We start from the raw sequence: 72,089 nt of genomic DNA on the forward strand, positions 1-72,089 counted from the left end.
TCAACAGGTGTGATCATGTAAAGAGGGAGCAGTGGGTAAAAAATGTTTCATACCGCAGAGGGAAAATACAGATGTACAAAGAAACTATCAAAACATCGCAAACGGTGAAATGATTAGAAAAAGTGCCTTGTTTTTTGCTGGGTGCTCTTAAAAATATATCTTTATATTGTGGTTTATGCGAAGTTATTTTATGTGCTAGATGTGACACATCCCTCACTGGAAAGGATCTGCACACTTCTTCAGATACCACATGCGTGCACACGAAAGCTTATACCCAGAACAAACTTAGTTGGTCTCCAGTTGGTCTCTAAGGTGCTACTGGACAATTTTTTATTTATTTGTTTATTTTTACTGTGTCAGACCAACACGGCTACCTACCTAAATGGAGAGGATATGGTGGTGGTGCCCAGTGCTTTAAAAGAAGCAGTGGTGCATCCACACCTAAAAAAGTCCAGCCTGGACCTAACTAGTCTGTGATAGTTATTGACCAGTTGTTGAAGTGCTGGTTATGACCTACACAGCTTAGGTCCAAGCTCTCTGAAAAACCTTATTCCCTCATATGATCCTGCCTGGGTTTTCAGATCTTCAAGGGAGGTCCTTCTTTTTGTCCTACCACCCTCACAATCACGCTTGGTGGGGACACAGGAAAGGGTCTTTCGATTAGCTGCTCTCAGACTTTGGAACTGCCTTCCTAGGGAAGCGAGATCAGTTCTCTCCTTGTTGTTCTTCCTCCAGCAGATGAAGACTTTTTTGTTCTTACAGACTTTTGGGAACTGACTGCTTTTAATGAAAGGGCTGGTTCCATGCTTATTGTAATTATTTGTATGGTTTTATGATGGGGTATGGGGTTGCTTGTGCGTAAAGCGCAAACTGCTCCAGGCTGAGTAGTTTGGACAAAACTTTCCCCCCCAGGCTGGACAGTCAGTACACCATGACTGTCTCAATCACTGGAAGAATCTGTCAGTGGGCGTTTCCTGAATTTCTTCCAACATAAGAGTTCTTTCACACCCAATCGTCGTCTCTCTTCTCTGCGCGAAAGCTGTCTGCGCAGAGTGGGCGTCCCCAGAGGAGGTCCTGTGCTCTCCCCACTGGTTCCACTGGAAGAGTCCTGGAGCCTTCTCTCCGCAGCTCCCTCGGACTCCCCTTTCTCCCTGGTGTCACCTCTATCTCCTTCCCCAGCGGAAGCGTCCTCTCTCCCTTTGCTGGTTCCCTCTCCAGCATCATCATTAGGGAGCCTCAGCGCCACCCTTGGCTCCGATGGCAGTTCCCTGACAGGTTTTAATAGATTTTATATATGAATGTACTTTAACTTCTAACAATGTATAATTGTTTTTTAAATTATTGTTTATTTTGTGTTTTTAGCAGTTCTCATTTTTATATGTAAGCCACCTTGAGTACTGTCAGGGAAAAAGGCGGGGTATAAATAATAAATAGTAATAATAATTGTGACTACACTTTTTCTCGGGAAGATAATTGAGAGGGTTGTGGCAGAGCAGCCGCAGGTATTTGTATAATGATGAGGATGTAAGTGCTCATATCCTGTTGCAGGTAAACAGGGTTTGCCTCACTGTGTTATTTCTACATTAGGATTTCACTTTCCAGAGGTATCTTGAGAGATGAAAAGAGCTCATGGGAGCAATGGATTTCAGAAAAGAGCAAAACACACTATTTTTATAGTACTTTCAGTGCACAGAGTGACTTATTCCCATTTTATAGATACAGAAATTTAAACAGAGACAGCAAGATTTTCTCAAGTTCTGGAGAACTCATTGCCAAGAGAAAACCAAGGCAGTAAGCCTATGGCAGATGCCAAGCAGCTAGCTTCTAAGGAAGGTTCTAAGGCATACAGATATGTAAGAGGTTGCTCTTAGAAATGGCAGATTAATTGCACCATTAATTGCAGTCCTGAGTTATTCAGGGAGGCTTTTCTCACCTCCTTGGTCTCCCCACCCCCGCCCTGAACCAGCACTGTCACTCTTTCTAGGTTGCCTTTATAGTTTGGAGCAGTGGTGGATAACCTTTGGCCCTCTAGGTATTTTTGGACCACAGCTCCCATCATCCATGACCTTTGGCCATTGTGGTAGGGGCTTGGCTAGTACTGCTGCCATTACTAAAACAATCAGATATACTCTTGTTGCTACTGCTAGTAGTGATAATCATGACACTTGAATGTTCATTCATATAGAATATCAGTAATCAAATTGGGCCAAAAATTCTATCACCATTCACTAGCATCTGCCTGGGAAAGAAATGGTTGGAAAAAAAATGATTGAAAACATTCTGATATACTGAGAATGGCAAGAAGAATATAGGGAAATGGCTATAGGTACTTTGAGTGAATTTAGGACTTTGGTTTTACTTGTGATCTTTGAGGTCCATGCATGGAAAAGGATTGGCCCGTAAGTCACATTTGCTGTACTAATAACTAAAGGTAAAGGTAAAGGTACCCCTGCCCGTACGGGCCAGTCTTGACAGACTCTGGGGTTGTGCGCCCATCTCACTTAAGAGGCCAGGGGCCAGCGCTGTCCGGAGACACTTCCGGGTCACGTGGCCAGCATGACATCGCTGCTCTGGCCAGAGCCAGAGCCAGAGCCAGAGCCGCACACGGAAACGCCGTTTACCTTCCCGCTGGTAAGCGGTCCCTATTTATCTACTTGCACCCGGAGGTGCTTTCGAACTGCTAGGTTGGCAGGCGCTGGGACCGAGCAGCGGGAGCGCACCCCGCCGCAGGGATTCGAACCGCCGACCTTTCGATCGGCAAGCCCTAGGCGCTGAGGCTTTAACCCACAGCGCCACCTGCGTCCCCGTACTAATAACTAAAGTAACACAATTTTCCTGGCTCAACATAGCTTAAAATGATTGGGGAAATTATCAGGAAAAACCCCCCACCCTATCTCTAAACTTTCTGGTAGGAATCTGATTTATCTTAGAATCCTTAGAAGACTAAAACAGCTTAGAATCATGGAGCATAAATTTATCCAGTGAAGCAGAAGCTTCTAAGAGAAATGGTTCTTCCGGCTTTGACCAATAAAGGTATTCCACTTTGAAATCTGATACCACTTTTCCCATTTGGCACTTGGCTGATAAATGCAAGGATATTATTGTTGTGGGAAATTGGGAAAGAGACATTTGTAGTCATTTAGTCATTTGGGAAGGAAGGAACAGATATCAAAGCAATCTGAACATTCCTTTGCCACTTCCAGAGTCCCATAACATCATTATATTTGACCTTGTGTCACTTTCTTGAGGGTCCCAGGCCTCAGAGAGATTAGGCTGGCCTCAACTAGAGCCAGGGCTTTTTCGGCTGCGGCTCCAACCTGGTGGAACGCTCTGTCACAAGAGACAAGGGCCCTGCAGGACTTGACATCTTTCTGCAGGGCCTGCAAGACAGAGCTGTTCCACCTGGCATTTGGTCAGGGCGCAGCCTGACCCCCTCCTCTGGCAATCTTTACAAAGCTTTAGTTTATGGTTGCCATCAATTTTGATTTTAATTCATTTTTATAATGTTTTATAATGTCATACTGTTTTAGTGTTGTTAGCCGCCCTGAGCCCGGCTTCGGCTGGGGAGGGCGGGATATAAATAAAATTTATTATTATTATTATTATTATTTCTGCATTTTTTAAGTCCCTCGGTTGAATTGGATAAAGCTTTGTCTGCAATGAGCCTTATGAGGAAAGGCAGCAGATTGAAAATTAGAACAAGTTGTTAACTGCTCAGAGAAAAAGCACTACCAAACTGTAGTCTTCAGGTCAATGCTGCACTTATTAAACTACTTGTTCTGAAGACATTTAAACTGTTAATCCACAAAATGTACTTTGAGGGCTGAGCTTTAAGTAAAGGATGATGCACTAATGCTTTCTTCTTTTTTGATAACTAAAAATAAACATAAAATACTGTACCAGGCTGGTGATCCTCATTCTATGGCAAGAATTTTCAGAAGGGTAGCTGTGTCAGTCTGTTGCAGCAAAAACAAGAAAGAGGCCTACCGTGACACTCAAGGAGTACCTCAAGATACACACACATCTGTTATTATGAGAACAGGGTCTCTTATTCCAACAGATTGCCCTCAGTCTGTGGGAACTAACCATTTTAATAGGTTATCTGACCCTACAGGGGGACATTGCCATTGCTAGTCAAATCTATGGTCTCCATGATCATGAATTCAGCCCTGCTTTGTTTTTTATACCTCAACATGTTGAATGTGGCCAAATTAAGTTGCAGAAAACAAATACCGGCATGCAGTAAACAAAAATCTCATTCATATGCACAGGAAATTCCATTTGTGTGATTGTTGAGCTGATGTGTCCCACCATGTCCAGATATTCTAAGCAGAGGATTGATTCAAGTGATTCTCCTGTGTCAAAAAGTAGAAGAATCCTGTGAATTTGGGTTATGCACAAATAGACTGTTTATCTGAAAGCTGGCTTTGTATTTTAATCAACCAAGTCTTGTGGCATCTTAAAGATTAACAAACGTATTGTGGCAAAACCTTTTGTGTCCATCAGATTTATTTGTTGGAAACTATTGGGAATCACCCAAAAACTTTTATGTACTACAGGCCAATTCATCAGATGCCCAAAGTGTTATCTTAAATTTCAAGATCTAGATACTTGGGGGGGGGGGGGTTGTATTCCTGCAACTCATTAGTCACTTGGTTGGACGTTTGCCTGTGGTGAGTTGATCTTTCGTTTTCAAGGATGTTTTATTATTTACTTATTTCAGAATTTACAAACTGCTCTGTATTCAGAGAATCCCTTCTAAATGTAGACAGGGGTAGCTATTCTATCTGTCACAGAGCCTTGCAGTGCTTTATCCACTTTGCTAGAGGAGTGGCCTTTAGTCCACAATAGGTTGTGCCCTTTGTCTTTAAAGTACTACAAGCCTCTTTGTTAACTGAAAATGGGAGATGGGGAAGGAGGCGGGATGGGCAGACAGCCGCAAAGTGATGAGTGGAGAACAAAGATCACAAATCAAGAAGCTTTACTTTCTTCTCGGTTTTGGAAGGCACACATGGTAATCCAATTCTTCAAGAATATGTGTGTTCCCCTTTACTCAACAGCAGCAGGATGTTAAGTATTTAACTATATTGCTTTAGGCTGAGGAGAGGCCACAGGGGTGAACTGTTCCCACTAAGGCCCTTAAACCTCCATGCTGAGACATAGGAAGTATACTGATAAGTGGCAACAACTGCAGCTTTAGAGATAGGAGTCGGACTACCCCATTATATTTTTATTTCATTTCCCACTCATAATTCCCTCTTCCACCTTGACTGACGATAGGCAACCCCTCTGAGTTTCCCAAACAAAGAAGCACAATTACAGCCTCTGATTTAAAACAAAAAAAACCCTCCACAGCATGATGCTTGCAAATCAAGATAAACATTTATCTGCAGTTCTTTGTGCCCTGGGGAGGTGGGGGACATAGGATCAATCTTGGTTCAGATTGTGAGAATATTTGCTTGGGTCAAGCTTTAAGGTCCAGATGGAGAAAGGCCGAGGCTAGTCCTGGATCTGCGAGTGAAGATAAGGGCTGGATTTACTGTGAAGGCTGAATTCAGAACTTGCCAATTGCCAGCTGCAGATAATAATACATTTCTACAGTGTCTAATTTAGTAACTGGTGGAATAACCAGGATTGATTTTAGGTGTGTATTGTTCTAATATGTAGATTATTGGCCTTCTAGAGCTTTGTGTTTGGCCAGATATTAATTTCTAAATACACAAATTGATATTTTTTAAAAAGATATCTAGTTCACATTTTACACAGGAGATGTACCATGTTTGTGTTCCATGTTGATGGGTCCTTGTGGCACTTTCAAAAGTAGCCCATCTGTTTCATTGGTCACAATTAACAGGGGAATCTATCACTGTTTTTGTATTTATTCGGACAAGTACAAGTATAGTTACAATGATATATCCAAATTTTTGGTGAAGCTGTTTATGCAAAAATTATTTTACAGGGGGAAACCTATTGTTGCTAGTGTGGAAGTAAGATTCAGTGCTAGTCCGCTGGAACTGGGAAGGGAGCATCTTCCCCAAATACCTTGTACCAGCTCTGATCCCACTAACTTCCATTTATTTTAAAATTCAGTAAATGCCTAAGGAAGCAATGGGATGTTTGCTGTCAATGCAAGAACATTTCTTTCTAATCAGATGGTTTTGGCGGGGGAATTTTTGCTTGCCTAGCTTTCTAGAAACAATAGAGCAGGTGATTTTTTAATAGGGTAGAGTCTTTTGCATCTATATCATTTGCTGAAATGCAGACAAGGCAGAAAAAGTGAGAATCATCTCTTGTCACATTGCATTAGTTTGATTTCAAAACAAAGCAACAATATTGTCAAATCCAATGTACAAAACACATTGCAGATACAAAATTCTGCTAAGTTATTCACATTTTCTGAAATCCATGGCTCCGTTCAACAATTGCTCTCTCTCAGAATGAAACTAAGGCCAACTAAAACAGACTGAGGTTAATAGAACTATTTGGGAATAACAGATTTCCAGCGTTTTATCTACAGTATTGGTGGCTACATGAACGGACCTCCAGAATGAATTAAGTTCTTAACCCGAGGTACCACTGTACACCTGGGAGACAGCTTTGGTTCCATACAAGTCTAAGGTTTCAATCCTGTAATACTTACTTAGGAGTAAGCCTCATTGAACTCAGTACAGGATTGTGCTATAAATTAATTGATGTTTATCTCTCTGTTAATGAAATAGAGCACACTGGCAAAAATAATCTAAATGACATTTTCCTTTTTTAAAAAAAGAAGGGAGGAGGAAAGGCTGATTTTTGACATTTTCAAAATGCTATTCATCTTTACATTTTAAATCATTTGGAAAACTTTAGAAATGTCAGAACTATTTAACATTGACATTGTTAATTGGAAATTTTGCTTGCTGCCATTTGTGGTGCCTCCAGACTATTTTGTGGGAGAGATTCAAGAGCATACCGGAAATTTAGGTTTGTACAGTTATAGTGGGTTAAAGTACTCTGCCTGCCCAGTGAATGCAGGGCTCAGTCCCAAGCCTTCAGATTTTGGTTTAAGATTCTTTATGCTAACACATCTTCGGGATATTTGACCCTCCTTCAGAAAGATATTCATGTTAGCTTCTGGTCCAAAGCTTTCCGTAATAAAAAACACCTGTTAGTCCTTCCTATAAATTTTCTTCATACTCAGGGCCATTGCCAGGCAAAAGTTATTCTTAACCTTCACATTAAGGATACCAATACACTGTATTCCATGTCAGCTGCTAGTAAAATCCGCTCTCTTAATTCATCCTGGTTTGTCTTTTGACTTTTCTAAGGGTCATGTCAATTATTTGGATAATCTGAATCTCCCAAATATTGGCTGGTCTTTTCTAGGGCTCAATGTAATTGTATCTCTTCTCCTGCAATGGATGGATGGTTTTAGGGTACTCCACATAATGAATGACTTTGCTCAGGTAAGGAACAGAAACGTTAATTCATACTCTTTTTGTATGTAACTTTAACAGAGATGAGCAAAATAGATTTTTTATTCCAAGCTAGAGGTTGCACCAATAAAATTAATACAGTATCTTTGCTACATAGTTATCCCAGTTAACATCACATCAGACTTCAGAAGTTTCTCAAAGTCCAGCTGTGAGAGTTAATAGTGAAATTAAAAAATTGCCACACATAAATCTAATGGAAAATAACAGCGGTGCTGTGCATAGCTCTGTATCTTTTCAACATCCAGATACATAGATTTTTGTTCTTTGAAATAAAATGTCATGAAGATACTATTTCCAAGAATATTCACTCAATGAATGGCCTAGAATCTCTTAGTTGACTTAAGAGAAGCAATCAAATCTGGGTCAAAGCTAATAAGTAAATAAAATGCTGTGCTGCCTAAAGAGTCAATAATACAATCAATAACTGGTCATTTGAGAGTCCTATACAATTATTAGAAGTTCCTGTGCTTGATTCACAAGAGCACTCACAGATGCAAGATAGAGTGATCCATATTGATACTTACTGTATTTCAAAATCACATTTGTCTATTGGCTAAGAAGTATAATTGTACACTTACATTATGAAGGAATTATATACATGCCTGCCGACCTTTTGTTCACTAATTTCAATAGAAGCCAACATCTTAGTGGAAAAATAGATGGGCCCATTCTCTATTATGGATTGCTTCCTGTCTTGATATGGACAGATTTAAAGTGCGACACAAAAAGCCTCTTCCTACTGGCAGGAGTTTGCTCCTTTAAATGCCTGAGAGGTTGGTATTGGATTAGATTAAAATTTATTAAATGTATGAATTGCTTTATCTGGCAAATCTCCAAGTGCTGAATCATATTAGCCTATAATAGATACAAAAATCACATAACATACCAAATTAAAATGCAATAAAATAATCCAATCTTTTGAACACATAAGAAAAACATACCTCACTCTACAAAGATCTTCCACAGCTATGACAAGACAGGAAAGGGATTGAAAATAAAATTGCTGATATCATAATGCTGTTGTACAATCCTACAGTATAGCCACATCTGGAAAACTGTGTACAATTCTAGTTGCTATACCTCAAAATAGGATATTGCAGAACTGATCAAGCTCATGGAGTGAGTCTCCTAGAACATGTGGACGTTCAATGAAGCTAAATGTTGGAAGATCCAGGACTGATAGAACTTCTTCACACAAGTGCATAGTTAGAGTATGGAGCTTGCTACAAGAAGAGGCTGTGATGGCCACCAACTTGGATGGCTTTAAAGGAAGATTAGACACATTCACAGAGGATAAAGCTATCAGCAGCTACTAGCCATGATGGCTGGTTTCCATCTCCATGGTCAGAAGCAGTAATGCTTCTGAATAGCAGCTGCTGGAAATTGGAGGAGCAGAGCATGTTCAGGTCCTGCTTGTGGGTTTCCCACAGGCATCTGGTTGGCCACTGTGAGAACAGGATGCTGGACTAGATGCGCCCTGATCCAGTAGGCTCTTTTATGTTCTTAGTATCAGGAAACATATCAGAAACAGGCTAAACAAAACTAAATCAGTTTGGGAAGGGTACAAGCAGATACTCTGACTCAAAAGTTTAGGATTTGGTGTTTATGCTTATCCACCTTTCCTCTTTTCCCACTGCTTTCGCCCAGGGGAAAGAGCTCTTTTGCACTCAGAGCAAATGGCAATTTGGGTTTTCTCCAGATTTGCTCTGATTTAAAGCTAATGGATGGGTTTTCCCTGGGAAAGGAGTGGGGCAAGGGGAAAACTGCTTGGATTGATGCTTTCTAAGCACGAGACAAGTGGAAGAATGGAAGAGCCCTTTGTCTAAATGCATCCCACTTTTTCTGGAGTATTCAAATCACCAGATGGGACTTCCGGGTTAGCGCCATCGGCAATGGCGGAATTCCTCTGATCCAGAGGAACCCGCTCCACGAAAATCGGGTCTTGCCGCCGCGGCGAAGGCGGAGACCCCTTAAAAATCCCAGGTGGAGGAAGCCTGGGAACGTGGGATTCGGCTGACATCAGGAGCGCCCCCCCCCCCACACGCAAGGAGACCCCTTTTTTGGGGTCTGAAGCGATGTCGGGTTGAGTGGCGCGGTGTCTTGAATCGACTGTTATTTTTACGGAGTGAAGCCGCACAGCCGTTGCCGGAGAGCGCTGACTTTTTCCTGTGGACAATTGGACTCTAAAACAAGTACCCGTGAGTAGAACGGAAAATTGGGCTAAGAAACATTTTAATTTGGCACTCAAGCGGGAAGGTTCTAAACAGGAAGTCCGCCTTCCATTTTTGTAAATAATCCGAAGCAAAAATTGTGCAAGCTAAAGCCTGAAAAGCTGTTCATAAGGATCTAAAATTCCTCCTGTTTTAACCATCCAAACCCCTCTTTGAAGTAGGAGTAAAGAGGGGAAATTTGACTGTTTATACCTGCAGGAGAGTAAAGAAAGATAAATTTCCACCGTCTCAAACCTGGGAACAGGGTGTCAGAGACAGTGACTTTTGGTGAAGTTCATTGACCGTGAAAGAAACATCTTTTGACAGACAGCTAAAGAAGAGATACAAATTAACTTCAATGTTGCCCTTTGCGTTTAAAAGGAACTAAAAATTCGAAAAGTGAAAGTAACTTTCTTTTGTTGGATTTGCTTTTAAGATGGATACAAATAGAAACTGCCTCCTCTAGAGGGAGTTTGTTAAATTGTTGCTGGAGTGGATCTGGGGTTTTTCCAGCTGCGGTGATTAGGATCCTGGGAACAGACTGTGACCTTGAACAAAAATGTGTCTGGAAGAAACTCTGGTGCTTGCTATTTGCAAAACGAGCGCCCTGTTAGAACAGTTGCATGAGAAGATGGATTTGATGACTGTTGCAGTTAAAAATTTTGGACAAACAGTGAATATTTATACAGGAATTACTCAGGAGCCAACTCAAGAAACTGATTTGATGGAGCAAGTGCAAATGCAGAAGACAGGGGAGGAAGTTGTTGTTGAACTTCAAGCAATACAAATGGAGAAGCCTGGGGCCCCACAGGAGCATAAGCCGTTGATGTTGAAGGTTGAACCTGGAGCGGGCCAGGGGGGATCTGGAGTTGTGGGGGCCCTTAAGTTTGGAGGGTTCTTGAAGCATGTCTTTAAATACCCTCTGGACTACGCTGTTGACTGTGGAGAATGGAACTATGAGGAATGGGCTGATTTTTTGAGGGGAGATGGAGACATTTTCGAGTTGGAACATCCCCGAGATCTACTCTTCAATGAGAAAGGAAAGAAACTAAGAAAGAGATCAACAAAAGATAAGGTAAAGTGCAAGTATAAACAAGAAGAAGACCTGCAGAAGGGACATGGAAGAGACTTAAGAGCCTCAGACATAAGATTACCAGGTTGATGGACCAGAAGAAAAGGACAAAGGACTGACATAACCCGAGACCAGGAGAAAGAGACGCTGGATGAAGATCGGTAGAAAATTTTTAAAGTTTTATTTTGGAAATTAGTGTAAAATTAATGAATATTAGGAAAAACGTTGGAAGGAAATTATTTGGCTTTAGTTAAAATAATATAAGGAGTTATGTACAAATAAGTATTAAGTCTTAAGCTTTACGGTATTTTATGGTAAGATAAGGTTTAAATAAATTAAGGTAAATTGAAAGACAGAATATAGTAGTGAAAGATGGAAGGATTTGTTGACTTAATTAACAGGTTAGGTTTTTTAAGATAAATTATTTAATTGAAAATTGAATGTTATTAGGTGAAAATGCAAAGTTATAATATATTAAGATGAATTATCAAGATAAAAGGAAAAATAGAAAGGATTTGCTGAAATTACTAATTGAACTGGAATACAAAAAAGGGAGGTGTGAGGAGGTCAGGGAAACAAGTGAATGAAAGTTAAGATATGAAAAGGATGACTTTTTTGTTGTTTTTTAAATTGTTTTTATACTATTTTTATTTCTTTTTGTGTGTACTTCGTATTTTTTGCTCTTTTTTCCCTTTTTTCTTTTATATTTCTGTAACCTTTTCGAAACTTCAATAAATATTATTTAAAAAACAAACAAATCACCAGATGATCTCCACCATGGTTAGCTTTTATATGTCATAGACAAGTTGGCTATTCAGACAGTGAAGTGTTTAAGCACCAGCTGTTGCAGAAATGATTGTTTTCTTCCAGAGGGCAAAATAATTGGCAACCTTTGGCTCTTCTTTGAGTATCTCAGTAGGTTCAGAAATCATAAACAAGCTTGAGAGCTGAGAGATTCCCCCCTGTGGCTTCTTTCTTTAAAAAAACTAATAATGCAAAGAATGAAGGGAAGCATCCAGCTGTCTGCTACTCTAATGGGGAGTGGGTGAATTATATTTAATTAAAATACACACTTATTTGTTTGTGTTCCAACAAACATTCATGAAAGAAGACCCAGGTAATTACCGACTGGTGAGCTTGACATTGATACCAGGGAAGGTCAACAGTTGGTCTGTGGGCATTTAGAAAAGGATGCTTCTTCTTCTTCTTTGATGGAATTACAAACTTGGTGGTTCAGGGAAATGCTGTGGACATAGCATATCTTTATCAAAGTCCCCCATGATATTCTCATGAGGAAGCTGGTAAAATGTGGGTTGAACGAGCTCACTGTTAGGTGGATTTGTAGCTAGCTGACTGACCGAATCCCAAGAGTACTCATTAATGGTTCCTCATCATCCTGGGGAAAAAGTAGGGTGCTGCAGGGTTCTGTCCTGGGCCCGTTGTTGTTCAATGTCTTTATAAATGACTTGGATGAAGGGATGCTTATCAAAATTGCAGATGACACCAAACTGGGAGGGGTAGCCAATGTCACAGAAGGCAGAATCAGAATTCAAAATGACCTTAGCAGATTTGAGAACTGGGCGCAAGCTAACAAAATGAGTTTCAATAGGGACAAATGTACGGTTCTGCACTTAGGCAGGAAGAACCAGATGCACAGATATAGGATGGGGGACACCTGGCTTACTAGCAGTACATGTGAAAAGGATCTAGGGGTCTTGGTGGACCACAAGCTTTACATAAGTCAACAGTGTGATGCAGCAGCAAAAAGAGCTAATTGTATTCTAGGCTGCATCAGCAGAAGTATAGTGTCCAGATCAAAGGAAGTAATAGTACCACTCTATTCTGCCTTAGTCAGACCACACTCGGAGTACTGTATCCAATTCTGGGTACCACAATTTCAGAAGGGTGTTGACAAGCTGGAACGTGTGCAGAGGAGGGCAACCATGATGATCAGGGGTCTGGAAACCAAGCCTTATAAACAGTGTTTGAAGGAGCTGGGTATGTTTAGCCTGGAAAAGAGACTGAGAGGAGATATGATAGCCTTTTTCAAATATCTTAAGGGCTGTCACATGGAGGAGGGAGCATGCTTGTTTTCTCCTGCACTGGAGGGTAGGACTTGAACCAATGGCTTCAAGCTGTAATAAAGGAGATTCCGACTAAACATTTGGAAATTTTTTCTGACAGTAAGAGCTGTTCAGAAGTAAAACAGACTCCCACGAGAGGGGGTGGACTCTCCTTCCTTGGAGGTTTTTAAACAGAGGTTGGACAGCCATCTGTCATGGATGCTTTAGCTGAGATTTCTGCATTGCAGGGAGTTGGACTAGATGACCCTTGGGTGCCTTCCACCTCTATGATTTTATGATTCTGTGTCTTGAATTCTGCTTCAAAAGAAATTGTCATGGGAAATTATTTGCTCTCTGTTGCTTATTTAACAGCCTGGGTCAATAATTACCTGCCTTTTAAACTATTATCATTTGATGATTACCAGTACATGGGCAGCGTTTATAATAAATATGACAAGTGGGCGCTATATTTGCACAGTATTGGAGTCTTGCCTGAATATGAACAGAACAGTAGCTCCAAGTTGCCATTATCCCAAATGAAAAGTTGTGGCATGATCTACTTATAAGTGGTGGTGACAGGCAACCATTTACCAAGAGGATCATAGGTTTGGAAAGGACCTTGGAGGTCATCTCATGCAACTCCCTGCCCAAGGCATGATCAGCAATGCAGGATGCAACTACAACCTGTGTGATCCTTCCTCTTGTTGAAATAACCCTTGTGAAGGACAGCCCACTAACTGTTTAACAGTTGAACAGTCTGCCTTGAGAGGCAGTTTATTTCTTTTCCTGGAGGGATTTAAGCAGAGGCTGGGTCTATCAGGCATGCTGCAGTTGCATCAGAGATCTTGCTTTGGGTAGGGAATTGAAGCTCCCTTCCAATTCCAAAAGCCTATGATCTGCTTGGAAAATGGCTGTCTGTAGCCACATTATGTAGTCAATGCGCAATTGCCATCTTACTGCATGTTTACTGCACACAAATAGCTGCTGTTAATATGGGCAGTGTCTGAAATGGAATAATGGAAAATGCCTCAGCAGAGTATGGTAATGTCTGCTGAATCCCACGAGTACAACATAGCTTTCCAACTAAAGGAAGAGAGTGTTGAAATCCTTATTGGTTCCTCTTGCTGATTTAATGAGAATTACCACAAATTGATTTTCAGAAGCCACTAGGTTGCTTACAGCTCTTGGCTATTTGTAAAATATGCCAAGTCCTCACAATTGTGCTTTAGTGAGCTTCTATTAGCAAGGCGGTTATTATTATTTTTTGCAATTCCTCAATTCTAAGTTATTTGACTTGTTCATAGCCTTGGATTAAAAGAAAAAGACAATTAAAACAACAACCTCCACCCCCCGAAAATCCAGACATTCAAAATATGTAATGGTTTATCACAATCAGTGATAGGATCTCTGGATGGACAGATGTTTCCCATGATGCACTTTGATGTTATACTGATGTATGCAATGATCTGCCTGTACCAAAATAACTCCTGTTCCAACATTTACTCGTAAAATGTCACAGTGGGATCCTTTGTTTACTATTTCTCATTTGTTTGCATATAAGCTCACGCTCAGGAAATGAAATAAAATGAAAGAATGTGGGTACTTTTTAATTCGGCCTACCTCTGAAGACTCCTTTGGCTTATTTTCATGGCTGTCTTTCATTAATTCTGATTTGATGGGGATTTATTGAGTATCGTACCAGCACCTTTTCATGCAGTGAGACTTGGCGAGTGAATGTGCATAGTCAGTGATTCTTGGTGAACATGCCTCATCTTTCCTTTTGCCATGACTGGCCCTGGGTCTGCCTCCTGATGACCCAGAAACCAGTGAGAGCTGGTGAAACCATCAGCTAGCCAAGAGAGAGAACGTGGAGTTTGAAGTGAGATTCTGATAATTTAATGGTTAGATAGCCTGGTGGAGCCAGGGGGGTGGGGGTGGGGTTGGGTTGATCTGATAGTACATTACATGTGAGGGCTTCCACTGTGCCCTAGAATGTTTGATCAAGGAACTGACCATTGAGGAATCAAAATGGTGGCAGCAGTGCTATCAAATTCCATGTCTATTCAAGGCACTACCGCACAGTAATATTTGACTTTGAAAAAAGAGAAAGTTCAAAAATAAATAAATATGGGAATTAGTCAAAAGAAAGCTGGAAGGGAAAGTCACAAGGCTCATAAATCTCCAGAACCCTTGGGATTCTTCAAAACCACAATAACAGAAGTTCAACTGGAATACCAGGAGAGGCACCACTAAATACAGGAGGATGCAAAGATGATTAAAACTTAGGGAGCGATTAGAGGCAAGAAAAAAAAAATGAAGTCTTGCTCAAATATGGATGGGGAGGGGCACAAACTTGTACCCCTTCGCACAATTAATGTATGAAGAAGCTTATATTTAATGCACTGCATTGACTGTCCTTTGCATTCATGTCAAATCCTGCTATCCTCTGAGCATTCCTTTTATCCATGGGATGGCTACTTATGTTTGCTGTGCTGGCAGATAATATTGATTTATGTCTCAATGCAACAAAGTCTTCTTTACTGTCTTGAGCAAAGGAGCTGTGCTTCTTTTACACAGGATCTCACATGAGTGAAAGGAACAAGTCAACCAACAATACTTTTATACTGTTCACTAGTGACGATTTGAATGGAAGCAACACTAAGACCACCGTATTATGTGTGTGGACCAACTTGCCTCTAGGAATGTACACTTCGAACCTGCAGTTTGTTGCATTTGCAGCTTTGATATATGTAGATGTCAAAGCACACCTTGGAAAACAGACTCAGATATAACTCAGTGCACCTGCACTTTCACGTACGGGTCTATGTAAGGCAATTGCCTATCTGGCAATTTTAATATGGTAGTATTTGACATAGCTGCAACACTATATTATTAATAGCACCCTCAAGAGCAATCCTTTTAATTTAAGGGCTTTCTGCATTGCAAATTCATTGTGCTGGCAGCAGGCACAATGTAGGGCACTGTGATTCACTTTTCTGTGGTGAACAACAGCTACTGATACACTGCTTAGATGAAAAGATCAACCACCACTCACCACTGCTTTACATGCATGCTATAAGCATATGTGTTCTTCACAAGGTATGTTCTGCTAAGTGAAAAGGCCAGTTTAAAATTCACACCAGTAACTTCTTCCTTTTTACCAGTGAGAAAGAATAATGAATTTTAATACTACCACTAAATAATTTTATTTAGAAATGAGAGAACCGGCTGCTCAGGGCTATTCCAGAATTCCTATATCCAGCTGTACCACAATGTTTGTATAAGAACAGTGGCTTTCTGCAGCTCTTGAACTGCTTCCTTTTGCCACCATCAAAGTATTCTGGATAAGCTTAAAGTAACAATGAACAATGTTCCTTTGTGACCTTCATTAAGAGGAGGGAGCAAAAAAATGCCCATGTTAGTTTTCTATATTCTTTAGATTGGCACCCTCAAAAAACCTAACACCAGTGTACAAAAGCTTTTAAGGGAGAGGAGAACTCCTGGTGGTTTGAACAGCTCCATACAATTTGCTGTTCAAATCCTCAATTCCTTGAGCATCCTTGTTAAGGCTGTGTCAACAGTTATTAGTTCTATAAAAGGCGTTGTTTCACCTATTTGTCCCTAACGTAAAGTGTGTGAAACTGCCCTTCTTTTGTCAAGACACAGCAGCTGCTGACTTGCTGAAAGTCTCCCACTCATAACTGCCAAGTGTTTTACTAAAAATATTGTTCCCATTTTCTTTTTCACCTGATGACTCAGGCTAGCCTCTACACTTTGGCTCACTTCCGTCTGTCTTTGTCATCAATGGATGGAGGGTTGTTTTTTTCTTTCCCATCACTGCTGTCCTGTCAGGAGAGTTTTTCAGTCCTTTACAAGCAGGTCATTGATTTTGATGGTCTAACTTGCAGCAAGAAAAGTCCTTGCTTATCAAAGTGACCTCTTTGTTTTGTTTGGGTCAGAAGGGCAAACTTTCCCATGGGAAGCTTCCTCATTAGCTTTTTATAAAGAAGGTAACATCAGCACTAATGACAGACACAGAGGTAGCTGGCAGAATATGGTGTTTGCTGAGGGTTTAAGGCTGAGTGAGCTGTCTTAGCACAGCTTCCCATTCAAGAAGTTAAAGGTTAATCATGCTCTTCAGTGGAGACACTTCAGAACTTTGTCATATCATGCGGTTAGATCCTGAATTTCTGGAGAATGGGTGTTTAAAAAATAATCTGCGACTGCACTCCTAAGAACATATACTACAAAAGCTTCATTGAGTTCACCAGCATTTAGGGGGGTGTAATTAATGTAATTAATGTAATAGGGACGCAGGTGGCGCTGTGGGTTAAAGCCTCAGCGCCTAGGACTTGCCGATCGAAAGGTCGGCGGTTCGAATCCCTGCGGTGGGGTGCGCTCCCGCTGCTTGGTCCCAGCGCCTGCCAACCTAGCAGTTCGAAAGCACCTCGGGGTGCAAGTAGATAAATAGGGACCGCTTACCAGCGGGAAGGTAAACGGCGTTTCCGTGTGCGGCTCTGGCTTGCCAGAGCAGCGATGTCACGCTGGCCACGTGACCCGGAAGTGTCTCCGGACAGCGCTGGCCCCTGGCCTCTTAAGTGAGATGGGCGCACAACCCCAGAGTCTGGCAAGACTGGCCCGTACGGGCAGGGGTACCTTTACCTTTACCTTTTTAATTAATGTACACAATGGCACCTAGGAGGAAGGACACTCTCTTATTAGCTGATCTTAATATCTCCAATGAATCAGAATCTGGTATTACTAGCACATGTCCAGATATCTATCAGAGACCAGGCTGAGGAGTACTGCGCTGATGAGGAATGGTGGGCGCCTCCCCTTCCCCCTGCTCCTGACCAGGATCTTGAAGCTGCCCAGGAGCAGTGGAGTGGTATAGATTCGGAACAGTGGTTTGCAGATGGGCATAGTTCTGAAGACAAAAGTTGGGAAGAACTGGGGGTGAACAGTAAAGTGAAGAAGAATAGGAAGCGAGAGAGCTAACAAACTCTCTCTCTCTGGAAAGTATTCAGCATATCAGTCCAAGATCACATAGAGCAGATAAGGTGGCTGCACAAAAAGGTTGTGAGATCAGGTTGCAAGCAGTGGTAGTGACTCGGGTGGGGAGTGGGTAGAAACCTTAATTGGGAGACCTTTACTCTGAGATGGACTCTTTGTTCTTGAGCTGTGATCATTAAAATCTCTTTAAATGGTAAGAGAAAAATGGAAGCAGGAAGAACTACCGACTGTTGAGGAATGGAGAATGAAGTTAACGGACTATGCAGAACTGGACAAACTAACGGGAAAAATAAGATATCAACGAGATCACAAGTTCATTGAGGACTGGGGAAATTTTTCAGAGTATTTGAAGAGTGTATGTGAGGAGCAAACAACGCTAGTGGGTTTTAAAGAAGCTTTGTGAAAAAAATAAGGAATATATCAAGAATGCAAATATGTTTGTAAAGGTATCTTAAAAGGCGATACTAAATTTGGGGAATGCATAGATAAAATTTAAATACGGATGATTGTCAGAGCAGCTGAGGGAAGTCCAAAAGTTGAAAACATGTTATTTGGGAAATTGTTTATTTGGCGATATTTCTGTAAAACTTAATAAAAATTTATCTTAAAAAAATATATTAAATGGTAAGAGACAATTTTTTCTTTGTCCTGCTTATCTGCGGCCAAAGTGGGGGAAGAAGCCGAGTCCCTGGAGCCTGGCAATACCCCATGGACATTCACAAAAACAGTCTAATTCGCAATAGCAACACATATTCACAACAAACTACAAGACTCCTTTCTTTCAGTAGAGGGTAGATATTCCTTCTCTCTCACCTAATGTCCAGGACTTAATTAGAATCTCAGTACGTATTTAAGTGCCAAGCTTGAGCACAACATCTCAAAGAAGCAAAAGCTATCTGAGCTTTGTGAAAAGTGTTGTAAGGCCAAAATAAACAACACACTGGGATAAGCATAATACTACTCCAAAATCCTTTCAAACAAAAACCTGAAATGCAGCTATAGGGATCTGTGAATGTGCTCAGGACACTGTAAAGTTTAGTTTGTATGTATGAAAATACGATAATGTCCCTAAGATAATCGTTCTTCTTTACATTAATAAATGACAAACCACTGCAGCTTGTTTGGGTATGATTGCAACAAGTCTCTTCAACAAATCTCTGAATTGTCTACTTCAGAAAAGAAGCACAACCACAGAAATTCACAGATGACTGCAAAATTCATATCTGGCTAAATTTCTGCTTTAGAATCAATTTGTTTCTTTCTGGAGAATAATTTCAGACAGTGTGGTAAATAAAACTTGTTTCAGATTGTAAAAAGTTTAATGGGACTTTCAGATTTAGGATGTAAATAACCTACAATTTAGTTTGATTTTTCTCCTACATTTGAAGGTAAAATTTCTATTTCTTTTTTCTAGATGTAATCTCCTATAAATAACAGCCACAGTATGGATGAGTTTGTGCATAGACTCTAAGAGCGCGATGTGCATATTCAACCCTAATGCAAACAACTCCTGCTTGGTGCCAGTGTAAGCAGATTAGATTGAATTTGACATTAATGTTCCAAAAATCTTACTTCAAACATTAGGTGCTAGGAAAAGACAAATCCAAAATATTAGCAGACCAAAAAGCCATTTTATTCTCCCACAAAAATTTGGAAAAGTGAAAAAAAACACACACACATTATGATGGAACACAGATTAACCAAACTCCAGTAAATGAGTTACGTTTATGAGTTTCCTCAGTGTCACCCATAATATGAGAGTGGAGCTTCAGGGGGAGGTCCCAAATTACAATGGATTGGAAAAAAATATAGACCTTTTTTTTTGCAAAAGAAAATGTGGCAAAATAATAAAATAGGATGCCTACTTTATTGGCATTCCGACTATATATACTTTCCCCCTCCTCTCCCTCTGTCTTTCCTCCGTGATAATAAATCGCGTGACCTGAATAATTGCATGTCTAGAGTAAACATCTTGATAATCACGCCTCAAGAATGGCAGCTGAATGCTGTGGATAGTTCAATCCATCCTAGTTTCCCTGCAATATCTCCCCTGTGTAGCACATTCTGTCCATTCCTTAAGGAAAGTACAGATTTATACCAGCATATGGTCAGTTTGAAATCAGCTTTAGGACTGTAAGAGTCTTAAATGGGAGTCTGGTGTAAGGCTTTCTGCAGGAAACACGTACACAAGAGCGAGCCTCAAATCTCAGGACAAAAGGCTGGAAAATTGAAAATGCTGCAGAAAAGTGGCCTTTAAAATGGTACTCACACAGGTATGAGTGCCAGTATGAGCTAGTGGTTAGAGTATTGGACCAAGTTTCCAGGGGATGTAGGTTTAATTCTCCCCTCAGCCCTGAAGCCCACTGTGTGATACCCAGCCAGTCATTTTCTTTTAACGTAGCCTACCCCACTGGTTCTTGTGAGGATAAAATGGGGGGGGGGGGAAGGAAGCATCATATACACCACCGTGTGACCTGCTGGAAGGTTGGAAGGGAAATTAATGAATAGTTTTGCAGAACCAGTACATTCTCTCAAACAGTAGGTGTTTTCAGGCATGGTCCATCACTACTGTCAGCCGTTGACCACATGTCATTTTAAAATCTAATGGTCAGTTGGATCCTGGGCTGTGGGGGGGTACAACATCCTTCTGGTCAGAGACCAGCTAATCACACAAACTAAAAGTAGTGAAGACCTTATTACCACATCTGTAATTTATCAGCAGGGAGTGGAAAGACATTTGAGGACTGCGTTGTTTCCCTAAAGGGTTGCCTGTTAGCCAGTACTTTACAGTACTTAATATGTGGGAGTGAACTATTAATTCCAAGTAACCAGTTTAGCCAGCTGGGTAATAATCATGGGGAATCTGAATTTCTACAGCCCTTGCTGCGCTACATGGAGGAAAATAGATAAAAGGAATAAGAAAGGAATTTTAAAAAGAAAAAAGAAAGAAAAACACCCAGGATGGCTTTTCTGTAGCTAATAGGGTGAGGGGAAAGAGTTCATAGCATTATGAACATCACACATATAAGGGGTACTTTTCCTGGTAAGACACCTATGTCTTGAATGGCCACTTAATGCAGAAAATTCAGCAGGGAAGCAATTTACAGTGTAATCCTGTGCATGTCTATCCAGAGTTCAGTGGGGCATACTTGCAGGAAAGGGTGTACAGCAAGGGTAGTCAATATGAATCCATCCAGATGCTTTGGACTACATCTCCCATCATCCCTCAACATTGGTTGTCATAAAGGCACAAAACAGTTGCAAAGAATGATGTCTATGCACAGCTGGGAATAAGAATTAAGGAGAGGAGCCAAAGACAGTAGCAGATAGCGTTGAGGGCTGTACCCCTTACCTGACCTTCCTCTGGCTGAGTCACTGTTGTATACTGGGAGCGACAAAGCAGCAGTGAGGTTAGTGTGGTGTAAACACACCAGAAGAAGCACTGGATCAGCTCTGCTGACATGTTTGCATTGCACCAACCTTGCCACTGCTTTACCCTTCCTTCTCTCCTGCAGTGACTCAGACAGAGGGAGGCCAGGTAAGAGGTGCAGCCCCACTGTGCTATTCAATATGGCTTTTATCCACAGACTTCAAGGAGCGGAGAGAGGTAAGGCAATGAACTGGCTGTGCAATTTGTAACAAACCCCACAAGGCTGTTGCTTTAAGAGAGACAAATGATATTATTCTGCTTTACTAAGGTTGCTGTGTACACTGAGCTGGGAGTAAGAACCTGTGAATAAGTATACTCATTGAAGGAGAACATTTCAAGCTCTTTCCTTCCAGTCCAGTAAAAAGTGAATTGTTCAAACTTAAGCTTTAATAAAAACATACCTATTTTTAAAAAGGAAATATTTGTCCCAATCCTTCACTCTAGAGGGTTAACTGGGGCAATGAGCTCAGAATGTTGCTCTGTTCCTGTTTTTGCCATAATCCAAAATATATGGTGTCATTAATGAATAATTATTTTTAATCTCCATCACAGCAAGGTGGTAAAAACCTCATCACGCTGCTGCTTCCATCTGCACTTAATACTCTGCAAGTTATCAAGGGGTGAACGGAAAGTCTGAAAAAGCTTAGCAGCAGAGCATTTAATATGCTAAATAAGTGTTTCTTACCTTCATGACAAACCTCTGAGACAAGCTCCCATTATTCACATTTCACAGTCTTAGTTCTAATATCATCGCAAAGAAAGAGATTTCCCCCACATCAATCCTTTGTCCACAATTCAGCATAAAGTTGTGTTTGAGTCTGTTGAAATAAAGGAACTTTTGTCAACTTGGATAATGTTGCATGCTGGAGTTCCATGTTCTACTTCACTATCAATGGTTTAGGAATTTTATCCTTCTCTGTATCCGGTTGCCCACTTAAAAGCAAATACCCATCTGACCATATATTTAAAGAAATACCACTTTAAATAGCTGTGACTTCCCCAAAAGAATCCTAAAAAGTGTATTTTGCTAAGGGTGCTGAAAATTCTTAGGAAATCCCTATTCCCCTCACAGAGCTACAATTCTCAGAGTTGTTTGACCGTCAGTTCCTCTTACCCAGGGAACTCTGAAATTATAGCTCTGTATAGGGAATAGGGAGGTCTCCTAACAACTTTTAGCATGCTTAACAAATTATTATTTATTATATCATTTCTATACCATTTTATATTTTTAAGGAAAAAATCTCAAAGCAGTTTTTAACCTACATTTAAAACATCAGGGAAAGAAAGACACTCCAGAACAAAATATTACTGGGGAAAGTCAAATATAGAGTATACATTCAATGCAACATAATTAACAGGAGATTAAAATATTATCCTAAAGATTTCAAAATAAAATATTACTAAAGGATATGAAATATAAAATGCACATTTAAAACAGCATAATTAGAAAGAGAACAAACTATTATCATAAACAAACTACACTCCCCAGGATTTTTTGGGGTGAACCATGATTGTTTAAAGTGATATGATACCGCTTTAAATGTATAGTGCAGATATGGCCTAAACTTTTAAAACCACGCAAAAACCACTCACATCTTTATTGAGAGAGGTTGCCATACTTCTGTTTGCTAACACACAAGCACACACATGGCAAACAACACTACACAGAATTTGGGAGAATGTAACTCTTACATTGTTCTGACATGCAATGAATCTGTATTGTTAACACTGATTGAATAAACCATTACTTGAGTTGTATTGACATCCAGAGGCATTTACTTCCAAGTCTAACATGTTTCATATCTGAGGGCAAAGCTTGACTTTATAGGTTCTGGACATGAGAAGTTTAACCCCAGTGGTTCTGCAACACGTCTGGAATGCTAGCTCCCCTAAATGTGTTGGCCCTCCATGTTTAAGCACATTTATCATTTCCTCTTGAAATTGTCAAATGCACATAATGATCTGGATGCCACAAGAGGTCCAGATGAAACATTAAACTCCTTTCATCTTCCTTTTTCACTTTTGTTCCACCTATGCAATCAAAGATACTGAACCCTTCAAAAGATGGACATAGGATTAACTAGACAGATCACAAAGTCTGTGCATACCTATATATCTCACAAGGTGCTTTTAAAAAAACCCATCCTGCAATATGTATTAAAAATTGATCCTCCCTTGTCACATCAACAAAATATTAATACATTACAAAAGTCCTTCCTAAGAAGAATAAACCATAAACTTCTCTCTATTCTTAATTAAAGTAATTGGGAAAGATGATACAGAACATTCAAATGAACTCACCTGTTGTTCATGTCACATAATGCTGCCAATTTGTTCTTTGTTAGCTGTGCAATGAGGTATTGTTTATTCAGGTATATACACCTAATTCTACATAGCTAAACTACAGAAGACATAGAAGATCAGTGCAATTTAATAGCCCTCCTCCCCCAGCCTGTTACCACATTATGTGGAGCTAAACTATGGTTTGGCCTGACATTAACCAAGCTGTAACTGAGATTTGTTCTAAGTTAACTGCTTGTGGTTTGACATGGGGACATGAACCATGAGCCCAGATTCAGACATAACACAAAGCCAAACTATGGATTTATCCTAGATGGTGCAGCAACAGCTGTGGTTACAATCTTAAGTCTGAGGGAGCTGTAGAACGAAGAAGGAGGCAGAACAGCCTGTTTCATTCAGTCAAGTTTGTCAGGATCTGAGCTATGATGTTGAAAAGTCTCCTGGAACTTCTTTTCTCCTTAGGTTGAAAGATGAGGCGCTAGTGCTAAATTTCCTTTGCCACCAACAGGAGACTTCACAAAGGAGAAAACTAAGTAATGGAAAAAAACCTTGAGCACTTGGCCAGCTCTTTGGATGAGCAAGAGTTTACTGGTGTGTGACATTTCCCCCCTTTAAGTAACAATGGGATGCAACCCTTTCTTGAAGGAACATTTGGAAGCTTTGATTTATTTATGTTCTCGGGGATACAGCAAGATGCTTCCTTACCCTTATGATTTGAGTAATGTGTTATGGCCTGTAGAATGGTGCTGTAGGATTATAAGCTGAGAATGTGCTTCCTTGAACGCTGGCTAATGTGCAACTGCAGAACATGTAATTTCACTTTAAAGGGAGCTGTTAAAAGATAAGGGCAATCAGTTACCAAACACAGATGGTACACTTGTACTAAAAACAATCTAGAACCAACGAAAGAAAGACAACAAACATGATTTACCATCATGTGAGAAAAACAGATACAGTACCTTGGACAGATATATGAACAATTAGATGCCTTGTATGCATTCGCAGATGGTTGGAACATTGAACCCAGTTTAGTCTAGTCTTTTCTACTACCTTTTAACGGAAGGTGCCAGTGACTAACTATTCATGCACAAATGTATCCTCTCATTTATTATTAGTTAATTTATTTATTTTAATATCAATATCTATTTCATGAATTAAAGGTGCAGCCAGACATAATCTGGAAATCCATGACTTGGTTCTCTTGTGCTTTTGCTAAAAGCTGAACCTGTAATATTCCATTGTGTCTAACCTCTTATCCATGAGAAATAGATTTTACTGATTCGTAAGGAGATCTTGATTCATAACACACAGTCACATCCTTAGCCTATGTTCTCTGCCTATTTTGCTCTGACCTTCCCATCTCTTCCCTCAGCTACTGGGTCCTGCATAGGACAAACTTCTTAAAGCTAAAATTTATAGTTAATTAGCAGAATGCAACAATCCATTAAGTGTGAGGCATTGGAGCAGATTAATTGTGCCTCTTGGTTTCAATTCTGCTTTGTTAAACTATCAGCTGATATAGTACTATTTTATGTGTAATTCAAACTCCTAGTATGCTAGAATTCTTGTGCAATCATTTCCACATGTATATGCTGGGGGTGTCATGTGTAGCTATGGACAGGGTTCCAGCAATGGCCAGAACCGTGTCAGGATTTTGCATTTATTTTATTGGAATGGTGCAAGTAGCAATGCAGAATGAGCTATGCAGGAACTGCATGGCAGTTCATTCATCTCATGTCGAATGCTAAAGAACAAAAACCTTGTCACTTGACAAATACATATTGACTTGTAATGAAAAGTAGTTTCAGAGTTTAGGTATCCATATTCATAAAATTCACTTTCGAAATTAAAACAGTCAAAGAGTTAATTACTGTGGTTTTCTGGGCAGACTTTTAAAGTAAAAAAAATAAAATCAACATTTTGGTAAATATGAAGGTCAATGTTAAGAATGCTCTTAATTAAGAATAAGTGGCACATTTTTGGCGACCTTGGTCTTATTCAGAACTGCACACATGTGAGAGGTACGCTCTGTTATTTATTTAAAAGACATCTGTCCATCCCTTAATCTGAAGATCTCAGAGCGCTTTATGTGGGGCTGCCCTTGGGCCTGGTCTGGAAGCTCCATCTAATGCAAAACGCTGCAGCTAGACTGTTTATGAAGACAGATCATCACCAGCACAAAATTCCAGAGCTCAAAAGTCTGCTCTAGCTGCCCATGTGCTACCAGTCCAGGTCCTTCATTATTTGGGTCCAAGATACCTTAAGGACCACCTAATCCCTGACATCCCTGCTTCATCACCAAGGTCTTCATGAGAGTCACAGTTTGTGGTCCCCCATGCATCCGATGCACAGGTCATATTCGCCAGAAGACATGCTTTGTGAGCCCAGTTTTATGGAACTCCTTTCCAGTTGAGGCCAATCAAGTCCCCGTCCTCTTGCACATTTATTCCAGCAGGCGTTTTAACTGATGTCTGATTTTTTAGTTTTAATTCATTTTTATTTTTGTATCGTCTCTTTGGAAGCTGCTTAGAGACTACTGTAGCTAGATGGTATATACCGTATTTTTCACTCTATAAGACGCACTTTTCCCCCTCCAAAAATTAAGGCGAAATGTGTGTGCGTCTTATGGAGCGAATGCAGGCTCCTTGGCTTCAGCGATAGCAACACGAAGCCTTCGAAGCACAGAGGGAGCGCTCCCTCTGCGCTCCTGAGGCTTTGCATTGCTTTTGCTGAAGCCTGGAGAGCAGGACTCTCCTGGCTTCAGCAGAGAGAGCGAGAGCTGCAGAGAACCCCTTCAGCGAAGCGGGAGGAGAAATGGAAGGGGCTCCATTTCTCCTGCCGCTTTGCTGAAGGGGCGCTGAGCAGAGAGGGGGAGGATTTTTTTTCTTGTTCCACCCCCCTCTAAAACAAGGTACGTCCTATGGTCGGGTGCGTCCTATAGAGAGAAAAATACGGCAAGTTGCTTTTTTAAAAAAACAACAAGTGCATTTACATTTTATGGCTGTCCGACGTGGTCTCTTGCTCTCAAAAGGAACGTTCTTCCCATTTGCTTCCTTCTTTGCTTTGACTGAGGCAGTGTTAGGGTACTCTGTGGACAGCTGGGCAGTTCTCTCCCTGGAAGCCTGGATGGATTAATTGCCCACATTAGCAAATGGAGCTCTGCAACTGTGCTAATGAAACCTAACAGCTTAGACCACAAGCTGATTGCCTGGGGAGGTCAGCAAAAAATACTCTCACCCACATATTGCTTACATGATTGCTTTACTTGTGTATTGTCAAGGAACACAGATGTATTTATATCATTAAGTGTGGAGACTGCAGCACAACAATAGTGCATTAGTCTTTGTTAGCAAATTTGTATTTTTTTTAAAAAAAATAATATCAGCCTCCTACAGCTCTTCAGCGGTGCTTGTTTTATCATTTTATTACCTTTTGTTTTCACTTTGCTTGCAAAAGAAAACTTTCATTGTTCCACTTCTTGGTTCCTCTATACACAGAGCTCCCAAAATAGCCAGTGTCTGTCACTGGGAAATAGCATTGATTTACATACTGGTGTTTTATTAGTAACATTGGCTGTAATGTTCCTACTAGAGATGGATGAAATCTGAATTAAGTTTGGACTGCTGGATAAATTGCATAATTATCTGCCTGCCATTTTCAGGCTCCTTCTGCCACCCCAGCTTTGACGGATGAAGGTCCAGTGACATTGTTTCCAGTCAAAATGGGGTGACACACCCAGGTGCTGCTTTGCCAGCATATGACACTCTTGCACATTGGCTGGCATGGAAGTGGGGTATCTGAGGGCTATTGAAGACCACCTCTAGTCTCACTAGCCTAGTTTTCTGTTTGTTTTGGTCTCCACCCTCCCACCCATTCACTACTGTGGAGGATTAGCTGGCTAGGTAAAGGTGAAATATGATTTATGTACTTGTTGCCTGCCAACCAAATTGGCATAGGGAGATTTTTTTTTGCCTGTTCTGCATACCTTGGGAAGATTGGCTATTAGTGCTGAGGGTGTGCTAGTAATATGAGAAGGAATCCAATCACAACAGGCCAGTCTGTACATGGAAGTCAGTACTAAGTATTAACAAAAAAAATTCCTTCCAGTAGCACCTTAAAGACCAACTAAGTTAGTTCTTGGTATGAGCTTTCGTGTGCATGCACACTTCTTCAGATACACTGAAACAGAAGTTTCCAGACCCTTCTATATAGTGAGAAGGTGGGGAGGGGTATTACTCAGAAGGGTGGTGGGAATGGGTGATTGGCAGATAGCTGTGATGAGCCTGTTGACGACTCTTAACGACTGCAATAGGTCTTACAGGAAAAAGCAAGGGGTGAGAAGGTGAAAAATGGCTTTGTCATGTATAATGAGATAAGAATCCAAGGTCTTTGTTCAGACCAGGACTCTCCATGGTTTTAAGTTTGGTGATAAGTTGCAATTCAGCAGCTTCTCTTTCCAGTCTATTTCTGAAATTCCTTTGTAGTAAAACAGCTACTGGGAGATTGAAGTGTTCTCCTACTGGTTTCTCTGTCTTGTGATTCCTGATGTCTGATTTATGTCCGTTTATTCTTTGGCGTAAGGTCTGGCCTGTTTGTCCAATATAGAGAGCTGTCGTCAACAGGCTCATCACAGCTATCTGCCAATCACCCATTCCCACCACCCTTCTGAGTAATACCCCTCCCCACCTTCTCACTATATAGAAGGGTCTGGAAACTTCTGTTTCAGTGTATCTGAAGAAGTGTGCATGCACACGAAAGCTCATACCAAGAACTAACTTAGTTGGTCTTTAAGGTGCTACTGGAAGGAATTTTTTTTGTTTTGACTATGGCAGACCAACACGGCTACCTATCTGTAACTAGTACTAAGTATTGTCATTAGTGACCACACCAAGGGATCAGGATAGTGACTGGGGATTCTCTAGCACTTTGGGACTCCACTGGGCTTTGCCTGTTTCATATACCCATGAGTGTTCTTTTTGCCATCCTGGCTATTATAGTTTACTTGTCTCAGACTGGATGTGTTGTGTTTACCCGTGCGAAAGAGGTTCTTATAGCCCTATTTTTAGTATCTTTCAGCTTCTGGGTGTGACTGCACAGGAGTAAATCACTCGGAGCAATTCAATAATATTAGATCGAAACGCCGGTTTCAATTTCAGAAACAGCCAACTTCCAAGAATTACTGATTAATCAACATTTTAAAACAATTTACAGCCTAGTATAAAAATAGCCACGAAACTAAATAAGCAGGAGAATTAAAACCCAACATTCTAAAACTTCAGCAATCCAAATAAAACCATCTTAATTAAAATCCAGCTGAAACAGATGGCTCTTCAAGATATATATATATTTTTACAGGCTCATACTGATGAAGACAGCTACACATCCTAAATGTCCGGATAACTTCCCCCACCAGTTTAAGATATTAAACAGTGCAGAGGACAGAAGAGAGCTCTGGAACACCCCGTATACCAAAGACGATAAAGCACAAATAGCCCCAGAACTACCTTCTGGGACTGTCTCTCCACTATAAGATTGTAGCTTCTAAGCCCATCAGCCTGGTAACACAGAAGGAAACCATAGCTAAAATAGTATTGAGTTTCCTGAGGCTGGACTAGACAAACCTTTGGGTCCTTTCCAACTCTACAATTCTATGATTCTATTAATATTGCCAAGAAATTCAGAAGAACCTACAGGGTTGCATTTCCCCCATCCGTTCCCTTTTATAATTCACCCAGCAGGACAAACGGAGCAACATTGTCACCACCAAACCAGACCTGAAAACTGATCCAAATGGATCCAAATGCTTAGCATCCTCAAGGACCATTTGGAGTAGATATGACAGAAAATTTTCCATAACTATCATTTCCCATCAACTGGAAGGCTTGTAAGGCCACTTGGGTGCCCCCCCCCAAATGAACACCAAAATGAGAAGAACTGCTATAAAGCTTGGTTCTTCTTTGCTTGCTCCAGCCAAAGTTTTAGTTTCCCCTTGCTAATCTAATGAAGACACTAAGTAATGTAGGCATAGGTGCAATTTTTTGTCACAGTTGGCACAACTTGTTCTCCGAGCTCCGAATGAGGCTTCCCAGCTCAACACGGTCTCCAGTGAGTGTGTTATCTTCCATTCTAAGCAATTAGCTTCATCCTTTGTGTCTGAGAAAATGCTTTCTGAAATATATACCTTGTTGTGATTCTTAGAACAACTGGACATTTGCAGCATGTAGAAAGGAATGATTTATTTTGCTATTCTTTCATCCTCTCTCTGGTGGGAGATGAGGTGCAAACAAAGCACTGATGGATACTGCGTTCAGCCACGGGTTAAGATGCACTGCCATCACTGATGCTCTGCATGGCTGGAGTCATCTGCCCGTCTGCAGTTTTTGAACTGGTTCCAAAACTCTTTCCTGTGCCTGAGATTATACAGCATTCTAGGTTGCCTTCCAGCTGACGCTGTCAATAAACAGAATGTAACCTGAATGCAGCCAAGATACAGGCTTGAGTTTAGGAAAAATATATGCTGAGCTATCGAGGGAGGGGACGGGGACGAACAACTATATTCCAGCTAACTGATGTTTTACTGCACATTTAAAGATCTATCCAACTGATTCTGGCCAGAGATATAACCACAGCTCCATGCCTATGGTAAAGAAGTACTTATGAATAAATGCAAATCGAAAATCAAAGGAAGATGCTGTATCTAAGAACCAGGATTCATGTTATTACAAGTAAAATTAAGACGTTAGTAAGATAGATCTTTAAATGTGCAGTAAAACACAATAAAAGGGATGCGGGTGGCGCTGTGGGTAAAACTTCCGTGCCTAGGACCTGCCGATCGTATGGTCGGCGGTTCGAATCCCCGCGGTGGGGTGAGCTCCCGTCTTTCAGTCCCAGCTCCTGCCCACCTAGCAGTTCGAAAGCACCCCTAAGTGCAAGTAGATAAATAGGTACCGCTTTATAGCGGGAAGGTAAACGGCGTTTCCGTGTGCTGCGCTGGTGCTGGCTCGCCAGAGCAGCTTCATCATGCTGGCCATGTGACCCGGAAGTGTCTTCAGACAGCGCTGGCTCCCGGCCTCTTAAGTGAGATGAGCGCACAACCCCAGAGTCAGACACGACTGGCCCATACGGGCAGGGGTACCTTTACCTTTACCTTTAAGATATCGCGATATCAGAATTACTATGGGTGGAGTGTGTGTTTTGGGATGCAGCTGAGGTTTATCTCCATTCAGCTAAACTTCACTAATGTGTAGGAGAAGCTCCACAGCAAAAAGGAAAAGGAAAACAACTGCCCACCACATTTGCACTGGTTGAGCAGCAATGGCTCCACTAGTCATTCAGCTCTGCTACTCCACTAGTCAAGAGTTACGTGAAACACCTTCCCTGGTTTTGTGTTCTTTTTCCTGAGGGTCAAAAGGTATCTTCAGCATCATTTGCATTTTGTAATAATAATAATAATAATACCATTCACTGCCATGAGTGTGCTTTTTCTTGATGATGTCATCTTCCTCTTTGCTGATGTCATGGATGCTTATAAACAAAGTCATACGGATTGATGCAGCCAAGTGGGCTATAGAAAATCATGTGCTTCACAGCAGCCAATTCACTTAAAAGGTAGACTGGGTAAATGAGAGGGCAAGAGCAAAGAAAGAAAAGGATAAAGAGGACCAAATTACTCATGATGCCATTTTTAAACAAATTGTAGGTGCAGTGAACCTGAGCTGGATAAGGGCCCTGATGTGGGGGGGGGGAAGCAGGGGGTGAGGGGGTTTTAACCCTCTCCCCTGGCCGTGGCCCAGATCCAGATTGGGTGCATGGTGCTCACAGCTACTATTTGTATTACGGAAAAAGTTCTTATTCAATCCACTGGTGGTTTTTCTCCTGTGGAAATATCTGGCAATGAGGAGAGGAAATGACATGCTTTTACTAATGGATTAAACTATTTAAAATCCCTGTTGGGGCGGCCCAACTTGTTTTAAATTGTCAAAGGACTGCTGACAAACTTTCACCAGAAAAAGACGTCTTAAAAACAACAACGGTCTGCCGGGGGATTGAATTTGTTTTATTTATGTATGTTTAGAGTGCCTACTTTACGGCAGCCCATTTGTTTGTTTACTCCCAGGCTTCCATGTGGCTGCTTTCAAAAATAAATCATTTCCACATTTCTAATTTTGAATATTGCACATAAAGGCTGTGAACGTCTATAAAAACTTCACTCATGCATCTAAGCACTCAGAGCCCCAGCTATATTCCCATCGCTATAGATAATCTCTCTCAGTTATTTTTGACTCACAAATCCCCAATTCAAAATAAATTATTCAAGTAACAATACCCAAGTAACTGATTTCCAGTTTAGATTGTGCGATTTGTTAAAATCATTACATTTCAATGGAAACAAGGCATCGTACAAATATACAAGTTGCCCTCTCCCAGAACAAAAGTACAGTTAATTTTAAACAAGCAGATAACAGGGGAACTGTGATAAAGCACCCAAATCACTGGATAAAGCAGGAGTGGAGACCCTCCAGATGTTGTTAAGCTCCAACTCCCATCAGCCCAAGCCCGCATGGCCTATGGACAAGGAGGATGGGAGTTGCAGTTCACCAACATCTGGGAGACCACAGGTTCCCAACCCCTGGCGTAAAGTAAGCCTTCCTGTTAATTAGGATGAATATCTCTTTATTTTTTTTTAATAAATAAATAAACCCATCTGCACCCTGTCCTTTCACCAAGGAAGTCACAATGGTGTACAAGGAAGTTCTGCCATTTTATCCACAGAACAACTGTATCAGGTAAACTAGGCTGAGAAAGTGCAGCTGGTTCAAGGCCAGTCAGTGAGTTTTGAGGCTTAGTGAGGCTCTGAATCCATGTTGTGGTGGTTGTTTTTGTTGTGCTATAATTTAAGAAAGTTTAAAATTAAAAATTCAAAGTATTTCATTGGGGCGGAGGGAACTGTTTTGTTTTGTTTTTGATGAGCAACCTTAGGCCCAGGGGCCAAACCCTGTCCATCTTACTGGGTTGCCCCAGCCTCTCTGCATGGGGGGATCAATCTGAGAGGAGTGTGGGGCATGCTCCCCCCCCCATCCCCATATGATCGCTAATTGCATGAGTGTTGATGACAGAACCAGGTGGAAAACTATTCTGTGTTTCATGAGTTCACTGCATTTCTCAGCACCTCTATCGAGTCAATTCCTGCATTTTTTGTCCTTTTGCTTTCCCCTTTTGTGTTCCTGTTTTTTGTTTCTTATTCAGCTTGTTAGCATTCTAGTCCCACTTTTACTCTTAGACTTGAAACATTTTTATCCCACATTTTGGAATGAATGTCCAGAACTAAAAGGAAGGAAATGGATCATATTTTGGTTTTGTCCCATTCTCTCCCTCCCTCCCTCATTTCTCTCTTTTCCTCTTCACATTCTGAACATGTTATGTAAAATGAAGCTGTATTCATTTTGATAGTGATCACATTCAAACAATCAGAGCGCATTTCATCAAAGAAGCCTGTGCCCCAAAATTACGACAATGTGTGCTGTCTGCCAGCTAATTAAAAGACCGAAATTTGCTGTTTACTGTTCCCTCATTTGCAGGAGCTGTAAGTCACAAAGTAATTAGAGAGCTAAAACAATATCATGAGAAATTGATGCTTTCGTTCCTGCTCTGTGAAAACCTCATGAAATGGATCAATGTGTTTAAAGCATAATAATATGGCTGTTGTGCTAGAGCAAGTTGTCTCTGATGGAGGAGAAAACAACTTTAAGCAGAGATATATGTTGGGTGTTCTCCCCCCCTCCATCTTGTAAGTAACACTATAGTTCAACAGGGACGGATCTTCTGTTTGAGGCTATTCCAGCCAGAAATGAATACAGTGCTTAGCCAAACTAGAAGGGAGTGAAAAATAGGATTGTGCTGGAAAATAGAGAGCTACTTTATCTTTGCCAGGATTTGTCTCTTCAAGTCACAGTTAGGTCACACAAGAACACAGGTGCAAGCACCAATTAAAAGTTATATGGGGAACAAGGAATAGCTTGGCAGCTCCCAGTGTTCGGCATCAAGTTAAAGAGTCACCATAGAGGGATAAAAAATATGTTTTGTATTCTGAAATCTTCCCAGAAGTGCTAACGTTTTATAACGCCCCCCCCCCATCCAAACCACAGACATCCTAAGCTCACTGATGTTTGCTACTGTTTTGCTCTTCTACAAAATTCTAGACAGCTCTTTCCTCGTTAATTTTCCTGATATTGCTGTCTGCTTGGAATATATCATCTATCTATCTATCTATCTATCTATCTATCTATCTATCATCTATCTATCTAGTATCTCCCCTCCTGCTCAAGCACCTTGTCCCCAAAGGGGAAATTTGCCACTGGATGATAATTATTTAGCACTTCTGTGTCCAAGGAGGTCTTCTTAAGGGGGGTGGCATGCGCCAACAGCTCTTTCAAAGCAGATGGTACGTTCGCCTCCTGCAGTGAAGCATTGATCACTGCCTGGACCCACCCAATCAACAACTAGTAGATGCTCATTATAGGATTACACTGCACATGGCTGGCATCTTACTTTTGTCTAATGGTGCCTCAGATTTGCTACCTAAGGCAGCTGCCTTCACTTTGCTTAATAGAACAGGCAGCCCTGATTTTTAGAGCTTCTTGCTATAGTACTGCTGTTAGTAGCTGATTGGTAGCTAATATAATCAGATTCCAGTGTGATTGATTGATTACATTCTGCATTTCTTTAACTAAAACAACCCAAAGTGGCTTACAAGCTAAATCTCATAAAACATCGTTATCAAGCTAATTTGTACACAGTGCTAACAAGAATTAAGAGTACAAAACAACACATTTTCATTGAAATTAGCAATGGAAATATGTCACTGTTTGCATAAAGCAGCTTTAGGCTGCCATCTCATACATATTTCCTTGGCAGCAGGCTCCCTTGAACTGATGTTGGGGTTTACTTTTGAGTAGCTATGCAATGGATTGCAGGGTTCAGATCATTAAGAGAACCACTGAAGGTCCTGAAGATGTTTTGATGATTAGATGTTTTGATGATTAAGCCATATATAAATCCTGTTAAATAAAAATAAATAATTTTGTTTTTTCTTGTTCCTAATGTTCAATAAAACCTTTTGAGGAAATAAAATAAAATAAACAATTTGCTGCTGGAAATTGCTGGAGACTGCAGTTCAGAGCCAAACTTGATGTTTACTAAATGTGGGTTGGGGAATGGCTGGCTTGTAGCTCCTCCCCATTTGGCCTACAAGGTTGCTTTGGCCAAGCCTCACCCACATGCACTTCACAATGCATGTCAGGAGAGGCCAGGTAAAGATAAAGATGGGCCAAAAGGAAATTAGCAACCACGGCTGCCCAGCTGATTGACAGCATCCACAAAGCTTTGCAAGCATTGACTAGCAGCTGATTGTTGAGGATTGTAGGGTTGCCATACATCTAGAATTTCCTGGACATATCTAGAATACTGCAGTCCGCAGCAGTGCCCAGGTGGCAGCCCATGTCGGCAGTGTCGTTTTTGCTAATTTTCCGTAAAAATTGCTCAAAACCAGCATCTTTTGCGATTTAAATTGCAATTTAAAAAATTGGCAACTTTGCCAAAAAAGCTCAACAACTGTCCGGATTTTCACTGTTTGAAATATGGCAATAAGCACTGTGCCCAGATGATCAGCTGGTTGCTGGGGCTTGCAAAGCGCCATATCTTTGCTTGCACAGTTTGATTCATTATGGCATCCAATGACTGACAGATTGGTGCCCCCATCAATTGGTCCCATGGGAGTGAGTGGGAGAGATCAGGATCCACCCACAGGCCAGTTCCACTTCCCCACTCCTGGCTTAATATGTAACATGGAGCTATGTATCTTATTTTTCTTTAAATTATTACAGGCACTGGATGGGGAATTCTTACTGAGAAGGAAGCAGGCAGGCAGGAAGGAGAGGCTAATCTACTGACTCCCATACTAGAGCTGGAAGAGAGATCACCCCCCCAACCTCCATGCAGCTTAGTGGGGCAGGGAAAACCCGATTTAAAACAGGGCATTCCACAGAATAGGGCTCCTGTGGGAAGGCCCCACTTACTTCTCAGGTAAGGGGACTTTTCATCAAAACCTCAGTTTATGATTCTGAAAGATAGGATAGCTCAGTATGGGGAGAGGTGTTCTCATTAAACTAGTAGCTTCCACCACATTTGATCTCATTCTGTAAAGGAAAAAACCTTGCTCTGGGCTGTAGTTATGACCAGGTCGGCCAGGAAGATAATGAAGCATCACCGCTGAATGTGCAAAACAAAGACAAATTGTGTTGCTATGGGTTCCTAGGCAACACAATGCCAGCAGCCCGCAATCATGTGTAACACAGATTGCAGTGAAGCAGAGAGTATACATTTTGATCGTTGTCTGCAATGTTTTGTTGCAGTTATGCCGTGCCATTCAAAGCAAAAAAAAAAAAAAAAAAAAAGCCCTGAGGGAATTATACAAAGGAAACGAATTTCTCATTTTGTTAAAAAATAAATGAATCCTGGAAAGAGGAACATTTTAGCAGATTCCTGCCTGGCTGCTGGCAAAGCCAGCCCTGTCATTAGGCAGAAGGTGGCAGCTGCCTAAGGCAGTGGATGTGCCGGCGGAGGTGGCACAAAGTGGCAGCGAGGTGTTGGAGTGGACAGGGTCACATGTGCCTGCATAACTTGCCCTGCATCCCCTAAGATAATCTGCTGTGCTCAGGTGTGATGGAGAATTTGCTCTACCTCCAGTGCTGAAGTAAGTTTTGGTCATCTTCTGTACAGTATGTGGATTGTCCTTTGCTTCAGGCAACAAAATCTCTTTGGCCAACCCTGATTGAACATTTATTATTATTATTATTATTATTATTATTATTAGTCATATACTTCCCTATACCCGTAGATCTCAGGTCAATAGAGTATTCCACAGCTGTGGAATTTTTTATGGGTAAACCTAGCTTTAGTTGGGAGTATATAAATTGGAGCTGAAGGCCAGGTGACTGAGTATGGGTAATTCAATTTTATGAAGTCATCATGTTTTTTTATTAGGGTGAACACACCTGTGCCTGTCCCCACCACATTAAAATCTTGGATTTCTCCATTCATTACAGTGGGCCGTTCTCACTTCTGTCTCTGGGAGCATTTAGAAATAGCTTTTCATCCATATATGTACCATAACTTGACTTATGAGACAAAAGGGAGCATTGTCATTTCCCAAAATAAGGATTATGAATCAGCATTGATTTGGGGGAAATATAATTCTCCCTGCTGTCTCAAAAGCCGGTCAACGGTAGATATATGTTCCAATCTGATGGACAGCTCACAGCTTTGCTTCAGAGTCAGTCTTGATATATCAATATGCACTTGGGGCAACTTTTGGGCCTGGTAAGGATTATTACAATTAGCTTAATTGGTTGTTGTTACTTCTGATTTATGTTGTAGATAGATGGTGAAAACTTTTTGTAGATAGATGGTGAAAAACTCTGGTGGAGTCTCCTTCTTTGGAGGTCTTTAAGCAGAGGCTTGACAACCATATGTCAGGAGTGCTCTGATAGTGTTTCCTGCTTGGCAGGGGGTTGGACTCGATGGCCCTTGTGGTCTCTTCCAACTCTATGATTCTATGATTCTATGATTCTATGATTCTTCTTACTCACCCAGCATGGGAATGCAGCATTCTGCCAGGGGAAGGACAGATTGCTCTTTCCTTCCTTCCGTGGTTTACTTAGTATCCATGCTTAGCAGGGAGAAACATGCTTCTCAATTTCCCCATGGCAACATGGGGGGTTGCTAAAGGAGGAGCAGAACATTCTTTCCCTCCTGGAATATGTAATGTAGAGCGTGACCTTATATCATTGGCCCACCTGGCTCATTCCTCTTGGCACTGGCTGGCTGCAGCTCTCAGCGGTTTGGACAAGGAGCCTTTCCTGGCCCTCCTTGGAGATGCTGGGGGGTTAAACCTGATACCTTCTGCATGCAAAGCATGTGATCCACCACTGAGCCATGGCCCTTCTCCATTCCTTCTCCAGCGGCTTGCTGTGCTGTTATGCTGGGCATGGAAGAAAAGGAGTCTCTTTCTCCTTTCCTAGCATGGAAATGCATCAGGCCGGGAGCTCACCTGGGTGATGTGGATGAGGAAGGGGAATGGGGCCCAGAAGATGCCACAGCTCTGGCCTGAGGTACAGCGGTTCCCCACACCTATCTGAGTTCTCTGCTCATCAATAAAGTCTATTACAGACCTGGAAAAGGAGTTTTCCAGCCCCTGATCGAAGAATACTAGCACACAGAGTGCAATGAGATTGAGTGTTTGTGGGAGGCAAGGAGGCTCAGTTAATTTCATTGTACACAGGTTGTGTACATTGACAATAAAGGTATTATTATTATTATTATCCGTATGTAGGCCACCCTCTCCGGCCGAAATCAAATTTCCTGTTGTCCCTGGGGTAATGGGACAGCAATTCAACTGATTTATGCTTGTTGTGTATACATATACCCTTTGTTTAGGAGAGATGTCAGAGGCAGCTTTTGCCCTCCTTCCTTTGCCCTCAGATATAAATGTTGTAAATAAAGCTTCTCTGCACTAGCTTGGGAAACTCATCACGGTGCACTAGAAGTGCCATAATTCTTGAATGGCTCAGCAGCTGCCAAAGGACCCCATTGTCCACAAAAAAGGACAAGCTTAAAGTTGACCTCATGAGCTGCTCCCTTAACAGGGCACCATAATGCAATGGGACACCATTTTCAAAGCTGTAAGTCATACAGACACACACACACACACACACACACACACACACACTTGTGCTATCTCCTTTCCCCAGCATTTTTCTCTGCATTTTGGTTTCTTTTTACTGTGGATATTATTTTAGAATGTTTCTATGCAGTAATAATAATAACCCCATGTCTTATTGCATACATCTCTTTTGAAGGGAAAAATATTTTTAAAGAAATAATAATAATGAAGCGTGATGATTGATTTCTTTTATGTTTATTGAGTTCAATCTTGCAGACTTGAAAAGAATAGAAATGGGATCTCATTTTTCATCAGGCTTGGCCTCATTTTTAAATAACAGCCCAATTTTAATGGGTAAGAAATGCTCATACAATAATTTATGAGAGCAGAAATCTGGCAGATTGAGTTAATTTCCCCCCACTCTGAGTCTCCTCTATGATTTAATATATGATCGTAGGATCATAAAATTGGAAGAGACCAAGGGACCAAAATCGAGCACACTATAGAATGGTATTTGCGAAGCAATAGCTCCAGAGGGTTCATGTAAGTAAGCCAAGCTATACACTGTAGGAAAAAGGGTTTTCAAAAACAAAGCCTTGTGTCTGGTCTGCAATGGCCTAGATAATATACATACAGAGTACTAAGAAGGTGCCTCTGTGTTCCCTCTTCTCACCCCCCTGTCTTTTTTCTCTTGCACTTTTAATTGAATATTTCTGGTGTCTGTTAACCACAGTTTCCTGTTACACCTGGATCAAGAAACTGAGACTTAAGCTTTAGTTACATTCTTGACTTGCAGACTGGGATTATTGAACTGAGATAATTGTGAACCAAGCCACAAGAGATGGCAATCAAACCAGGGATCCAAACACTAAGACACCAAGGTGCCTGCTGTCATGCGCCTGCCACAAAGGCTGTGACTGGGAGGAGTATTTTCTACAGCTCTTGGCCCAGAGCTGCAGGGCCTGGCCAAAATGTTTGCAAATGCCCAGAGAAGTCACAATAGTTCCCCCCACTCCACCTCAAATAACAGAGAACTACTGGCCACCACAGCCTCTGGCCAGATATTATTGATACTGCCCCTTCGAGCCATGACAGCATCCTAGTATGGCTAGGGTTTGGCCATAGCTGGTAGCCAATTTGACCAGAGCTGGATCAGACCAAAAGGACCTATATCCTTTTCAGATATTCCTCCTTCCCTCCCTTTTGAAATCTGCTTGAATTAACAAGTGTCTGCCTTTAGTGGCTAGAATGGTATTTTAGCTCATTATTCATTTTGAAGAGGGCCCTAGAGAGTAATGAATGACATGATTCTGGTGGTGCTGAGTGTCTAGACTTGCTCTCTGAATGTTATATGGACAAATGGAAATGACAAATACTCTTTACATGTTTATTTTTGGTCTGTTTTGTTGTTTAGCGATACAGTGTGAGAGTATGTGAGAGTGTGTTAAAGAGGCTTTTTCACATTAATCATTTTGGCTACCTGTGATTGTTTTTGGAATTTCTACCCTATCTCAGTGGCTGATGTTGGGAATGAACTGTTGAAAATATATAATCACTTGCATTTTAAAGAAATAAATCCCATGAACCTTATCAGTCAGTGTTCATACAGGGACTTCCCAGCTGGAAATATCTCAATTTCTAAAGAATGCAGAATATATACCACTTGCTATATTTTGATTGGCACCAGCTTGGCATGTGGAAATCACAGATCTGCTCTCAGATTTGATAACAAGAAGAAGGATGGCTTGGCAATGTGTTGGGCCCAAACTGTTTTTAGAAAGTTATAGGTTTAGATTTGTTAGATTTGTATATCTCTTCCCACTAAGAAAGTCCTGAAGCCATTTACGATCAAAACTGATAGGAAACAAGTGTAAATATGGGAATACTGGAAGATGGGTGCTTGACTTTCTCATTCATACATCCCACTGACTGTCACTCTGCAACAGGATGTGGAGAAACAGCAGAAACTCTAGTCATTCCTTCATTACACAATGTGACCTGAGCTCTCTACTTGAATGGCCGATTATGCACCTGTCTTTCTGCAGAGTACAGAGTTTGCTTTGAAGTGTGTCTGTGTGGTGGAGATGAAGATGTTGGCATTGTTTGTGATGAACTAGTTCAGTTTACTGAACTACCGTAGTTCAAAAATCTCTGAAGTATACCTGAAAGTAGTTCCTATAATTACCAAGTGAACTAAAAGTGTATTGTGTTCACTTTGAGGTAGAGCTTCGAATGATTTCTAGTTCATAAATTACTTCTGCCCCTACCTCTAAGCAGGAGGCCCAGACTCTTAACTTTCATTAAAAAAAAAAAAAAATAAATCAGTCAATCCAATACATAAGAAAGTTAGAAAGCAAACTGTGGAGGCAACATTCTAAGACTTATTAGGCAGATATGGAAGTGCTGCTGTTGCTAAGGATGCTTAGTCACTGTTGCTAAGCAACCAGTAGGAAGGAATGTGAGGCATTTCCTGTATCTTTATTGCCGAATAAATTTGCTTTTCTAGTATGCAAATACAACTGTGAGGAAACCTCCATCTGTTGCAATTCTGTCTGTCAGACATCTTATTACTTGCATGTTGCCCCAATTTAGATTTGGACCCTATGCTTCAGCACAGTGTCTTGAAACATTCTGAATGGTGTGTGTGTGTGTGTGTGTGTGTGTGTGTGTAGCCAAATATGAACTTTTTGAGAATTAAATATTTATTCTGGACAGACATGAACTTTTGGATATGAACTTGAACTAGTTTTTTTGTAAAAAAATGAACTTTTCAAGCGCTGGATTTTATACACTTCACCACATTATTGTAGCATATATACATGCCTAACTACATCTTAAGTTCTCTACATTTCCAAATCAGTTTGCAAGGTTTTTTGGGTTTTTGTTTTTGTTTAAATCCCATGCAAATTCATTAGCCTTTTATCCTAATACACACATTTTTTGTATGCAGTTTTCCTTAATGTATACTTATTTACAAATAAAATTTCCCAATAGTTTGCTTTTTGTATATTATTTTCAATAACCTGTGCATTTTAATGTATACTTTACCATTATATGTGCATTTTTGAACACGTTGCTTGGTTGGAGAACTGTACTGTAAAATTTGGAGAAGTGTGATTTTTGAAGGGTGGCTGTGTTTTGGTCCATGTATGGTTTCAGAAAGTGTTAGTTACAGGTAGGTAGCTGTGTTGGTCTGCCATAGTCGAAACAAAATAAAAAAAAATCCTTCCAGTAGCACCTTAGAGACCAACTAAGTTTGTTATTGGTATGAGCGTTCGTGAAGGAAATTTTAAAATTTTGTTTCAGAAAGTATGCATGAGATAGATGCATCTTTAAATGTGAACTGAATGAATTTCTCCTCCATCCCTAGCAGGCACACATAGTAATTCTCTCTAGAAGTGCATCTCTATAAATTAGTATATGTTAATTCGTGTTCTCTTTCCCCCCTGTTTTTTTGTTGATGCATTTTCTCTTTTAGGATGATGTGTAAGTAGCCACACACATCTTGAATTTCAACTCCACCAAAACACATATTGTATATATAAATGCTTCTGAGGTTTTTAGCATTCAGAGAATGCTATATATGTATAAAATTTTAGTGGGGAAATTAAGACCGTGCCATGCTCAAAATTACCTTCACTCTTTTATAGATAAGTTTTCTTTTTTTCCCTTTTCTTTTCTTTCTTTCTTTCTTTCTTTCTTTCTTTCTTTCTCAAAAAATGTTTTTATTGGTTTATCAAAAACAATACAGGCAACACAGGATCCATGACTGAAAACAAAGCGATGACTGTAAAGAAAAACAATACCAGCCAAAATACAGTAAAAATTAGACTGTTTCAAGGAGACATGAAATAGCCACTCCATTGGGAGGCATGAGTTGCAGGAAGGCCATAGTTTGCATTTGACCCATTAATAAAGCTTAAAAAGGGAAGGCAAATTTTGCAGAATCAATTTTACAGAATCCCTCCCCCTGTAGGTTTCTGTGTGTGTGTGTAAATGGTTAAAAAAAGAATACCCACCTGAACTCCACATAAATGTCTTTATGACCTTATGTCCTAGTCAGAATTCATATTCACCGGCTTCTGCTTTACAGGCATATTTCCCCTTCTTGCACTGTTCTGCGCGTTTGAACACACTTTGATAACCTTTCAATGAATTGTTTCATTTCTTTCTCTTTGTCGTTAATGTGTGTTCCTTGACAGTTTGCAGGGCTTGTATAAATACTTGGACTTACAGCTGAATAAAGGAGTGTTCTGAAATGTCATCACTAGGAAGGAAAAATCCTTCAGCTAAATGAATTTTTAAAAAGCGACAGACTTCACATTCACCATTGATTACCGTCAACAAGTGAGAAGGGAATTGTTTTCTCTCCCCCCCTCCCTTCTTCTTTTTTATTATTTCTTTCATTCCGCTATTCACTCCACTATTCCATTGATTTCCTCTTCCCTCTGTGCCTCTAAGCAGCTTCTTCTCTCAGGCCTGAAGGGCAAGTGAATTGCTTTTCCATCCTAGTTTTTTGCTTGTCTAAGAAGCAAATACCTCTGCCTAGGGTGACAGATTCCATTATCCTCCACAGCCGCTGAGTACATCACCTCAGTGACCTGCTCAGCTTCCTCTGCTCAGTGACTAAGCAATCCACAGGCCCCCCTTTTCCACATGTGGCTTGGCTGCACAAATCTTATTATGATTCGCTTTTAGAAAACTTTCACCAGGTGATTTGAGCGTATGTGCGATATGATTCCGCACCAATAATGTATTCTGAGGCTGTGCCAAGCAACAGTGATGTTTGAGCCATCTGCATCAAGGACTAATAGCTCGGCGCAGTTGTCTTTAAGCAGCTAGTGAAATTAGTCAGCTCTCCCTCAAAAGATCTGAAGAATAATTAGCTAGCAATTCCAAGTGTGTGTTAATTGAACGGAGCTGTCATGTTATGACACGTCGTTTTATGGGTACCGCACGCCTACAACAGAGCAACGTCTCAATTGCCCTATGGTGGAGCTGGGAACCTCATGCTCAGAAAGGCAGAAAGAGAGGATGCTGAGCAGGACCTGCCCTGCCATGCATAAAGGTGAAGCAACCTGCTTCAGGTGGCACCAGTGGAAGCTGGTCCATTAGAGGAAGTGGGGCACTGCCCCACCAAACTCAGTCAGCCCCCTAACTGCCTAGCTTCTTACTTACAACCAGTCCAAAAGGTGGCACAGGCTTTCAGCCTCCTCCTTAGTGTTTATGTTTTCTTTATAGGACTCAGCAGAAAGGAAGCTGTTGCCTTCTGACTTCCCGGTTCCTTTGCAGAGCTACAATGTTAAAGCACCCTGAGAATTGTAGCTCTTTGCAGGGTATAGTCTCTCTACGACTCTCAGCATTCTTAACAATCTACCATTCCTAGGATTCTTTGGGAGAAGTGGTATAATTCTGATTTAAATGTATAATGCAGGCCAGGCTGTTGTATCCTTCGTTATGTATCTTTATGAAATTTATGAATTTATCCATTAAGGGAAACACCATCTTTTTCTGACTACTCCCTTACAGATGGTATTGTTTGTAATATCCATCTATTTGCATATAAAACCCTCACAGCAGTGGCCATATAGGACGCTGTTTCTTCATGTTCTATTTTTAACAAAGCCATTCATGTAATTTAACAAGAAGAAAACAGAAGCTTGTGCGACTGGATATCCTAATAGTTTTTTCATTAGGTAGTTAAATTTCAGTGTTTTGCTCTTGCTGTTTTTAAGACCACTAAGTACATAGTGACTGCTTTAAATTTTAGCGCTTCCCACATTTGTAGCCAGCAGAATGACTTCACAATGCTACACAGCCCATTCGAGTTGGCACTGAGAAGAAGCAAAGAATCGGTGATCATATACTGAGCAGGATGACATTACAAAGACTAATCCTGGAAGAGGCAAAAAACAATGCAAGCAGAATGACGCAGAAGGAGCAATAAGACGCAATGCCGGTGAACAAGATTTCCCAGCAAATGGGATCCTGTCATAAAAATATGTAGCTAATAATATTTAGTGAGGTGATTTATATTATGAAGGACAAATCAGTCCTATTGAGATGAACGGCATGATAACTAAAGAAGACAAGACAGATGAGTAGGTGGATATTTTCATAGGCAGTCCATTAAAAATTGGCAAAAGAGGCCCTTCTCAACCCTGCCAAAAATGTCCAAATGTTCTAATAATTTTGACTCTGCCCTGAAATGACACCTTTAGGTGGAAATCCTAAAGGTGTGGGGAGATGGAGGAGAAAACTGAAAGCAATCAAACTGCCTCATTCAGCTCACTCCAGTGGGGTGGAAATGATATATAGGAGTGGAAGTCTTGCACTCCTTTTACTTTTGTGTTGTTGTTTTTAACCAAAGCAATATCCTTCCCACCGTTCCCAATAGGATGGAAATCCATACCCCAACTCCATGGTTGTTGTGTAGGGCCCATTTGTAGGGCCCAATGGGGACTTCCCCCGGCAACCCACTTGTGCTGGTCCCGGGGGGGGGAGGTTACCGTAGGCGTAGTCAAAGTCCAGTCCTGGGTCACTAGCCTGGAATCAGGTCCGGTCCTGGGTCACTAGCCTCTGGTTCAGCCTCTGAATCAGAATCCCAGGCCATCACACCACTGATACATTCCCTAGCATGCCTCCGTGAAGCCTTTTCCCACTTCAGAGCTTGAACAATGGAGAGGCTAATCCTGGGGAGGTTTCTGCAGTGGTGTGGAAGGGCCTTTCAAAGTCAAATCTCCTTTTACAAGGGGGGACTGCTCTTTCTGCCCTTGAGAGGGAAACCCAAAAACCCCATGGTCCCTGCTTTCTCCTCCCAGGGATCATAGAATTTCAGGGACCACGAAAAAAATAGGTGCTTTTTCTAATTATAAGCATAGCAAGTCTTCTGTATTGTGTGATAAAACATAAGAGACTGCAAAGAGCAGATTCCAACTGTTCTGAGGTTTGTTTGTTTGTTTGTTTGTTTGTTTGTTTGTTTGTAAAATATTCTATTAGGATATAAACAGGAATGTAATAAAGCATCTCATACTCATCATACCCAGCTCTGTTTCTGTTCTACTGCAGCTCAGCTTCGGGAGAGGGGGAGATATCTCACTGTCCACTATGACAAAATTTTACATAATTAATTATGCAATTATTTATGTTAGCATAGCATTATTCCACACACCATCCACTTAAATGCAAAGGGAACACAATGGAAATTAGAGAAAAAGTCGTGTGTCATTAAGTATCATTTGAGGACTGAAAACAGCAACAACAGTGAAAACTAATCTTATTCACTGGATTGATTTCCATTCAAGACATGGGCAATTTCTGTTCCCATTTCCATGCTGTTGAAATTCTCTGAAATCCCTAGATGTGTTTAGAGATCTTTTTCTATATAGCTCCCCCTCCCCCCCCCAAAAAAAAATCTCCAGGACCTCAGGATAAAATTAATCACAAAGGTACTTGAGGCATATTGTAATGGAACTTTCTTGGGATCCCTTGGTATGTAGTGCTAAAGGTCTGTATCCATTTACTTCCTTTGCAATGCAATCTTATGCATGTCTACTCAGAAGTCAGCCCCATAGAGTTCAGTGAGAAATACTCACAGATCTGTAAGTATAGGATTTGCAACCTGACTTACAAGCTTTATAAGCCACATTTCCACCACTGAAGGAAGCTTTCAGTAAACAATAAAAAACCACTCTCCTTTGCAATAAAAACCACAAAACAGATACAAGACCTCTTGAAACAGGTAGTAAATGATAAATCATTCATAAGAAAAATATCAATAAAAATAATAATAAAGCTTGGACAAAGGAAGAACATTCTTTGAAAAACAAATCTGCCTGAAGAAGATGTTCCATAATCCAAACCCAATAACTACAATGGGATATCCATTGCTTCTTGACACACCAGGGCTATGCCACTGTCCACTCCACAGCCTGGCTCATCTGGAGATATCCCTGCATAAATCCCTCATTCTGACTCAGCCAGCGAGCTGTGACCAATGAAGCTTATGATGGCATTAGCCCTGAAAAATGGGCTTTCTGGAGGATTTTCAGGGGTGGAACTGGGCGGGGGGGGGGGGGGAGGACACATATGCCACCAAATCCTAACTCTACTCAAGTCGAAACATGACCTGGCAACCCAGCAGAATTTACACCAGCAGAAAAGTCAAACTCTGTTTTAAAGATGCAATTTCCCTCTGCCAGTCTTTGGCTAACTCAGATGGTGAACGGAGTTTGAAAGAGGGGCAGTTTATGACTGCTTGAGTGTCTGTCCTTAGAATTGTTTTGCCTAAAATTGAAACAAGTAGAACTACAGGAGTTAGGATATGGTGAGAGGCTGACATTCTCAGATTATGTTTGTGTCAACCCTCTTGCCATGATTAAACCCTCCAGGCCTCCCCATTTGGCCCATGAGGGGATTTTTATGGAGGGAAGCCTGCGCCACTTGCACATTACCTGATGTCATATGACACTAGGTGCCGGACTAGTGAACCTGTGGCACCAAATTCTAAAGGAAGAATCCTTCCTGTCCAGTTGCAGCTTCAGTCCTAGCACATCTTGAATTTGACACGTCTTTCTGTCACCCTGCCCAGCAAGAGCAAAATGTGATAAATTCAAAATGTGATGAATTCAAGCCCAAAAGGAAGAATTGGGGTGTATACTTAGAGTGATGATCACTCAGGTGATTGATAGTTGGGAGGTCTAGCTCACCTGTCAAACTGGGTCATGGAGGATATAGGTCAATTTTGGACATGGTCCAGTGGCCGGATCCAATTCCCTATCCCTGCTCTTGGGGCTCTGATGCCAATTTAATTCCCAACGGAAAACTTTAAAGAATCAAAGATTTGCATGGAACATATAGTGGCATGCAAGAAAAAGAAAACCTCTTGTCAATTTTGCACAGCACATGTTGGCCCCAGCAGCTGACGGGGCTGGCAGCCTATTTTAGTAAAGTGAGGAATGTGTAGCATATTTGATGAAATGGTTATTCTAGGAAACAAGGGCCAAGTGAAAGAGGTTACTGACAGCAAACCCGATGCCTGTTCACTGAGCACTTAAAATAAAATTGCCATTGGCAGGGGTCAGAGGAAGGGGCAGGGATGCAGGCTTCATATTGATAAAGTCTAAGAAGACCTGTAATACTGTATGTAATTAAAACTCCATTTATCATAGCTGACATCATTTAAATGAATTCTTTGTCCCAGAAATTATGAAGTTCTTGGAAAAGTGATCAATAATCAATTATAATGGGGGCGCACACTCTTAATCTAAATATCAACAGCAAAGCAGAGGAATCTGCCTAATGAGTTGTATATATTATTTCTTACGGGTGAACATAGTTGAAGTCATTTTTAATATCTATATTGCCTGAACTAAGGGGAGCTTGGAAAGATGTTAAGCCTCTTGTCTTAAAAAATAATAATACTCTGCAGGCCATCTTTTCCTCTTTATTTTTCCCCTAAGGATTTTATTTGCTGTAAGAACATATGATTGCTTGTTGGTTCAGACTAAAATATAGCATACTGTTTCCCGTGAGGTGCCTCTAGTTGGCTCAGTGCAGGGCATGACGAAGATACCCTTAGTCTCTTGTCTGTCTAATGCTCACAGATATCATGCTTCTCAAAGCAGAAGGTCTCTTTAGCCATTATATTCTCATACTATGGACTGCTATTGCAGTTTAATACTACCTAATGCTTTTTAAAGCCTTCTAAGCTAGGGGCCACTGCCGAATTTCTTGGTTAGTGAATTTCGTAAATGAATTATGTGCCGTCCATATAAATCATGACCTCTTGGAAGTGGCAAGGTGACTGTCCTTTCTGTTTAAATGCACAACTTTGGGCAGTTGGCATTATCTTTCCACACATTCCCCATTCCTGTCTACACTGGGTGTCTGAATTTTTAAAACAAGAGCAACAGGTGCCTATCTACGGGGGAAACCAACAAATCTCTAAAGGACACCTTTTCTCTGTCTTCAAAAAACTCAGCAAATGTGTGTTCAAGCAACTCTCACCCCACTTTAGGCTGCATGTTGATGTTCAGCCTACTTTTGTCTCACAGAGTTGGTGTATTCCAGGGATATGGAATGAACTGGTTTGATCACTTTAAAGTAATGGATGGGCTGCGGCTGTTTCCTGGGAGCTAAAAGCATTATTTTGTGAGATTAGAAGACTGCAACTTTACCCTCATGCACCAACACATAGAGTGATCTTTCTGCCTTCTGCATCAATGGAGAAAATAGCAGCACCAAACAAAAATCCTGGAAAAGATATGGGGATGTGTCATCAAAATATGAAACTATTAAACGCCAATTTAATATACCTTTGTCACTGGTACTCCTAAACATTGCTGTGCTTATTTGTCTATTGATCATGTTAGCAATGAACGCACCACAGAACATCAAGCTTCTTACTTTTTCATTTTTATTCTTCTATTCATGTCCCTTTCCTTACAGTCTGCTTTTTCAGTCTGCAGGAGGAAGAAGTGATCTTATAATGAGTTAAGACCATTGACTCATCCAGCTCCACATTCTTGCACACATATGCAGACAAATGCAGCACAGCCTGGCTCTGGCTACAAAAGGTGGCATTTCAGGAGAATGCTTGCAGGGGAGATTACCTTTGAGTAATACATGGACCTAGTCCCTATATTTAACATAGGAACACACTTGTTTAACACTATGTACCTGTGTGTACACTAAGGTCAAGAAGCCTTTCCCTCCATTCAGAACTGTAACATCTAGAGACCAAAGTAAAGGATCTGGCACAGGGCCAGATTTGGGATTTGGCTGTTTTGAAGAATGCCAGGGGTTTGTGTGCTGTTTTTATGCTGCTTTCCCCTCCAAGACTAAGTATGCATAGGTTAAAGTGGGCATTCTGCTAGTGTAGCAGTGATGTATATCTGCCCCTAGCATAACGAGGATATAGGATTGCTCTGCCCGATAACAATTCAATTTTATGAACTAAAAAAAAAAAGTTAAAGTATTTTCTTGCCTCCTCTGCTAATAAAAAGCTAATGACCCTTTAACATATCTCCTCTGACAAGTATAGTGGGTGCCTATTATTGTATGTTTCCTGGTGATTTATCTAATTTACTCTTTACAAGGCCATTCGTAGTCTAGTAAATTCATCCCAGAAGAAATATAGTCCTTTCTCCTAGCTTGCCTCTGCCGATGCTCAGTTTTTCATCACGGGGCTTTTAATTATTGGGTTGTACAGACCTTTAAAGGTTGCTTCTCTCTCCCACCAAAGTAATTCTTCTCCAAGTAATTGCATAGATTTTGTCTGAGCAAAGATAACCAGCAAGAACGCAGGCACAGGTTTGGGAAGAAATCTTTGCTTGTGGATTTGTTAAATAGATGTAACATTTCTATGAAGGTAATGGGTGCTACAGTAGGAGAACTTTTTAAAGACGTTAATTAGTGATCTCATTGGATTGTTGTGTGGTGTTCTTCTTTCTCGTTGCTAGCATTTTTAACTACATTTCAAAATAAAACTCCGTGTCCAGACCCTTAATAAATGGAACTAATTTGCATAGAAATCACTGTGTTTTTTCCTGCCTTAGGACACAATGAAGTACAATACAATAAAAAATATACATCTCTGTATGCAGTCTTAAAAATAGTGACCTTTGTATAGATAATGTTAATGAGAAATAGAATATGTTATTTCAATGCAATTTTAAAACTTCTAACATTATATCACACTTCTAAACTACATTGCATTTGTAAATTAAATTATGCAGCTCTCCATAGTCACTATCAGTCAGTAAAGTATTTATACAGGATTGTTGTTGTTGTTGTTGTACCATATACTACACAGCATTCATCAAAGGCACCTGATACTGTATGGTTTATTGACACTAATTTTCATGGTGGTAGAGGATCATGTTCAGTAATGAGTCTGGCACGGGACTCCTCCATTCTAGAGTTCCCCATTCACATTTTTCTAGGATCATCAACCTTGCCACCTAGTGATGCACTGCAAATATATACACCGTATTTGTCCATGCATAAGGCTAGGTGATTGGCTGCCGTAGTGGCAACTGGGCGGTCGGCCGATTTGCGGCTATCGGCGGTGATCAGGCAGTCGAATCCCCCCCCCCCGAAAAGCTCAACAAGTCTGGGCAATCCTCCCCCAAAAAGCTTAACAAGTCTTGGCAATCTCTCTCCCCCCCCCCCCATTTTCTTAATTTTGAGTCCCCAAATAGGGGGCATCTTATACACAGGGGCGTGTTATATACAGAAAAATAGGGTAAGCAGCAGCCAGTAGCGTGGGACATTTTCTGACTAAAGCTGAGTGTCTGGAGGCAGTTGGAGGATGGATGGCTAACAGATTGAGGTTGCAGTTACAGATAGGTAGCCGTGTTGGTCTGCCATAGTCAAAACAAAATAAAAAAATTCCTTCCAGTAGCACCTTAAAGACCAACTAAGTTAGTTCTTGGTATGAGCTTTCGTGTGCATGCACACTGCTTCAGATACGTATCTGAAGAAGTGTGCATGCACACGAAATCTCATACCAAGAACTAACTTAGTTGGTCTTTAAGGTGCTACTGGAAGGATTTTTTTTATTTTAGATTGAGGTTGAATCCTGACAAGACAGAAGTACTGTTTTGGGGGGACAGGGGGCAGGCGGCTGTGCGGGATTCCATGGTTGGTCCTGAATGGGGTAACTGTGCCCCTGAAGGACCAGGTACACTGCCTGGGAGTCATTCTGGACTCACAGCTGTCCATGGAGGTGCAGGTCAAATCCGTGTCCAGGGCAGCTCCATCTGGTACGCAGGCTGAGACCCTACCTGCCCGCAGACTGTCTCACCAGAGTGGTGCATGCTCTAGTTATCTCTTGCTTGGACTACTGCAATGCGTTCTATGTGGGGCAACCTTTGAAGGTGACTTGGAAACTGCAACTAATCCAGAATGCTGCAGCTAGCCTGGTGACTAGGAGTGGCTGCTGAGACCATATAACACTGGTCTTGAAATACACACACTGGCTTCTAGTATGTTTCCGAGCACAATTCAAAGTGTTTGTGCTGACCTTTAAAGCTCTAAACAGCCTCAGTCCAGTATACCTGAAAGAGTGTCTCCACCCCCATCATTCTGCCCGGACACTGAGGTCAAGCGCCGAGGGCCTTCTGGCGGTTCCCTCGCTGCAAGAAGCCAAGTTACAGGGAACCAGGCAGAGGGCCTTCTCGGTAGTGGCACCCGCCCTGTGGAACGCTCTCCCACCAGATGTCAAAGAGAAAAACAACTACCAGACTTTTAGAGGCAGCCCTGTTTAGGGAAGCTTTTAATGTTTAATAGGTTATTGTATTTTAATATTCTATTGGAAGCCACCCAGAGTGGCTGGGGAAACCCAGCCAGATGGGCGGGGTATAAATAATAAATTATTATTATTATTATTATTATTATTATTATTATTAGCAGTGGTGAATGCATTGCGTGCAGTGGCAATTTTCTTCATGCAATGGCCATATCATAACATATTCAGGCGACATATCTTCATAGTTTCCCATAAAGAGACTGGTACTTTGCAACCCATTTGTATCACTTCTTCTGTGATCACATTTAATTGTCACATACTAAAGATAACCAAGCACATAACATTTCAGATTTACTCTTATCAAACAAAGCAGTAGTAGTATGAACATCCAGTTCAAGTGTGCACAAAGATGATAATATTACATCCCTCTGCATGGCAAATTCTTCCAAGGGAGGGCTTGTTAGTTTTCCTCATACACTGTATAAAAGAATCAATTCAAATAATGACTGGCAGTGATGTGTAGAGCTCATAAATTGAGTTATTTCTCTCTTTTTTACATGATTTCTGTAAAACCATGTTTATCCACAAGGTGGGCACTAATATAATGGGTCACACTGCCTATAACAAATATCTTTCTTCAGCAGTTTCATATTTTCTTTCACTCATATTTCTTTCATGCACTAGTCTTGCTCAATCCTTGGTGCAGGGATATGAAGCCTGTAACCCTCCTGATGTTGAACTCTGGCCCTCATCAGCCCCAGCCCATATCTTTAATGGGCAAAGATAATGGTTGCTGAATTTGTTAAGTAACTCTGTACATTGTCATATAAATCCTACCATGCACTGAAAGCATGCAAGGGAAGGGGAGATCTTGGGGTTGGACCAAACAATCCAATTTCATCAGGTATCCACACAACAAAATGTAGATACCATTTTTATATTCATTGGCTTGTTGGTGGACAAGCTGTTTGTCCTAAATCTTGAAGGCATTTCACACACATAAGAATATTAGGCAATATAATGAACATCTATTGCTGAGCTTCATGTCCAATGAAAAGTATTGAATCCAGCAGGTTTGCTGGAAGGGTCAGAGCAGATGTTCAAGAAGATGAAAAGGTTTGGGGGGGTTTGACATTCTGAATGTATTGTTATTAGCATTTCAAAGCCCAAATGCCTTGTTCTCTTTCCCTGTGCATTCACTAAATTGCTCATGAAGTAAGGTACTAGCTGGTGTGAATAAAGGGAGCAAAAATAAAGCATAAGTGTGTGCAAATGTTAATGGAATTCATGGAGAAAATGGTAAAAAAAACCACACCATTATATTTCTGCTTTCTGTAATACCATCATGGGGTTGGTTTCTGATTAAAATAAGCAAGGGACTAGTCTGAGATGATAGATTGCATTGATGTGATGACTGCATACTCCTAGTGCATGGAAATTGTCTTTAAGTAAGTTTTAATTTGCTAAGCCCTATCAAAAGGCCACTGGCATTATTGGAAATCTGTACTCTGATTGTTGTTGGCTTCGAATTTAAGTCCATATTGTCAGCACCTCTGTGTAACTCAGTGGCATCAAATTTATAATAATACCAGAGTGGCTTATGCTCCATTCAGCCTTCCCATTATGTTCATGCAAGAATTTTTCAAAGAGTAGCTTGATGCATTAAAAGTGATGACTCTTTTTCATTGCTTGGTTTGAAAAAGAAGAAGAAGAATACATTTTTTTCTTCCCCTCACAGACATGCACATCCAGTAGGACATTTTAAAAACGGAAAAGAACCATATTGATGTCTTTCTTAGGCGGTGCCAAATTAATGATTGATGTTTGCCATTTATAGATTTTGCAAGATTGCTGGGAGTATTAGCAGTAGAAAATGCCCTAATCATAACAGCTGCAAATTAGACCAAAAATATTGCATCAAAAATTGGACAAAATTGCCCTCCTGCTCACATTTTGCCCTTCAAAGGAATTTGCCTCTGGGGAGCTGACAAATAATGATAAATTATCCCTCTGGAGCTTTCTTCCTGACTGAACTGCTGAAGTGACTAAATTAACTATATAAACTAAACATTCAGCTTTGGACACTAAAATCATGTGCATTACTCTTCTCTTTTTAATCAGATAGCAGTATCTGTCGTGTTGAAATGCTCTTGTTAGTGCAGACATTAGTAATTTGGGGAGGTTTAGTTAAGATTAATCAGATATCACTTTATATCTGTGCTACTGTTTGTTTTAAGTTTGCCAGTTTGATGGGTATTATTATTTATTGAATTCATTTATATATCGCCCTATAGCCAGGGGTACCTAAAACCAAAGATGGCCCCCCTTCCCTTTCCCCATACAGTTCTTTACCCTCTATTGTGATGGAAATGTTACTTGGTTAAAAATAGTCCATTTTGAAAAAATCGGTCTACAGCTGCCAGAAATATTAAGGCAACTCTCCCACTGGTTATCAATGTACATATCCTCCACCCCACCCAGAAGAGCTGAGAAAGAAAACCAGTGTGTACTAGATGCCAGATCATTGTACTTAGATGGTTCCATGCTCCTGTTAAGCAGTGGGTCACCATGTTCTGCACCAGTTAATGCCAAATCACAACCACAGTCATTCTCAGACCTAACGAAACGCTAGATCGTGCCAATCATCTTCTGTCTAACTTCTCATTCAGCCATGTGGCTCCTATACAGTGACTCTTCACAACACCATAACACTCTGAAATGTTGTTTGACTTGCTATCTTTGACAATAAATCCAAACAGAATTCGGAAAGAATGAGATGATAAAGTGTCTAAACAATTTCTAAGTTAACTTATACAAATAGCATGCCTAAATCCCATCTGTGGCTGGGGACGTCTGCGTATTTTTTGATGGAGATTGATTACTGAGCCATTTTAACTTTCTGCAGTGTTGTACTGTATGATTATTAGAATGCTTGAATTAGGGGTTTCTAATGAATGTTTTACTTCATATTATACTGAATTGTTCTTTTAAATTAGCCCTGTCCTTGGGCCCTGTAGCAAAGAGCAGATTAGAAATCCCAGTACTAAATAAATGTGCAATATAAGGGAAATGGATATCCCAGATGATAAAGATCAATGAACTTATGGTAAGATTCAGTATCACATCAACTCTGCAAGCAAATAATTCATTTTAAATGACTACAGTGAATATTATTTCAAGCATACGTCAAAGGATTGTTGTATGAGCAAAAGAGAAACTTTAACCAATACAGTTTATTTTTGGAGAATCGATAGAATATTAGAATCAACACACAGTGCAATTCTCCGAAGCAAGACCAATTGAGCTCAATAGCACTTACTCCCATATAAGTGTGCATAGAATTGCCACTATAGTAACAGAATAACGTTGCTAATTTTTCTCCTTTCCATCTCCGTCCCTTATTCTTGCTCTTTTTTTTATTGGGCAAGAAATCCCTACATCACTATCAAATCTCTGTGCAGCCCTGTAAAAACAAAAAATAAAAACCATGTTATATGGTGAAACCCAAAAACGCTTGTCTTTGTTACAAGCCATTACCTAGCAAGACATATATAAGGTTACTCACTAGATGCAACTGAAAAGATGTATGGAAATAAGTACATAAAAGAGTTATAAATCTTTCATTGGCCACATATTATATTAATGTATTTTTCATTTGAAGGAACTAAAGAAGATGGTTCAGCGGTGTAATTGTTGGCCCTCCCAAAGATAATAGTTTCAGAGAGCTCAGTTTTATTGGCTGTCAGAGAGTTTATCTCAAAGGTAGGCAGGATTAATGTGTTCCAAGGGAGAAGATAATTTGTGGGTTCTTGTCTTATTTTGTTCATGTGCAGCCACTAGTGGTCCAGAGTGGAGATGCTTTATAGAAAGAACAATCAGCAAGTTCACTGGGGCCTGGAGGAGCAGGGCCGTCTTTACCCAGGGGTGCAAGGGGTGTAGGGCACCTGGGTGCCAAATTCTGGGGGGTGCCAGGCACCCACCGCTGAAGCCACCTAAGCGTATTGTATGCGGCAGCTGGGTCAGCGGCACATGAAGTGGCAGGCAGGCAGGCAGTGTGAGATCAGTTGTGTCAAAGGTGCTGCTGACTCCGAGTGAAACATTGCAAATTGCATTTTAATTTTATCACTTACAGTTCAAATTCATTTAGAGAAATCGTTTAAAAAATCATGTTTATTTTCGCTAATTGTCGGCATTTTCTTTGACTAACTACTTAGGACTTAGGACTCTACTACACATGTGTTTTAGGACGCGATTTTAGTTTTCCATTTCCGCAAAAATGTGCCTAGAGCACACATAAATTCTGCGAGCTGCATTTTTTTTTTTTCCATTTTACAATGAATGCTAAGCGAGGAACACATTTTGGAGTAATTAGAAATACATTCCAAAATAGATTTTAACAAGACTGCGTGCTTTGTAGCAATAATTTAGGGGGAAAAGAGCTCTCTGGAAAGTCTCGCTCACCAAAGCTGGGAGGAGGGGGAGTGACAGGAAAGAGGGAGAGACAGACAGAAAGAGAACACGCCTATCTAGCGACGAGAGTGCGCACAGACTCTGGAACCTTCCCAAGATGAACTCGTATATGTGCGCTTGCGAGGGCCCTCCTAGCTCCTCTAGAAATAAGGTTGCTCCCACAATGAAAGGCTGCCCAAGATGGCTCTTCCGTACATGTGCATAATGCCCGCCCGCCTCATCTTTAAGACACCTCCCTATGGCCATAGGTGCATGCATGGAGTCTTTACACCGACTTCCAATGTTTTCTTTACTTCTTTAGAAAAGCTGGTTTTAAACACACAAAAACACACACAAAAAACTCCTTTTGGAGGCGCACAGGCGTGAGCACTATTTATCAAATGATAATAGTGATACAAGCATAATAAAAGTTAATTTGGGGGCAAAACTAATTTTGGGGGCGCTGCTTCTGATAGGTGGATCTTGCCTCTCACTGCTTGCTATCATGCCCACTCACTGCTGCTGAGTGTTTCTCTTTCCCCAGCTGATATATATATATATATATATATATATATATATATATGAGTACACTTAACCACTACTGTGCCAGATACCTGGCAGTCAGTTGCTGTCTTCCAGCCAAAGGAAGAGGAGAAGGCAGAAAGCAGACGAGGAAGTTGGGAAGAGTAACAGCGACATATAGGCTGTTGATTCTCTGGTATGCAAGAGATGGATGTTAATATAAAAAGAGAGCGGGTGGCATATTCACAGCCCCATGAGCTCCTTCTACTATATTATGTCTATCTTCAGTCTTAATTATTCAGTAGCAGATGGATTCTTCTGGGTCAGTTCCCACAGGATTAAAGAGTTTGCTGCTGACATATGGTTTTTATAAAGTAGATAACCATTGACGCTTTCCTAATTCTAAAAGGGTGTGTGTGTGTGTGTGACTGCATACAATTCCAGCTCTTTGAAAATGTTTGAAGAATTATTCCATCAAAGCTGGAATTTTATTTTTCTTTATGATATAACTACGTTCCACAATGAGATTTCCTTTACATTAACCTCTCCTCCAAAACCTCTGGAGAAAATATATATTGTTGTGGAGCCTGTCCTGTGGTGTTGCTCCATGGCGTTGCAACCTTCTCCTCCTCTGCTGAACTACCTCAGGGTTTCTGGATATGGAAAGTCGCAACCAGGCAGGCCCCAACACAATCCTGACACGTCTAGCCTAGTCAACTCTTGACTATGCATCTGCTTTTCTTAGTCTAAATCCAAGGCACTGAGGGGAGAAACAAACATGTAGGTGCTTGTAGGGAAATTATGTGGGCCTTCCTTGGAATTAATGGCCCCACATTTCTTTCTCCAGATGAACTTTATAGGAGGAAACATTACACAGAATATAGTCAAGAGAAATTGAAGAAGTTGGAAGAAAGCTACAGCCATGACTAAAGACTAAAGACTGACTGGACACATCTAGCTGTGTTGATTCCAACTCTACAATACAATGTGCAGCCCAATCACAGAGTGGTTAAAAAGAAATCCCAGGATTCTCCACACATCCCTTAGCTTTGGCTTCCTTGAAATGATGGCCTCTGGAGGCTTCTGGTATTTTCTGTGATTTAGGGTTTTATTCACACACACACACAGGCTGAGCCTAAGATAGAAGGTCTGCAGCATTAACGCTCCCCGATTTGGTTTCTAGACGGACTTCCCATTGTGTCAGCACTTGCTCCAGCACAGAGAGCAAGCTGGGCCTTTCCATCGCTTTTAAGCTCCGGTCCCAGTATGGACTGTCCAAAGAGCAGCCTATGTGGTTGGGCAATGCTGCAGAGCCACCTTTCTGACACAGGATTGCTGCTGCTTATTTTGACAAGGCAACAATGAGCGTTGGGCTGGGAAGGAACACTTGTGGCGTCAGTGCTGTTCTTCCCACAGAGTGCTCATTCATTCCCAACTCCTCCACTACTCTGGCTTAACCCTACACTGTCCAGGTATGAAACAGTGATGCTGCTGTCAGGAGACCAGCTATTCCTAGGCTGTTCTTTGTTTTCTGTCAGGCACAGTTTGATGACATCAAAAAGCTTGCCCCCATTCTGCTCATCTTTCAGAAGGGTTCCCAGCTATTTGCTTCTGACACAATATATTGCCTTAGCTGGCATTACGGAACTTATTTAACAGGACTGACTAGGCTATTTACTTAACAAAGAAACTGGGATGACCATTTTAACGGTCTATCTCTGCGCGCGCCCCTCCTCCCAGAATCCAATCTTACAGCTTTAAAATCACAAGATTGGCAGGGTCCTCAAAATCCATTTAGTCTAACTTTAAACTAATTCTACTATGCACCTGCTACTTCCTGCATGTGGGTCCTGAAAGCTTGTGCGCTTAGTATCCTATAGGTTAGAACCATTCAATGAAAGAGTTTATATACCTCATAATGAATCATCAGAATATCCCAACCAATCCCCACTTGATTTTAAAACATCAGACTTTTTACTTGAGATCTCTAATCAATGATGCTATCACAAATTTCAGTTTGGGGGAAAGAGTTCTATTGGAATATGCACATGTGGAATTTTAAAGTTCATATCTAAGATGAATTCATCTTAGAATCATAGAATCATAGAATCATAGAGTTGGAAGAGACCACAAGGGCCATCGAGTCCAACCCCCTGCCAAGCAGGAAACACCATCAGAGCACTCCTGACATATGGTTGTCAAGCCTCTGCTTAAAGACCTCCAAAGAAGGAGACTCCACCACACTCCTTGGCAGCAAATTCCACTGTCGAACAGCTCTTACTGTCAGGAAGTTCTTCCTAATGTTTAGGTGGAATCTTCTTTCTTGTAGTTTGGATCCATTGCTCCGTGTCCGCTTCTCTGGAGCAGCAGAAAACAACCTTTCTCCCTCCTCTATGTGACATCCTTTTATATATTTGAACATGGCTATCATATCACCCCTTAGCCTCCTCTTCTCCAGGCTAAACATGCCCAGCTCCCTTAGCCGTTCCTCATAAGGCATCGTTTCCAGGCCTTTGACCATTTTGGTTGCCCTCCTCTGGACACGTTCAAGTTTGTCAGTGTCCTTCTTGAACTGTGGTGCCCAGAACTGGACACAGTACTCCAGGTGAGGTCTGACCAGAGCAGAATACAGTGGCACTATTACTTCCCTTGATCTAGATGCAATACTCCTATTGATGCAGCCCAGAATTGCATTGGCTTTTTTAGCTGCCGCGTCACACTGTTGGCTCATGTCAAGTTTGTAGTCAACCAAGACTCCTAGATCCTTTTCACATGTACTGCTCTCAAGCCAGGTGTCACCCATCTTGTATTTGTGCCTCTCATTTTTTTTGCCCAAGTGCAATACTTTACATTTCTCCCTGTTAAAATTCATCTTCTTTGTTTTGGCCCAGTTCTCTAATCTGTCAAGGTCGTTTTGAAGTGTGATCCTGTCCTCTGGGGTGTTAGCCACCCCTCCCAGTTTGGTGTCATCTGCAAATTTGATCAGGATGCCCTTGAGTCCATCATCCAAGTCGTTGATAAAGATGTTGAATAAGACCGGGCCCAAGACAGAACCCTGTGGCACCCCACTAGTCACTCTTCTCCAGGATGAAGAGGAACCATTGATGAGCACCCTTTGGGTTCGGTCAGTCAGCCAGTTACAAATCCACTGAGTGGTAGCATAGTCAAGACCGCATTTTACCAGCTTCTTCACAAGAATATCATGGGGCACCTTGTCAAATGCCTTGCTGAAATCAAGGTAGGCTACATCCACTGCGTTCCCTTCATCTACCAGGCTTGTAATTCTGTCAAAAAACGAGATCAGGTTAGTCTGACATGACTTATTTTCAGAAATCCATGCTGACTATTGGTGATCAAAGTATTCCTTTCTAGGTGCTCACAGACTGTTTGCTTAATGATCTGCTCCAGAATCTTCCCTGGTATTGATGTCAGACTGACTGGGCGGTAATTATTTGGGTCCTCTCTTTTCCCCTTTTTGAAAATAGGGACAACATTTGCCCTCCTCCAGTCTGCCGGGACTTCGCCTGTTCTCCAGGAATTCTCAAAGATGACTGCCAGTGGTTCTGAGATCACATCTGCCAGTTCTTTTAATACTCTTGGATGCAGTTCATCTGGCCCTGGAGACTTGAATACATCTAAACTAGCCAAGTATTCTTGTACTATCTCCTTAGTTATTCTGGGCTGTGTTTCCTCTGCTGAATCAGTTGCTCCAAATTCTTCAGGTTGGGCATTGTTTTCTTTATCAGAGAAGACTGAGGCAAAGAAGGCATTGAGGAGTTCAGCCCTTTCTGTGGCCCCTGTTTGCATTTCACCATCTTCTCCTCTGAGTGACCCCACTGTTTCTTTGTTCTTCCTTTTGCTACGAACATACCCATAAAAGCCTTTTTTTGTTGCTTTTAACCTCTCTAGCAAGCCTGAGTTCATTCTGTGCTTTAGCTTTTCTGACTTTGTGTCTACACATGCTGGCTATTTGTTTGAATTCCTCTTTGGTGGTTTCCCCCCTTTTCCATTTTTTGTACACATCCTTTTTTAATCTTAACTCAGTTAAAAGTTCTTTAGATAGCCACCCTGGCTTCTTTAGGCACCTTCCATGTTTCCGTCTCACTGGTATTGCCTGAAGTTGTGCTTTTACTATCTCCCTCCTAACAAACTCCCAGCCATCATGAACTCCCTTTCCTTTTAGTATTACTGTCCATGGGATCTCACCCAGCACTTCCCTAAGTTTTATGAAGTCGGCTTTCTTAAAGTCAAGAAATTGAGTCCTAGTATGCTTGGCTGCTCCTTTCCGCTGTATAGTAAACTTCAGAAGAGCATGATCACTCGCGCCTAATGATCCTTCCACTTCTACCCCACTAACCAGGTCATCAACATTGGTTAGGACCAGATCTAAAATGGCTGTTCCTCTTGTTGCTTCTCCCACTTTCTGGACAATGAAGTTGTCTGCAAGGCCAGTGAGGAATCTGTTTGACCTTATGCTCTTGGCTGAGTTTGACATCCAACAAATATCCGGGTAATTGAAGTCCCCCATTACTACTATCTCCCTTCCTTTTGCATGCTTGGCCATCTGTTCCAGGAAGGCATCATCTATGTCCTCCGTTTGGCTTGGGGATCTATAGTAAACTCCCACAATGAGATCCCTGTTATTCTTCTCTCCCTTAATTTTGACCCAAATGCTCTCACTTTGGCTTTGAGGTTCTAAATCTTGGATCTCTTCACAGGTATACACATCCCTGACATATAACGCCACTCCTCCTCCTTTCTTGTCTGGTCTGTTTCTCTGAAATAGATTGTATCCCTCCATTATTACATTCCAGTCGTGGGAGTTATCCCACCAGGTTTCAATGATGCCTATTATGTCATATTTAGTTTGCTGTACCAAGAGCTCAAGCTCATATTGTTTATTTCTCATGCTTTGTGCATTAGTGTACAGACATTGAAGTCCATTAATCATTCCCCCGTGTCTCTTATTTAAGGATTTTTTCCTCCCACCACTAGGTCTGCGTGCTGTTTGCTCTATTCGGTCTATGACATTTGGATGATCATCTTCATCAATTGATAGACTCCTGCCTTCAGGAGCACTGTCTCCCTCCCCCACATTAGTCAGTTTAAAACCCTCCTGATGAGGCTTCTGAGATTTTTGGCAAAAACATTCCTCCCAACCGTTGTGAGGTGCAGCCCATCTAAGATGAATCATTTGGTATTGAATATTGAGGTTATGTGGTAGATGTAGGCTTGTAATTAATTGAGTGGTGTGTCAGAGTGCATAAAGGCATGGTCAAATCAGCCTTAAACCTGTGGACTCAGTAATGACTGGATTGCCATGAATCTGAAAGTTTTAAACATCACAAGGATGTCACGTTTACAAAAGTCTAACTACGGGGCTAGGTCATGCTACTTAAAGTTTTTAGTCATGTTTTGTTTTGTTTTAGCCTTGAGATCTTCTTTGAAGTTGAAAACTAGAGGACAAATGGTTGATTTGTAGCATGAGCAGAAAGCTTTCTATGCTTAAATAAAAATCACTGGTTCACTTCCTCAGTGAGTGAAGTTGCCAGGAACACTTTGTTTTAAATTCCCTCTCTCTGCATCCACCCAGATTTCCACAACATGCCAGAGACATTTCTCCTACCTCCTCAATCCCTTTGTGCTAACAGTGTTATTCATACGTTTTTCAGCTTTCTCATTGTCTACCACTCATATGAAGTTTCAGTCCCGGTCTCTGTGGCAATACAATCACCATAGCTATGTTTTTGTCACCTGCCATTGCAATATTTTATAACTGTTACGATATATTTGGTCTCTGCCTTGCCTGCCGATCTCTTGCTTAACATTGGGGGATAGAATTTGTATCTATAACAATAACACTTTGGGGTAAGAAAAAAATATATCAAGAACTAAGTTTTTTATATATGCAAATAAAGACGCAACTTTTCTGTGCAAATATAAGTTGCTTTAAGAAAATTTGTTAGTGAACAGATGGCCGCCAACTCCCATCCATATTCATGAGTGCATTTATTTCATTATGCCTTCCCCTGGGAAAATGCCATGCTTCAGCTTTTATAAGTTTGTATGGCCATCAAATTGAGCAGTCAAAAGCCCTCTGTCAAAAGCTGTGCTGCCGTAGAAATTGGAGGAAAGTATGTGAAAAGCCTTTTCCACTTTTTGTCTTTACTTTTATCGCCTCAACACCTGTTATTTTCAGATCTCAGAGATTTTTATCAGCCGCAATAAATGCTGCATTTTGATAGATAAGCAGACATTTTCATTTAAATGGTGCTGCTCTACCTCACATTCATGTGATTCTTCTAATTAAGTGTTAACAATTTCGGGACCCACATAGTTTGTCTGCGTTATATGATTCCCAAACCATCTGATGCTGCTCTCCAAAACTGCCAAATGCGTATTTTGCAGCGGGAGGACATTTCTGGGCACAGCTCCACAAACACAAGTATGATGCCCACCACAGATTTATAGTTGTTCTTTGCTTTCTGAGAGAAAGTGAGAAACCTTTTTTGAGGAGCAAAATGTAAACCGTAAATAAAACAGATCAAGCTAAGTATAAAGATTCAAAGCAAATAACTACAAACCAAATTGATTGCAACTTTCCTTGACAGAAAAAGAAAATGCACACCCAGATGAGCAAGGATAATGAAATTTTTAACATCCAGCAAATAGGTCTGTGAACATGATTTATAAAATGCAGTGGAGCAGATTACATGCAGGACCCAGACTGTGACTTTGACTGCTCCCACTTATTCTTCCTTCTTGCACCCACCTAATATTTGGAATATTTGCTTTCTTCCTTATTGTGCCCCCTGGAATATTGGGAATATTTACTTCCTCTAGCAAACAAAAAATGGTGTCCCATTTGTTATGTTTTTGGTTATATGAAGATGGTCCTCAATGCAGAAGAAACACTATTTTCCTTTGATTGCTTGGGTCAGTGCTGTGCAGACAAACACACACACATTTCTGCCTCCGCCATCCATGCTATCTCACTCCAGTTAACTATTTCCATAAACAGGAGGGGCTTTCAGTGAAACATGTATATATTATGGTTGCCAGATGTCTCTTTTCTAAGAGACTGCCCTTATTCCAAAGGATGTCAGTCCCATAGGCTATAATTGAATATAATGGGTGCCCCTTATTTCAGAGCAGCCAAGGCATCACAGAACAAAGACTGCAGCTCCATGGTGTCTTTTAATTATGAACTCTCAATCTGGTAACCTTAATTTACACACACAACTGTGTGCTAGACCACCGCATTCCACTGAAATACAAAATATCTAGCAGAGGCAAGCGAGATTTATTTTTCACCTTCTTTTTCTAAAGGTTTGCAGTTTAATACTGCAAATTTGGATCAAGCAGTCATTTCTCTGTGAAGGTAGTAATTGCTTCTTGCATGAGTAGCAGTGACAAAGTTGAGCTTGCTGTTGTGACTTGAGAGATACTGAAAAAAAATTATACAGGGGTGAAGTGAAGGCCCAAGACAGGTGTTGATCATTATGTGAGCTGCGCACAGGTGGTCTGAAGCGAGCGAGCTACCACCATTCCTGTGGAGCTTCTTTTTATTGAGACAAATATGCAAGCCAGGCAAATACATTTTTGGGCTGTGACCTTTACACATCTTCCGTCCCGAAATTGTGGGGTGGTACAAAGTTATTTTGGCACCTGTTCCACAGCATCATTTTCCCCTTGCACAATGTATGATGAATGGAGACAAAGGTCTCATGGAAAAGGGTTACAGACAGGACACCGCAAACTGCTGAGATCGCGAAAGGTCAGGCAGAGGTGGAACGATGTACAGACAGCTGTGGCTTGTCTGGGGGGGGGGTTGCCCCTGCACCCCAAGGTCACGCGTGCAGGCAGATTGTGGCTGCCTGCTGGTGGGGAAGTGTGCTCCCTCCGGACCCCACTCCCCACTCCGCAATATCCCTACACAGGGGCTAGAAGGATCACGGATTTCTACTGATTACAGTCACCTATCTGATCTCAATAGGATCTTTTACACATTATGGCTGTTATCCAGGAGCTCATACATGCACTGAGGAATTTGTCATTTTCTTCTATAGGTGAGGAATTTTTATCCATGTACTGGAGGAAATCCATATGTGCATGTGGATCTGTAGGTCATTGTACCTACCCTGTTTAGTTTGCATCCCTGTATTTATTTCGCTCTTTAAGGAAAATGCAAAGGGAATAGTATGCAGCAAACAACAAATAGTAAAAAAGAATAGGATAAAAATATATATTTTAAACCCCTATTTTAATCTTTTAAAAGCCAATTAAGGACGTGTAAGCATATTATCAAGCAATCCCATAATGGCCCAGCTAATAATTTCGGGGAAAGCATCTTTCACCCACCAAGGAGCTGGGTGAACAGAAATGTTTCTAAATTCCTCCTAAGAGTTAATAAGGAGGGAGATAGACACACTTCAAGAGAAAGTGCATTCCATAAATCAAGCGCCACCACCAAAAAGGCTCTGTCATAGGTCAATGTCACAGGTCACAGGTCCTCCCCTGCTGACCAGAGGGCATGAGATAGTTGATTTTGGGAGACCCACTCTTTCACTACTTGGGTTCTCTTTTATTTAGGGCTTTGTATGCATCTGTTGATATAATATCTTGTGATCAGCCCAACAACACATCAGCAGACAACTCAGTGCTTTCAGTACCAGTGACACAGAATCCCATTGGACTGCCTCAGTTTTTTACAGCACAGGGTACCCTGTATGGTACTAAGTATTTTTCAATCCTCACAGGCAAGCACGTATTCTGACTTGGCCAAACTCCCCTAAAGAGGTAGGAAACCAATGAAATTAAACATCCTCTTTTAAATTAAACCAGCTTCCAAAGCTTAGGGAGATATGGACAGGAAAGCAGGATGACATTAAGAAGTTTTCTGCTGAAAGGCTAATCTGACATGAACTGGATAAAACACTGAAATGTTCTTTTGGAGAGCTTTACTTAAACAGAATCTAATCACAGCCAACATAATGTTACAATTAAAGCTGTCAGCTGTCTGAACAGAGACTAAATTTTGCCCTTGGCAGTGAGCACTTGAGGTGAAAAGGTGTTTTATTATTCTATCCTGTTTTCTTCTTTAAATAAAATATAACAAAATATGGTTAATGTCCCACCATTTGGCTTAATTGACAAAAAGTGCTTTTTAATTAAATAAAATGTTCGCAGCTATAGTGCTTTAAAAAAAGAAGAACTGTTAAATGAATGAGCTATTCCCAAAGGGTGCTCAAAGGTTCATTTAATTTTAAAATGATTATAGACTGAAATAACTTAAAAGGGAGAATGGTACATTTAATCAAAGAAGGTAGCTGCTAATATCAAAACAAATTGTTCGACCATGGAGAATGTAAAAGCTGGAGAATCTTGCAAAACCAGCAGGGAAAATACCTTGAATATAGGTCTGCCCTCGTCACTGTGGGTTGAGTATTAATATTATTGAGGATACAGCAGAGGGAGTTGCCTACTGACACAATGGAATGAATTCAAAGAGCTCTGGGAACAGATAGGAAACACATCTCAATAGGCATTGAGCAGCTGTTGGCTCCCCCTCTCCCTAAGCTGTATTTTCTGTAGAGATGCTGGTGATGCTTGCCGGGTTCAGCCCTTGATGTGGGCTTACCTCTAAGAAGTGGCCATTGTAGGAATCCTGTATTCTTCTTCAGCTCATATTAAAATCTGAGCCAAGGAAGAATCCCCAATTTACTAATGCACTAAGTGCCCACTGATTTCCAGCTCCTCTCCTGCTTCCCCGTAAACAATGCGTACTAGACAGGACTCAGCTAGACTGGTAAAGAAAAAGTGTTTTAGATGTGATATAACACTGTGACACCAGATGGCGCTGTGGAGTCCCGTCTTCCCCTACAGGATTTCCCTGTATGATTTTACAATGTGCTTAACTGAACCGCGTATTTGACGTGTCTAGATCCAGCCATGGCAGCTGATCTCTCCTTCCTCTCTCAAGTGCACTGGTAAAGCACCAGAAAAAAGCCCCCCCCCCCCGTGAAGTTTTCTCGAGGTCAATTTCAGGAATGATGGCGAGCAACTCTCAAAGTTTGATTGGCTTCAAAATATTTCTGATTCAGGGCAGAGGAATAGCTTGGAAATGTTTTGGGAGACTATTCCTCCCTAGTCTATATAGGGTGTTTTGTTCTTGTTTGTAATGTCGATGATTTCCACATTAAATTATACAAAGGCCATGATCCAACTAAAATTAAGCCCTTTTAAGTCAGTTGGAGAGTTAAATTTGGGCTGATTTTAATGGGAGGGATCTAAGTGCTTAACACTTGCAATGGGACTGAAAAGAGCTTACATTTTGGTAGATTTGTGCCCCCAGTGTCCAGCTGTGTGAATCTTTTACTTTTCATTCACTTGCCCTTTGATCTTTGCTCCAAAGCGGGCTTACTTTCATGTCGGTATAAAACGGAAGCTTAACATATGAGATTCTTCCGCATTCACCATTGCTTGAGAGCTTTTTCTGCACATTACGCTTCATGAAATGGCTGAATAAGGTGATAAAATTCCGGACTGTATTTCTTTGGAGAGGAAGTGAGAGGGATTGCCTTCATGCCCTGCCTATGGGCTACCCTAATGCATCTGGCTGGCTCCACCTACATTCTCATTCCACCAAATGAAGAAGAAGAAGAAGAAGAAGAAGAAGAAGAAGAAGAAGAAGAAGAGGAGGAGGAGGAGTTTGGATTTGATACCCCGCCTTTCACTCCCCTTCAGAAGTCTCAAAGCGGCTAACATTCTCCTTTCCCTTCCTCCCCCACAACACTCTGTGAGGTGAGTGGGGCTGAGAGACTTCAAAGAAGTGTGACTAGCCCAAGGTCACCCAGCAGCTGCATGTGGAGGAGCGGAGACACGAACCCAGTTCCCCAGATTACGAGACTACCGCTCTTAACCACTACACCACACTGGCTCACTGCACAGAACAACTCTTTATTTACTTATTTCATTTCCCCCCTGCTCCAGTAGCATCCTGTTCAGCGGAACACAGCCATGGAGATGCTCCCTGACACAGTGCCGGATTTACGTATAAGCTAAACAAGCTATAGCTTAGGGCCCCACTCTCTTAGGGGCCCAAAAAATATAAAGGGGAAAAAACTGGATGTACATTTCCAAAATATAAGATAAAAAACAAATAAAATAAAACCTACATACTGCAACAGTGTTTTGTGTTGTGTGGGCTCCTATGATGTAAGTAATGGGCCCCGCCTGCTAGCCTGCTCCCTAAAATATCACTGGTATGCTCATTTCTATACACAGTGATACCTTGGGTCTCAGACTTAATCCGTTCTGGAAGTCTGTTCCAAAACCAAAGCGCTCCAAAACCAAGGCACGCTTTCCCTTAGAAAGTAATGCAGAACAGATTAATCCATTCCAGACTTTTAAAAACAACCCCTAAAACATTGTATTTCACTATTAATAAACTTCTTAATTGCATTTCAGTTCAACAATTACTTTGATAAAATACATATTTTGTTTGATAAAATACATATTTTGTGCAAATGACTTTAGATACATATTAGGTCCATAAATTACCATATAGCATATATTCAACACAAAAAACAGTGACAATTTGTTGCTGACAAAGCTGGACATATAAAGGGCCCCATTACCTTCAGTAGCTAAGGGCCTCGTCAAACCTAAAGCTAGCCCTGCCCTGACACCAGTAGCATTGCTGCTTCCTGGATGGGGAAGAGGGACAGTGAGTGCAGTGGCAGAGCTGCATGCTCTGGCACCGGGAGTGGAGAGCAGGCAGGGGTGTGGCTGGCGCATGTCCCAGGAGGCGTGGCACCCATCCCTGGGTGTGGCTCGCGGCCCATGGGGGTGTGGCTGATGCTCCAGGCCATGGCACGCCATCCACGGGGGCATGGCGCGCATCCCGGGGGCATGGCTTGCGGGGCATAGCACCTGTCATGGTTGTGGGGTGTGCAGCGGGTGTCAGAGGGGGCGGCCACAATGATACCCACCTCCCTGATGGTGCCGGGGGCAGTGCACTTCCCCGTTCCCCATTCCTCCACCAGTGAGTGTCTTGCCCCACTCCAACTGTGTTCAGGTAAGATGCAGCAATGCTGCAGTCAGTGGGTGGCTCTGCCCTGCTTTTTAGCCAAAAAGGCTTCCAGAGCAGGCTTCCAGATTAAATCCACACACCAATACAGTCCCTGTTCTCAGGCTTACAGTCTGAAACTAAAAGAGATGGAGAAGTAGAAAAACAGAACTCACATTTGCTATAAAAATGCACCTCAACGTTTTAAAGAAATATACACCGTCGTATACCATGAATCACAAACTATTGGGATATTATTCTAATGATATCGGCCAACTCCTGCTCTTTCTGCACTCTGCATGGACCATATAAATTCACATTCAGAGATGAAATCTACCTTAGTTCCCCCCCCCCCATGACTGCCTATGTATTGTGACCTCTTTAATGAGATTTTGATTTTCCAGACATTTTGGAATGATTGATTAATACTGAATTCACAAAATATTTAATTACTAAGCTCAAATCCACTTAAACCTTCCTGGCACACACACACACCTCTTTAGAAAGATAATAAATGAGCTGGGAGTGAAGATTTTGCCCTCATAAATCAAAATATAGCAGTACAGTTGTTACTCTGCACAGATCAATAAACTGCCTTTTGGAAGTTAAAAGTACTGGAAGAGTCATAAAATGGAGCTGCCAGACCACAAAAAAACCTGATGGTATTTATGTATTTCTCACCAGGAAAACTCTTAACACAAATGAGTCATAGTATTTATAATTGCGATGTTAAGATGCTATTTGTATGCCTTGCATCCAGAGGTTCTGTTGAATTATGCTAATATCTCCAAACAACATGTTAACGGATATCTGGACAAGTGAATTTCATTCTTGATACATCACATTTTTGAAATTTCATGAACAGTCGAAAGCCGTGTAGTATCTTAAAGACGAACAAATTTAATGTGGCATAAACTTTTATGGGCAGGAACCAATTTCATCAGATGTTCTGTTGCGATAAGCATTCTTTGTCTGAAGCCTGTCTGATCATGAAATTCTTAGTCTTTGACAGGTTTCTTGTTTTTATTCACAGCTGACTGTTACATATGTCTACTCAGAAGTAAGTCCCATGAAGCTCAATGGGACTTGCTCCCATGTAAAATGTATGTACAGTGGTACCTCCGGTTACATACGCTTCAGATTACATACGCTTCAGGTTACAGACTCTGCTAACCCAGAAATAGTGCTTCAGGTTAAGAACTTTGCTTCAGGATAAGAAGTTTCCTGCCTTATATGTGAGAGCTCACATTACCAATATGTCGGTAAACTTTTCACCCTGAACTTCCTATCACTGTTCGTGATTTCTGAGATTAAGCTCGTAATTCTGCTGTTCAACTCGCTTTTTATATTGTATATTTGACCTGCCTGCGCACTCTTGTTACATTTAGGTGATGATTTCTTACCCTGTATCCTGCACTGGCACTACACAACAAACTTACAGAAGAGATAGATAGGTGATAGATGATAGATGATAGATAGATAGATAGATGATAGATGATAGATAGATAGATAGATAGATAGATAGATAGATAGATAGATGATAGATAGATAGATAGATAGATAGATGATAGAAAGATAGATAGATAGATGATAGATAGATAGATAGATAGATAGATAGATAGATAGATGATAGATAGATGATAGATAGATAGATAGATAGATAGATGATAGATAGATAGATAGATATAGATAGATATAGATAGATATAGATAGATAGGTGATGATGATAGATGATAGATAGATGATAGATAGATAGATAGATAGATAGATAGATAGATAGATAGATAGATAGATGATAGATAGATGATATAGATACCAGAATGAGTTTGACCAAACTGCGGGAGGCAGTGGAAGACAGGAGTGCCTGGCGTGCTCTGGTCTATCGGGTCATGAAGAGTCGGACACGACTATACAACAACAATAACAGTGGTGACTGGCGTCCCTTGAACCTAGAACAGAACCTAGAACAGGCAGAGCTACCTAATTCTAGTTATCGTACCAATCCTCTTCCATACTAAGTTCTACAAGGGCAACATTGAGCCATAGAGGTGGAATCTGATAAGCGGGGCCATCCCCTGGACAGGTTGTGAGTAAGAAGGCAGGCAGGAGGGAACTGGCTGAGGGCAGATTGAGGTTGGTGGGGCAGTGTCCCATTTGCCCTAATGGACCAGCCACCACTGTACATAATATCCCTTCATAAGGTGAGAAGTAGTTTTGGAAAGAATTAATCATATTTCTTGCTTTCTTTATGATGGAAGGATTTCATGAATTAAAAGTGTTTAGAACACTAGTCAGAAACCAACAATTGGAGTGGACAAATGCAGCATATAGATTTGAGGAGACTGCTGTAATTTCCTCTCAAAGACAGATAGAGCATTCAAAAATACAGTTAAGAGAGTACACTATACACACGCAGCATAATGAGGCCATTGTAATAATCTGGCTCTGATTTTTATTTCCTTGGCTGTCATGTATTGTTTATTATTAAACGGGGTCTTGGTTTTGCTAATTGGTTTAACGCAGAGACAGGCCATCCTTGTCATCGTTTCCTTACAAACTGTCCATGTTATGATATCAAGCTTGTTTTTGAGTGAAATTATTATGTCAATTCAAAAGCTCTCAGAATGATTTAATTAAAAATGATTTGTTTACTTTTTAGCGGGGAATGTATGGGTCATAAATATGAGATAACCTGCCATCTGCTCATTATGCATTCTTCAGTGATAAATTTGTGTGCCAAAAAAAAAGCGCTAATAGAAGCACTATGCATTCCCTATGCATGCTTACTCAGAAGTAAGTCCCTTTACTACGCCCAGGTAAGCATCAAGGGATTTTTTTTTAAGCTTTAGTAGGTTTTGTCACCTTTCTATTTAAAAAAATAATTCAAATCAGCAATAACTAAAAACCAGATTGAAACACATGTCAGCATTTACCTGTTTGGATAGGCGACCAAGCAAAAATGTTTTTAGCAGACGCCAAAAAGAATACAGTAAAGTTGCTTGCCTGATATCAATAGGCAAGGAGCTCCCAAGTGCAGGTGCTGATTTGATTTATTACAAATGTGGAATGAACATTACGTGCATATGTAACAGTGCCAGTTCTACAGATCGAAGCATATGAGCAGGTATATATGTGGTAAGGCATTCTTGCAAGTAAACGGGTCCCAAACTGTTAAAAGCTTTATGTAGCAGATCAATAACTGGTGCAGGTTTCTGAGCAGAGGTGTTATATGCTGACAGGGTCTCGCTTCTGTCAGCAATCGTGCTGCAGCATTCTGCATTAACTGCAACTTCTGGAAGGGAAGTCCTGCATAGAGCACATTGCACCAATCCAGTCTTGAAATAACCAGTGCATGGACTACTGTGGCCAAGCTTTCCAAGTCCAGGAACAGTCACAAGCTGTCCATGGAGAGCCAGTGTGGTGTAGTGGTTAAGAGCGCTAGACTCGTAATCTGGGGAACCGGGTTCGCGTCTCCACTCCTCCACATGCAGCCAGTGGCGTAGCGTGGGTTGT

At 41.1% G+C, this 72,089-nt stretch overlaps 1 long non-coding RNA gene across 1 annotated transcript; it reads right to left on the reverse strand.

Annotated features, from left to right (window-relative positions):
- Positions 1 to 24,281: 24,281 nt before the first annotated feature.
- Positions 24,282 to 35,790, reverse strand: LOC307209278. Its single transcript, XR_013835504.1, has 3 exons — positions 35,639 to 35,790; positions 26,557 to 26,686; positions 24,282 to 24,395 (listed from the first exon to the last, which is right to left on the reverse strand). It is a non-coding gene; the product is annotated as an uncharacterized lncRNA (long non-coding RNA).
- Between the last annotated feature and the right edge of the window lie 36,299 nt (positions 35,791 to 72,089).

The sequence above is a fragment of the Podarcis cretensis genome (genome assembly GCF_951804945.1).
Source record: "Podarcis cretensis genome assembly, chromosome: 2".
Classification (NCBI taxonomy): domain Eukaryota; kingdom Metazoa; phylum Chordata; class Lepidosauria; order Squamata; family Lacertidae; genus Podarcis; species Podarcis cretensis.